The sequence below is a fragment of the Anabas testudineus genome, chromosome 22 (genome assembly GCF_900324465.2).
Source record: "Anabas testudineus chromosome 22, fAnaTes1.2, whole genome shotgun sequence".
NCBI classification, from domain to species: Eukaryota; Metazoa; Chordata; class Actinopteri; order Anabantiformes; family Anabantidae; genus Anabas; species Anabas testudineus.
The window spans coordinates 18,465,039-18,522,459 of NC_046630.1; the positions used below are offsets into that span (position 1 = coordinate 18,465,039).

A 57,421-nucleotide genomic window follows, 5' to 3' on the forward strand; every position below is an offset into this window, starting at 1 on the left:
CTTTGAGTTTAGCAGCAATCATGGTAAATCACATCTTCATTTATGAAGTGAAAACCTGCAGTCCTCCAACAACAAATGCACACGCACTCAAACATCGTTCCCTATATAGTCAAATTCAATTTGCCTCCTAATTTGCCTATTTTGACTTGCAGTGAACATGAGTGACGACTGACACTTCGGCATGGTCCAGAACAAATTCAAAAGTGCCTTGTGCACTTTTTTTCACAATTGTACTATAAAACAACTGGATCTATGTTCTGTTTCTACCGTAAAGCATCTCTGGTGAACCTTAATGTTGTCCTGAAACACTCCAAACCCTGAAATCTAGTCAGAGACCATTAGTTTGAAAAGTCAAAAAGCTGAAAAACCCTTATTCAAGTGTCCTCTGATCCACAATGCTACAGAGCGTAAACTACAACATAGCATGTAGCAGCATGCATACATTCTTGGGGACTCTTAGCATGTTAATACCCCAGGGCAAGTATTTCTGTTTCACTAGGTGCCACTAAGGAAGTTTGTTAGTTACAGCTGCTCACAGTTCAGACGGAAGGAAAAACACCCCAAACAGAAAACATCCGCACCAACAGGAGTACAAAATAACATCAATACAAACAAGTCAATGTACACACAGAATATCTGACGACAGATGAGATAGAGATCAATGATAATGGGGTGAATGATAACAGAAATATGACAAAAACAATGATTGTGATGAGAGTCAGTTCCCCCTGCCTAGATTTTGATACAAGGGTTATAATATAGGGCCCTATAAGCTAAGTGTCCATAGGAAGCCTGACAGGACATCTGTATGGAAAAACATTCATAAGATTTAAAACAGCTGCCGTGACCGCATTCACCTGAACTAAATCTTGAGTCTTCATTTGCTTCTCAATGGCGATTCAAATTCTCAGTCCCTTCTTTTAAGGTCAACCATTTCCATAAGGAGAGAAACATTTTCCTAATCAAAGGACCCTAACTTGCTCTGTCTGCATAAGGAGATATCCATTGCTTGTTTATGGAAAAACAGCCACACTGGTTGGACATGTGTGTCCTGCAGTTTCCACTGTGTTCAGATACAACAGACTGTTTCAGGACCCTACAGGAAGTTTTACAGGTTTCTGTTTTCTCATATTTCCATTTTGTGACACAGGAAGTAGATACTGCACCATTCACGTCCTGTAGGTCCAGGAGGTGGCAGTAAAACAGTATTTTAACTGTTCAACTAGACAGAAAGAAAAAAGAAATCACATGTATACTAAGACCCAAAGGGGACTTGGATAAATTCTACAGGGGAAGAAAATTCTCATTGCAACTATTTTTAAAAATTAGTATTAGTAAGTATTAGTATTTAAGTATTAGTATTAATAATAATGTACAACATACCATCACTGTAGCAATAGCTCCAAACCTTTATGGCTTATTAAGCAATGTCTACAACCACATGTTGATCACTTCAAATTTGATCAAATGATCACATTTTAATTTCATCATTCAATTTAAAATTGAATAATTATGAGGCATAATAATTCACAGGAGTAAGAAAAAGACTGAGCCGACCAAGTGTAAAACACTACACATGAATGTATTTGAATCAACATCAGCTTTTCTTGTTAACTTCAAGTGAATATCTAAGTTTTACTCATTTCAAGTTACTGAACTTAAGTTTTAATTTTTAGATTCCTTTAAAATTAGAACGACAACTCAGAAAATAGCTGTCGAAAATGAATAAAGCTAGCAGACTTCCCACCATGTATTGACTCTTCTTTGTTGTCACTTGAACAAAGCATTCATGATGAATATTTTATGCATGTCTCTAATGAATGAAAGTTTCCTTCCATTTAGACAGTTGGTTTTACATTTTCAAAACTGAAAAATGGACACTGAACCAACTATTATATTTATGTTCAGTGAAATTGAGTTTTCAAGGCAGCAGGAGAACTTTCATTTCTAAGTTCAATAAATTTTAAACAAATTACCGTGTATAGCAGAAATTAATTTTTACTGTGCATCCTGTTCCATCCATCGCTGACTTAAAATGGCTAATTCTGATTAGCTATTTGCCCAATTTAAATACTCTGTTCAATTTCACGAGGCCTTTATTTTAAAGGATTGGAATAAAAGCTAAATATTTCCTGGGAAAACAATTCTTTCTTTAGGTCTGCTAACTTTTTTCAAAGTATTTTCCTCCAATGTTTTCCTACAGTCAGTATCACGCAGCAATCAAACCAAAACAATGACTTTCTTCCATCCATCAAAACTATGCTGGTGTTCACTATTTTTTGTCACGATATCTCTTCCTTAGTCATGATAGTGAGATTATGAGACGATTGTTATGGAAAGACTCCCAAAAACCCTGGACAGTTTATTAATTAAATAATGTTCATTTCATGTGCCTATAAAATATCTCCATGTGAGTACTCACAATAAAACAACACTTATAATAAAATAATATTTTTTTCTGACGTGATTCATTCTCATTTGATGTTAAATTGTGGCGTTTCTTCAGACTTTATGATCAACGAGCCCTTCGGCAAAGACAGAAAAATGTTGCTGGTAGATTTTTGTTCAAACCGGTTTCTCAAAAGGTCACGTTACAACAAAATCTATTATTAATGTCACACAAACTCAAAGTGGTGAGAAATGGAGAGGAGCAAGAGAAAACAGTGGCTTGTGTCACACTGTATGCCACTTCTTCTTCACTTCTTCCATGTAGTCACAGTTACCTATTAACCAAACTTTTCTCAATCTAAAGCCAACAAAACCCTGCTGACGAATAACCATTAGTGTAGATTTAATCTGTTTTAGACAGTTTAAGACTTTATGACCATTTTAGAGGAGTGCTTCAAACATTTAGGTTGTTTATAAAAGAATAAAAGAAAAATCTATCCAATAAGAAAAAACCCAGTTTCTAAATTGTTTTCATAATTTTATAGCATCATGTTTTTATTTCATATAATATTCTTCTTTTCCTCCTTCTAGAGCGTCTGTTTGCTCAGTGGTGGTTGCTTTTCTTATAGGCTTAAGACAAACCTCACAGATGTCCAGGAGATCTTAAAGTCCTAAAACTAGTCACTTGAGGAAAAGTCCATAAAAGAGCCAGACTCAGACAGGAAGAGAGAAAAAAAATTTATATACCTGCAAATATAACCGAAAACTGTAAATGAACTGCACAGAAACCAGTGTCATCTGAAACAAGGTTTCACCTGTAGTGAGACGGAGGAAAGGTGAGTGGAGCACCGCCCAGGTGAAGTCGTCTCTCACTTCTATTCCCTCCAAACTCAGCTAATGAGTCAAACGCCAAAAAGAAACGTTCACATGTGAACCTAGACTCACCTCGCGTTGCCTTCGTAGTTTAGTTTCAAACTGTGAGTCCTGTTCTCAGTCGGTGTCCGGGAGGGAGTGTTGTCACCGCACCATGTTCTGCTCCTCTTCCGGCTTGTAGAGAGCTGCTGCCCCTGCTCCTGCTGCTCCTGCTGCTCCTGCTGCTGCTGCTGAGTGCCGAGGCGGCTCCCCGCCCTTCTTCCCCTCGGCTGCCTCACCTGCGTTGCCCCCACTCAGCCCTGCAGGACCGGTCCGACCCGTTCACCGCTTGAAACAACAGTCTACTAACAGTCGGTTCAAAACAACGCGTGGCATCTAGAGGGGGGCAGGTGCGGAAGTGGGCGCGGAGGTGTTTCAGTCACGTGACTTACAGGTAAAGGCCTGTAATTGAAATGCTAATTAAACCAGGTGGTCGCTAGCTTTAAGCGCTTTAAGTGTTCATAACACTTCACCAGAGGTGAAAACAAATGGAGTACATGTACTGAAATACTCAGAGGTGGTAGAAGTTCACAAAGTGAAAGTACCTGACAAAAAAAAAACTTGTACTGCAAGTACAAGTACTGCTTGAAATTATTTAATCAAGCTGAAGTACTACATACAGGCTTTAAAACGTGCTCCAATAAGTATTTTTTTTATTGCTATGATCAGTCCAGTCAGTAAACTCTCAAAGACAAGATGGCAAGCTAAATTTATACACATAAGAACATATATAACACAGAAGATTTGAACCACTTTATGTACTGCAAGATGGTTATCATCATTTATTAGGTCATATATATATATATATTATGTACTTTTTGTTTAACAATAATGCTACTCTGCAAAAGTAACTAGTAACTAAAGCTGTATTTCACACTGAATTGTAGTGGAGTTAAAAAAAAAAAAAAAAGTAGTATAAAATGGAGATACCAAGTAAAAAGTAAAGTACTCAAAGATGCTACTCACTTTCTATGGCAGTAGTTTCGGGGGTACCTGTAGATGAGTGGTATTAAGTATCACTCTGTCTCTTTTCACATACTATGGAGGTTGTAGTTTGGGTCAGCCTACCTGCCCCCAAAACACCTTCAGATGACATCAACTTAACTGACATCTTGTCATCTGAAGGAGATTATCTAGATGAACGCAGAGAAATATTTTATTATAGAGAAGGCAGAATGAAGTATAATACCTTTTAATGAACTGAATATTTAAGATGTTTTTTATGTTTGAAATGTAGCAGCAATAATAAAAGCATGTGCAATCCTTATGATTAATAATACATACAGACTTATTAATAAATAGCCCTTGTAAGAAAACTGTACAGCGTCCTGGTAAAGTTATTTAGTGTTAATAACAATGACTTGTCACAATAAGTGGCTTGGCAGTCAAATCAGGATTGCATTTGGTTTTTACTTTGTTTTGTCTGTTTTCACAAGGTGTGGTCGGGCAGCACAAATTTTTCCTCTCTGATGCTTTCTGGTTGAGAGCAAGTGCAGCCACTTGGATCTGTGCTCTCTTTTCTTAAGACAGAATTGTTAGAGCTTATATCTTGCTGGTGTCATTTGTTATTTTTCTACCTGACAGCAATTAATTGACCAACAGTGCCACCTAATGAGAATCCTACTCAACAAACTGTGAAACATCAGAGAGTATAGAGGTAGTATCAGAGATACTGTAGACCTGACACAATCCTGATGAAACTGAGTGGTAGATGGATAAGTTGCATTATATTTTGAAAACGCTATTGGTGTGAAACAGTTATAACTTTATTGTTGTCACAGGACAATTATTTGTGTATGAAGTTCTATTTGTGGCCACAAGGTGAAGTAAAAATGTGTGACGGTGCATACATTTGTGGGGATTTTCTGAGTGGACTAAAAGATTTTATGGAGCTGCATTATGGGAAATGTAGTTTGTGTTCCAGTGTTTTTGGCATTTGACTGATTGTTACACTACCAGGGACTGAAAGCCACATGACATCTTTAACTTTGTTGCTCCATGTTTGACCACTCTTTTTTTTTTGTTTATCTGTCTATTGTTATTCCCCCTTCCTTACGGAAGCGCAATAATATGAAGTACTATAAAGGCCAGGGTACAGTGACCTAGAGAGACCAATGCACTACAACTTAAAAAGCACAAGCAAATTAAGAAAATGACATTGTCAACTTCACAACACTGGCGCAGTGTTTAGAAAAACACTGCAAATACAGAAAACAGACAGTCAAATGCAAATATTTGTTTTTATTGTGCCTGTGTTGACACAGTGGTGAAGTTGTTTTCTTAAATTGTCTTTTTGCATGTGTTTTCTTAAACTGCAATGTATTAACTTCTCCTCAGCCACCTGTAGTCAAGTCAAGTTTTATTTACAGTATATAGCACGTTTCCTACACAACAGCAATTCAAAGTGCTTCACGTCCACTTAAAAGCAAAGTCAATCGAATTCAAAAAGTCAAATGTGAACTCTGCCCACTTTAGAACAATTACTAGACCTGTGTAAGAGGATCTAATTGAATGTACTGGTTAATGCAATCAGATGATACTAAACAGACAGAAGTGCATTAAAATAATTAGAAATCATTTGAGATCATTACAGTAGTCCAGTCTGCTGGCCGCATCTTAGCAATATTTTTAAGATGTTAAAAAGCATATTTGGTTGCCAGACATGAACCTGAATTTCTGAGTCAAAGATGATACCAAGGTATCTGGTGTGATGGCTCAAGGTCCTGGAGAATTTAATTCATTAATTTAAGTTTGCAGTCAATTTGTCTCTCTTAAACTCTGGTTCAGTGACTAAAATCTGAGTTTTGTCCTGATTGAGCTATGAAAAAAATCTGTTTAGTGTCTAAAATACATTTAAAGAGAGCACAGATTGGTGTCATCAGGAGACACCGCCACATAAAGCTGAGTCCCATCAGCATGGCTGTAAAAAGAACATGACATCACCCAGGTGGCATTCATAGATATGTACATGTAGCTGATGCATTGGGGCTTCTGAAATGCATCTGTCGTGGAGCCATAACTGATCTATCCTGTACTGAGCTGGAGGCTAATACAAAAACAACAAACTTTGGTGCTGGCTTTGGATGCTCTAAATAAAATGGCAAAGCCAAGCAATAGGGAATATTATTTCACATGTGAAAATATATATTAGTATATTGTGCTGTTATGAATGTGTTGGATTTAAAATACAGTGTCTAAATAAGAAATCGTTCTCAAAAGCTATCATTAAGTGACAGTGAATATAAGGATGTAAGTTGTACATCTTAACTTAGTTGGGAGCAGTTAGGTCGAGGTGTCTGAAGGTGGCAGTGAAACGCAAAAAGCCAAACACCAGAGAAGAAGAAGAAGAAAAACCCGCCCTTCCTGTGTCTCTGCTGACCAATCAGGAGTCAGTGTTCTGAGGCGACTCACTGTAGCCATAGAGTGTGCTTTAGAAGCGCTCAGCTAGTTAGCTAATATACTGACAGAAAGCTAAAAACACAACACTATTATTTATTGGGTTCGTCGGTTTTCTGCCCTGAACACCACCTGGATAACCAGTTCTTACCACAGCCGTAAACGGTACCATGGTCGGTGTTAAAGTCATCGGGAACGACCCGGACTTCCAGCCGGAGCTAGCGGCCGCCGGCTCCAGGCTCGCCGTGGTGAAGTTCACAATGGCTGGGTAAGCTTAGCTGCCAAACTGGCTTCAAGGACTGGCTCTTAACCGGGCTTAGTCTTTCCCTACAGCTGAAGACTTGTAAACAGCTGGAGCTTGGTATTTATCTGTTTTGGAGAGCTGTCATGAGCCGGATAGCTACGTCAATGTTCTTTGACAGGAGTAGCTTTTATTGCTAGGAGAGCTAGGTTAACATGCTACAGTTAGCAGGCGTAGCTAACTAGCTAGCTGTGTTGCTTACAATGACATAGCAGTATTACAGAGTGAGGTGTTGTAAGATCTCATGGTATACTGGCTTTAAAACGGAGGCTGTAAAGGAAAAGCTGCAACTTTACTTTACCATCATTCAAAATGACGATGTATTACTTTCAGAAGCCAGTCTCTGTAATGTAAACGTGTGTTTTCCACTTTGATTGCACTTGTGACGAGGTTTTGATCTCCAGTGTCAGCTGAACGGTATGCCTGTCACGTTGGATGAAATAACAGAAGTTGCATTCAGTGGAAGAAAAATAATTATTAATTAATTTAATTAATTATAAGCTCGCGTGTCACGCTAGCAAAATTGCATGTGGCTGATATACGACAGTGGGAATAGTATCGCCAAGACATACTGGAGCAGCTGTCATAGTACAACACTGGGTCGTGGGAGGTTCCGTGATTGATGTCTGTGTTGTGTCAACGAACTTGTCAGCTGTTCATAAAATGTGTCAGCAAAGAAATTATATGCCAAAAATGTCTAGTTTGGAAGGTGTCTGCCTTGCATAGTCTGGCCACCAGAAAGAACTGTCAAATTTGTTTTTCGACTTTAAAATATTTTATTTTCTCCATGTATCTTGGTAACAATACAAGAATTTAAAGGTTTCCTTGTTATAATGTTTGTAGGTTCTGTGTTGATCAGGTCAGAGCCATTAAAAATCTGGTATCAGTATAGTTATAATCAGTGCTGTGTGTGTAATGACTATATCATGCACGAGTTCTGGAGACACGTCAGGTTCCAAATTGTTGAGTGACGTTATTTACAACATACATTTTTCATTAATGTTATTTATTTACCACTTGACATACACCAAGTCAAGAGTACTGAAACCCCACATTTCTCTGTTAATGATTGATTACTGGATGATTATACATTGTCAAGAAGAATACACTCACATTAAGAGGTGGCAGCCAACAAAAGTTTTGCATTCACTTGATAAATAACTCAAACAAATTATTGATTATTAAAATAGCAGATCCCTAACATACAATCCCTTTTATCCTCAGGTGTAGGCCCTGTGTCAGAATAGCTCCGGCTTTCAACATGTTGAGTAACAAGTACCCACAGGTTGTCTTCCTTGAAGTTGATGTCCATGTGTGTCAGGTAAGTCCAAGCTCCCAGGCTGTCACGTCAATCGCAAATTTTTTATCCAACAGAGTTATTGTATTATGATTTTATGACTATTTAAGCAGCATCAGATCTAACCGTCTTTCTTTTCTTTATATTTTTTTATGACTCAAACCTCTCTCTGCCTCTGTAATCACATTACACTACATTATCTGATTAGTGCCTTTTTTTTAATGCCGCCTGAGAGCAAAACGTCTGTTTTTTAGCCTTGTCCCTTAAATTTTCTAAAATAAAATTTCCAATCAGCAAGTCTCCCTCCATCCTTACTTCTGTAAGATTCATGAAAATCACCTGTTGCCAATAAACTTATTAGTGGTGCAATGTTCCTCTGGGTGCTTCTAACATTACAGAACTTTCCCAGTCTTTTATCCCAGTTTCCAGTTGGCGTGGAAAAAATATTGTGCCCTGAAAATTTGCTGTATCATAACAGGCATAAATATTCACGTTGATATATTGATTCAAATTAAACACGTTACCAGAGAGATACTGGCAAAGAACCAGAATTATTTAAGATGTTCCTTTTATAGAATAAATCAATAAAGGATACGATTTTTTTTACAAAACTCTTTGTCTTTGCCTCAGGCGACAGCAGCAGCCAACAACATCTCAGCCACACCAACGTTCTTGTTCTTCAGGAACAGAGTTAGAGTAGATCAATATCAGGGGGCAGACGCCGCAGGTCTGGAGGAGAAGATCAAACAGCACACAGAGAACGACCCAGGAAACAGCGAGGACTCCGACATTCCAAAGGGATATGTGAGTTGTTGATGTTTCTTATAACCTTCAGCATTGCTGCTGTAGAATTTAGTGTCAGGCTAACTGTCAGTATCTTTTAATTAGTCCCCACTCTTCTGCAGTTTTTAAACATATTTGGTAGCAGCAGAAGGTTTTTAGCCACAGGGAGAGTAAGAAATTACATTTGAGAGACCATAGGAAAAGGAGAACATGCAGTATGTATCGGGAAAGTGGACACAGAAGTATTAGTGTGAACCAGGTACTTGCTTCAAAATGTGAATGTTACAAAGTGAAATAGAACCAGAAGCTGAGTGTTTCCTCTCTGCTTTGTTTTCAGATGGACCTCATGCCTTTTGTCAACAAGGCCGGCTGTGAGTGCCTCAACGAGAGCGACGACTGCGGCTTTGACAACTGCCTAATCAAAGACTCCTCTTACCTGGAGTCTGACTGTGATGAACAGGTATGAGCTAACAGTTCATCTTTTATTTGAAGTTCTCCTATTTGTGTAAAGAAAAAAAAAACAACAGATTGTAAGAACGCCTGCAATGTTTCAGTCCCAGAACCATGACCCTGCATTCCCACGCACCTGTATCCAGGGTTTTCCTGTGTGTGTGCACGCATGTGTGCAGTTGAGCTGTGCTGGAACACTTGTTGGCACCTTATTGATGTGTTGGAAGTGTATGATACACAAGCCACATTAAGGGCCCGTCCCTCGCTGTGGCTGTCTGTCAGATGTTTGAAAATTTCCCCTTGTAATATTTAAAACATGTCTGCTGACCAAGCAGTACATCACTTGAAAAATTATAATGCAAACAACAACAACAGTAAATCTTTGGTTTGCATCACTAGCAACTTCACGCAGTTGTGATACAACAGAACGGGATCAGCATTCAAACATTCAGTATGTTTACATGCACTTAAACAACCCAATTACATTCAGCTGAGAAACCTAGTTGCTATAGTCAGGTTAGAGGATCAGAGAGACTTAATTTCCTCTGGGTTATGCAGATTTGTTTGCCATATAATCTGCTTTTTACAAAGACACAAGTGCAGGACAAAAGGCGGCAGAGAGAGCACAGGGAGATGCCTCCTTGTATTTAAATGAAACTCTGAGTGAAACTGAAACTAGCATAAAGTGGCCTGTAGGAGTCTGAATAAGTCACTTTCCACCATGTATTTGCTTTTAATTCAGACAGTTTGTGCAGTTAAAAGGAACTCTGTTCCTTCACTGGTCTGTTAGTCTGTTTGAAAAGTTAGGAAGCAGCATCTTCTGTCAGTATATAGTTAAAATCTCTCAGCTATGCTTCCAAAGTAAGGGAAACTACTTGTCCCCTGGTTACATTTTATCAGAAGTGACTTACAAGTGAGGTACAAGCCAAGGAAAATATCTAAGCCTAAGAGAAAACATTAAAGTAAAGTGCTTTTTTTAACATTTAAGTGCAGATTTTTGAAAATTGGGACTGAGGTTTCTGAGGGTGCAGAGGTTGGTAGCTCATTCCACCATCATGGAACTGCTAAGAAGAATAGGACAGGGATTGTAAACCTGGATGAGGGAGTTCAGGTAGGCAGGTACTATTTAGTCGACCGCTCTGTAGGCAAGAGTCAGGGCTTTGAACCTGATGTGGACAGCTACAGGAATCCAGTGCAGAGATCTGAAGAGTGGTGTAACGTTTTCTTTTTGGCTGTTTAAAAATGAGACGTGCTGCTGCATTTTGGATCAGCTGGAGGGGTTTGATAGTGCAGCTGCTAACCCTGTCAGTAAGTCATTGCAATAGTTAAGCCGATATATGACCAGAGCTTGCACAATGAGTTGTGTTGTAAAGTCTGAAAGGTAGGGTTTGAGCTTTCTGATGTTGAAAAGGGCAAATCTGCATACTCTTGAGACAGAGGACATGTGGTCAGTAACGTTACCTGCGTTACCTGATTTCTCTGTGTAGCCCGTTTACTTCAGTGCATGTAAACGCAATGAGCATGATACCAGAGAGACATAGCTACCACTGGAGAGCTAGTCATGAGGAGCAGGTCCAGTACCGATCTTGTGTTCGCCTTCTTTGCTTGTTCTGTCAAACCATCACTGCAGTTGAGGTGCTCCCATTAATGAAATGTCATCAGGTAAATTAAAAGCACCACTCTTTCCACTGACATTCGCTCCACGACTGAACATTTGTCCTGTTGCGGTTTGTTTAATGGAAAAATATCCAAAACTCTCCAGTTAATAAGACACAGTGAAAACAAGAGGAATAACCTAGAACCAGGTCCTTATGAATTCTTAAAGTTATCATGAGCTCCAGGTTATAGTGGGGAAAAAAAGCAAAATGTCACATAAACTTGTTTAATATGTTCCTGTGTTGTTGTTTTTTTGTTGTGTCCAGTTGCTGATAACTATCGCCTTCAACCAGCCGGTGAAGCTCTTCTCTATGAAGCTTCAGTCCTCAGACTTTAGTGAGTTTCATTCTGCTGCTGTCACAAATCTCACAAGTCTTTGCTCTGGATGTGTGCTGTGACATTAATTCCCTGTCTTCTCTCCCTCTACCTTTTCCTTTGCCCGTCCTTCTACCAGCCCAAGCCCCTAAGGTGGTGAAGGTGTTCATCAATCTCCCCAGGTCGATGGGTTTTGATGATGCCGAGCGGAGCGAAGCCACTCAGACTCTCGAGCTGACAGAGGAGGACTACAAGGAAGACGGCTTGATTCCCCTGCGCTACGTCAAGTTTCAGAACGTTCAGAGTGTTACGGTAAGGACAGATTAGATACACAGTAGTCATTGTTTCAGCATGTGCACAGAAATGTGTGTACAACACTTATGCGTTTTGTTTGTTTGTTTTACCAGATGTTTGTCAAGTCGAACCAAGGAGACGAAGAGACAACAAAAATCAACTACCTGACATTCATAGGCACTCCAGTACAGGCCACCAACATGAACGACTTCAAGAGGGTATGGAGCAGTTACAGCAGCCTGAGATTGTGTTGTACGTACGGCTCATCACTTTCATTTTGTTGGCCTGCAGGTTGTGGGGAAGAAAGGAGAGAGTCACTGAATGGGGGGGAAAACAAAGGGAGGAAGAAGAGCAGAAGAGGAGGAGTCTACAGATACATCCATGGACTTTCCCTCTGCCAAAGCTGCAACAGAATCTGCTGTGTCACACACACACACACACAACCTAAAGCTATCCTCCTCAAGCTCTTGAATGATTTCTCCATCTGTGGAGACTCAGTCTATTAATCATTTGTATTGTAATTCTGATGAAAACCACTGTAAATAAAACACAGTCCTTTTTCAAAGGCACGTGCGTCAGGTCTGCTTCTTGGAGAAAAGAGAGGTGAAGTAAGTGAAGTTTGGAGTATTTTAGCTTTTTGTTACTCCTCTACAATTCAGAGGAAAATACTGTACTTTCATACTTCACTATATTTACTGTTCAGTTTTAGTTACTTTACAGATGCAGATTCCTAAAGCTAAATACAATCAACTGGATAACTGGACGAGGCACATCCTGTTAAACTTAGCTCCACATTGACCAGCTGTAACATTAGTAATGTTGACACATTTGTGCATCAGTGATTGTAAATCATCTAGTAACTGATTCTCAGAGAAATGATTTTCTTAGTGCAGTACTTGGCCTTTAGTACTTCAACAATGGTACCACTTGTAATGTTAATACACTTTTTTCTCTTTTTTATTAAGCACTTTCACACAGTATTGACTTTGTGTGTATTACTTATGCCACTTCTAATATTTAAAATGTCAAATTTGCTCATGCTGAGATCTTTCTTGTAACATTTACTTAAGTTTTATTTAAGCACTTACTTGCAGTTTTGAGGGATTTCTACTTTGAGTATTTCTATTCTCTGCTCATTCGTACTTTGACTTTAGTGGCAAACTTTTAATTCCCCTACATTTGGTAATAACTATCAGATTCAGATTAATCAAACAAAATTCAATATGATCATAAGACTATTTAATGGGCTGTACTTATTGATTCACTAATGTGGTCTTCGCTTTAATGTTAATGTGACTTATTTTAATGACCTTAGATTCTGTTTTGAATGTAATCATTTGAATTTATTTGCCTACAACTGTGCTGCTCTGGAATTTCATACAAGGGTCATTAATATTATATTTATTGTAATGAAATAAGCCTAAAGAGTTCAAATCTGACATGTGACTATTCTCTGTGACAGTTTAATATAGCAGCATATATTTTGCACCTTTAGGTTCTTTTCATCAGTAAGAGGCCTGAAAAGCACCATCTGCTCTGAGATCCTGTTTTGGAGAAATCCAAGCATGCTTGCATGTTTCCTGTTTTCTGCCCCCCTCACAGTGTTTAACTGTAGTAGTAACTGTGGCCCTGTGAAACTGGACGTTGTTACTGTGAAGTGGAACAGACGTTTCAGTAGGAGTCACAGACAAGAATATTACGACAACAAAAAGTAAAGTGAACGTCTCGGACGTTACAGTGCAAAACCCTCTCTCTCTCTCTCTCTCTCTCTCTCTCTCTCTCTCTCTCTCTCTCTCTCTCTCTCTCTCTCTCTCTCTCTCTCTCTCTCTCTCTCTCTCTCTCTCTCTTGATCATAGATCCTCTGAAAGCTCCTTTTGGTGAGGCATGGCTCACATAAGCATATTCTTCTTGTGCAGAAAAAAAAGGTTAGTGTTTTTTTTAGCTCTAGTCCACACCCACAAAATAATTATCTTCCAGGTATGCTAATGCCTGACTCCAATAAGTCATTATTCCAATTGTTCACACACTTTTTCCACTAGCACTATGAGGTTTTTATGGTTGTTCTCAATAAAGACATGAAAAATGAACTTTTTTGTGTTATTATTTTAGGCACATTACATTTGTTAATACTCTTGACTTAGATGAAGGTCAGATCACATTTTATGACAAATTAATGCAGAAAACCATGAAATTCCAATAGGTTTAGATACTTTTTCTTGTTACTGTATATATAGGAGTTGGCTAAGTTGTGAGCATGGTGTTTATGTTTGTTGTGTTATGTTTATCAAAAAGACTTTTATTTCTATGAACTCTGTCACAGCTGCTGAGAGAGAGGTGAAACATGCAGCAAAGGTCCACTAGCCAGGTCTCAAACTGTGGATGTTGTGGTTGTAGTTATGTGCTACTGGACTGTTACTACCACATGACCTGTTTTTATTTTTAATGTGTCAGGTCTGGTATTTGATTGGAATCTGTTCTTTAACTTGGTAGTTTAAGGTGGTAGTTTCTTAATTTGAACAGCAGGTGGAGCTGTCGCATGAAACAATGGGTTGAGACATGCAACACAAATATCCTTCATGCAGGGTTTAACTGATACTAAAATGCATCATAGTGAGAATGTACTTCAGACTAGAAGAAGACAGGACTCCAGGATGCTCCAGCTGATCACTGCTATGCTGGACCTGAAGATGTGTCCTGTGATGTTTGCACTGGTAGAAAGCTGAAAGCCATCAAGTCCTGACTTCAGTGTCTGGTCTCTTACTGTGACCAACACATCCAGCCTCACTATAAGTCTCCCACTTCTGACAAACACAAGCTGGTTGATCCAGCTTAAGAAGTATCAGGAGAACATCTGTACAAGACAGTGCTACTGGGAGGTGAAGTGGAAGAGCCCGACGTTTTCATAGAAGTTGTATATAAGTGTATGAGCAGAGCAGGCAGAGAGATTGCATTTAGAATCAATGAGCAGTTTTGGGTGGTCATGAATTCAGACATAACAACATTAGAACTTCCATCTCAGGATTTCAGGATTCCACAAAAGGAGTGTTTTTGAATTATACCGCAGTTATTCTATCTTTCTATGCTGGTTCTGAGACATGCAGACATGCAGATCCACTTTACACAGTTCAGAAATCATGTGCTCACCCACTCTGTCCTGGATTTGGAATGTTTTATGACGTAGTCTCTGTTGAAATCTCTAGTGTTCAAACATGAAAGGCTGAAATAAAACACATGACAGCTTATTTACAGTGGCAAGAAAAACTTTGTGAACCTTTGTGAACACAAACATATATTGTTTGTGTACTATTATTTTAAGCAGACTGTGTTTTACTATTGTTGTGAGTTAGATGAAGATCAGAGCACATTTTATGACCAATTCATGCAGAAAACCATGAAATTCCAAAAGGTTCACAAAGTTTTTCTTGGCAGTGTAGAGTGTTTTGATGTGGTGCTGTCTGTCATTCCATCTTTGAAAATCATTTTAATAGTTATTATTTTGACTACTTAGTGTACTATAATATTACTCTATGTGTAACAGTTGAGAGATAAATTACATACCCAAAAGGAAAATGTTAAAAAAACAAATCAAGTTGTGTGATGTAAATTTGAAACAGTTAAAACAAAAACGTTAGGAATATGCTGGTGTAATGTTTCCATTTTATTTCCATCTATTTATTAAAATCTTTTTTACTAACTGTGCCATTTTAATAAATACAATTAAATAAATCAATATGTGTGCTATTATTTACCCTCCCTACCATCGTCTTTTATGCCTTTTCATATTAATTTTTATTTGGGATTTATTCTAGTATCACTCTTTCTTTTTATCCTTTCACTCTAAATGTGTTTCCTACGCTCGTTGACCTAATTGAGCATGTCGCAATTGAGTTGAAGTTAATTGACACGACACCGCACCAATCGGATTTATTGTTGTGGTCGTGACGTGTCCACGCTCACCAATCAGCGCTGGTGAAATGTCCCGAAAGGAAAAAGGCCGGCGGTCCAGTCACCGCCTCCTCTGTCGACTACTGCGGCACCGCTGACGTAAAGTTGCACGTCCGCGTTTAATAGGAGCCACTCGCCGACAGTAACGACTGGCTTTCATTTTATTTTTCTGAATAAATATTATAGAGGTTCCCCCTCCAAGTGGACTGTCGTAGCATCTGGGTTGACATGGCGGCAGAGATAACGAAAGGTGTGGATCAAATCTCAGTAGGTAAGGTGATAATAGCTTAGCCGGAGCTAGCTATCTGCGTTAGCTTGCAGAGACATGTGTGTCTTGCCTATTGCATCAGGTTCAGTGGTGTTAGCAGTTAGCATCAAGCTAACGCCGGTTTCTGATTTTGCAGGTCTGGTTCGATGTTATCTACACATTAGTAGCAGGTTTACCAGAGATCTTAAAGACTGTAGAATGAATGAAAGCCAAAGATAAAGACTGTGTGAGGCAGCTGTAGGCTAATATTTTGCCTTGACAGCTGTCAGTTTACAATGCAGCAGCTGAAGGGCTGTGTCACTTAGCCAGTTTGAGATATTCAGCAGGCTTTGTGATATATGTTTTTGTCTTATCAGCTGCTTCAGCACTGGATGTGCTTTGGATTTTGTCTACAAACCTGTCACCGTATGCAGGAGTAAGACACATTTGGGAGGTGTCGAGTTAGGTCCATATTAAATTCTTAAGTCATTGCATGTTTGGTTGGTGTGACGAGCTTTAAGGTGTCCTCACCTCAGAAAATCAAGTTAGTTTGTTACTGTTAATGCTGGTGGAGTTGTGAGAAAAAAGATTGGTGTGACCCTAACGTTGTATCAAACTCTGTGGCTAAGTGTAGTGAAGTAATCTCTCACTTTTGATCAGTAGATCCTTCTTATGGTTTGGGCTTATTGATTCTGGATCTACTCATTTGTTAGTTTTAAAACAGACATGGCATATGTAACATAGCTGACTGACTGTAAAGCTACAGATAACTAAGTTCCTTGAAGCATTTGTCCAGATTTAAAGTTGCTTCAAGAGGCGAATTTCTCAAATCTGACTCATCCATTAACAAGGAAAATAGACATTCCTGTATTTTTAAAGAATACTTTATTGATCCCCTTGGGGAAATTACTGGGGGGATCAGTTCTTGTTTCCTCAGCACTTCACACATCAGGAGTACAAATCAACCATAACTTTGATTTTGTTTAAAAAAAGGAAACAACTAAAGGCAAGGATGTTCTGACATTCTGTATTTGTTTTGTTGTCAGTATATTGTATGCCAGTCTGTTGGGTAATGTTTCAGTACTTCTTCTTTAAAAACAAGTACAATTATTTCCTTACACAGCTGGGAGCTGTAGTTTTATTATTCATTGTTCTCTCCTGTTTTTCAGGTGAGCTGTATGTGTCAGACAAATGTGGCAGCGACCAGGATGGAGACGGCACCGAGCAGAAACCCTTCAAGACTCCTCTCAAAGTAAGCACAGACCACTGTTGTTGACTGGGTACTGGCTGACTGTTGGTATTTTAGCACGAATGTCACTCTGCTGTTTATCTAGCCTTAGAAATCCAAAACTATTTCAAATTCCCAGTGTTTTGTGACCTTTCTCTGACACAGTTCTTTGTCTCATGTCTACTACTTTACTCATTCTCCAATAAGCTGTGTTTTCTGTGTCAGTTACATAACCCAGTTGCAGTCGTCTTGGTCTAGTAGGATGACTGATCTGCAGAGTTGATCCAGATGCTGAACAGATGAATGTGTCACTTGAAAGTTACTATTATTGATATTAGCTACATCAGTGTTTCTGGTCAAATCCTCACAGGCCCTGCAGTTTGCTGGGAAAGAGCCGTTCCCAACCATCTACGTAGAATCCCAGAAGGAAGGAGAGGTCAGTTGGGAAAAAAGTCACCTGTAACAATCCACTATCTCTGGATCTCTGAGCAACATTAATTTACTGTATTGCGTTTCCCATCCCTCTCAGCGTTGGGCAGTGATCTCTAAAACCCAGATGAAGAACGCAAAGAAGGCCTTTAACCGTGAGCAGATGAAGAGCGATGCCAAAGAAAAGAAAGAGGTGTGTGTTTCACTGTGTTCTTTACATCAGCGTCTGCTAGAAGAACATATTCTAATCAATGTTTTTTCCTACCGTCAGTGAGTTCTGTCAAAATGCTTTTCTCTTCGTGTGCAGTTTTACAGCACTCAAACTCAAATTCTTCTGTGTGTACGACCAAGAAGCAGCTGGCGTGTCTTTAAAGGTTTGCTAAATGTTTGTTGTGCAGGCAGAGGACAACGATAGAAGAGAAAAGAACTTAGAAGAAGCCAAGAAGATCACTATTGAGAAGGACCCCAGCCTGCCTGAGCCTGAGGGGGTCAGTCTTTTTATTTCGCACAGTCTCTGCTATTAAATGAGTCTTAATGTTCACATTAATGTTTAATGTTATTGAAAATAACTGCTTTAACATTTTCATATAATATATATTTGTTGTGTATCGTCATCATTTTTAAAGTAGTTTTCTACTTTATATTCAGTATATAAACACTGATTAAATGGTTTATATTACATTATAAATGGATATAAACATTTCAAGTTGGGGTGTAATGATTCTCCAAATATATGGTTTGGTTCAGACCTCAGATCAGTTTTTGTTTTTGTATTTTGGTGAGTTGGGGCCTCACAAAGCAAACAAACAAATCTCAGAATGCTTTGGGTTATGTTATTGTTATAGATAATTATATAGTTGACTTGGCTGACCGACTAGCAAAGCCTGTTAGCATCCTGTCACAAGTTAAATTACCACTAAAAGAGCTGACTGACAAGACAGGTGTGTCAGGAAAACTGTTCAACAGAAACATGAAAGACTTGCAAACTGTCTGTTTTATTAATTCTATGTTAATAGTGTAATAATTTAAAATGTTTGATTTTCAGTTAAATTGTCAGAATCGTGTCAGTTTTAAGTTCTAGAAACTCCTAGTTTCTTTTTAAAGCCTTTTTCCAAAGTTAATGAGTAGCTGTGTGACATAATACTGCTCTCAGTATTGAACTAAATAATCATGATTATGAACGTTGCCATAGTTGACCAGCCCACTTATAACTACTTGCTGTGCATTATATTGTATTATATTTATTAAAGTATTCTAACACTAAAACCCTCCTACCTGCAACTGGAAAACCTAGCAAATAAGACATAAGCGGTGCTGACTGAGGAGACAGAAATGAGAGCGGTATTGATCTTCTGATCTAATAAAACAAAGCAAAGGTCTAGTTTAACTATTAAACTCTTTTCCCAAACTAAATATTTAGTTAGATTTGAAGTGGGGAGTGAATATTTTTGCGATCTAAAGCGGAGCGATGACTGTGTTGTGCAGGTTAAAATCCACCTCCTGGAGTCAAAGAGAGGTCAAAGAGTCAAGGTGTTTGGATGGGTGCACCGTCTCAGGAGACAAGGTGAGAAGCATCAAAATGATGCTGTTTGTCTGTTATAAGGATGCAACCATTTTATAAAGGAATCAAACTGCTGAGTGTGAAGTTGTTTCAGTCATATCTGAATTCAGAGGGCACTTTAATTCTAAATAGCTGTTGAGATGAGTTTTTGTTGTTTTGTCTCCTACAGGGAAGAACCTGATGTTTATTGTTCTAAGGGATGGAACCGGTTTCCTCCAGTGTGTCCTGTCTGATAAACTGGTACAGCTTTATACATAACATCTCATTTTTAACATAGTTTACTTCAAATAGTTTAAGGCTTCGTACATAAAAAACTATATTCATCTCTAGCTGAGGTTTTATCTACCACTCAGTATTACTAACTCTGTTTTCTTCTTGTCTTCAGTGCCAGTGCTACAACGGGTTGGTGTTGTCCACAGAGAGTACTGTGGCTCTGTACGGGACTGTCACTCCAGTTCCTGAGGGGAAACAGGTAAACACCCTGCTGCAACAGTTAACACTTGCAGTACCTGTGGTTTGTGCATGGAAGCAAAGGAAGCCAGAACATCCTGAGAAATCTAGTTAAACATGAAATCAGCTATGTTTACAGTTAATCAGTGTTCGTTCTACTTTCAGTTTCAGTTGATGTTTGATTAAGGTCTTCACTGAGCTCTTGTCTTCCTCTCCCAGGCACCTGGAGGCCACGAGCTGCACTGCGACTTCTGGGAGTTGATCGGCTTGGCTCCGGCAGGCGGCGCCGACAACCTGCTGAATGAAGAGTCGGACGTGGACGTCCAGCTGAACAACAGACACATGCTGATCAGAGGGGAGAACGTCTCCAAGATCCTGCGAGTGCGATCCACTGTGACGCAGTGCTTCAGGGACCACTTCTTCAGCCGCGGATACTACGAGGTGAGACACACAGATTTTCAGCTTTGTTATTTTTCATGTCTGAATGGGAGAAAGATGTTTGTTTTGTGTTCCATTCAGTTTGATGTCGACAGAATAATCAGACTAGCTCCAGTCTTGGAACTTGGCTTCAGCATTTTTTAAATAAGCACCAGATCTGCTTATCAAATCACTTATTGAATATGTTGAAAGTAAGTTTTAAGTTTGTAAGATTTGTAAGTGTGTTGTAAACACGATAGCAAACAGTTGCTGAGCAGGTACTTTGTAGCAACACCTTCTAATTATTTTAATTAAAAAGAGAGGCATAAAGATGTGCTTTCCCAATTGAATGTTTTTAGTATGAAGCAGCAGAAGATAATGTTTACTTGGATTAGTGGACACTTGATACAGCTCTGTGAGCAATGCACACAATGTTGTTGGTGAGATAAAATTACAAAGAGTAACTATGAGCCTATATGAATCCCTTATCCATTAGAAATCACACTACAGTATAGTGAGGTAATTACAGAATGTGATGAAGAACATCACAGCTTTTGAAGTGTGATGCACTGAGGACTTAATATTTAACAACAAAAATACAGCTATTTCTATTCAAATCAAATTTTGTATCATTAAAACAGTTCTTTGGGTTTTGGACAATAGACAAAGAGCAGTCAGACATGTTTGTTCCTTTTGGCCGTGCATAAAGAAATCCACAATATTTATTGTGTAAAGCTGAAGTAGTCAATTAGAAATAAGGACCCTGCTGTCTCAGTGTTTTTGTGCTGGTCTGTGCAATTCAGCAGGCAGGTCTAAAAGATTCAGTGAATGGCTGACAGTTTTGTGTGTTTGATTTTTCCTGGTCTAGATCACTCCTCCCACACTGGTGCAGACTCAGGTGGAGGGTGGCTCCACGCTTTTTAACCTCAACTACTTTGGCGAGCAGGCGTATCTCACGCAGTCCTCCCAGCTCTACCTGGAGACCTGCATACCTGCACTGGGCGACACATTCTGCATCGCCCAGTCGTACCGGGCCGAGCAGTCCCGCACCCGCAGACACCTGTCCGAGTGAGTGCGCTGTCCAACATGTTCGCAAATCAAAATCCCAATCGTAATCAAAGTACACCAAGTGGAAATCTGTGTAGGAACTGAAACAAGGTGTCAGAGAAAAGTCAATTAGTAAAGGGATGACATTTATAGACATGTACTCCAGGTTTAAAATCAGCATAGTTGTCCTTAAAGTTTAGTATTTACTGACGGTCAGGGTTATTTCTTTATTTCCATATTCTGAAATATATATTTTATTTATAACATATTCATCTCTTTATTGTGTTACTGCAACAACATGGTACGTTAGGGCATGTTATCAGAGATGGACAACAACATACCATCAATATCAATGTGTAGCATTCTAGAGTGATAAATGATATTATTTCATACTATGACTACATCACAGCCACTGACTTTAGAGTTTGAATTGTAATCCACCTGCCTTCAGATTGATTGTGTTATGTGTAAATATTATGAAATATCATTTGTTTTCTGTTGTCAGGTACACTCACATCGAAGCCGAGTGTCCCTTCCTAACATTCGAGGATCTGCTGAACAGGCTGGAGGACCTGGTGTGTGATGTGGTGGACCGAGTGCTGAAATCGCCCGCCGCTCAGCTGCTCTACGACATCAACCCGGTACATCACGGTTTATTAGTTCATGGGACAGACTGCTTTAGTGTTTTTAGTCACACTTTATTTCCTAATAACAGTGATCTTCATCAGCACAGTTGACAACTAATACCTTGATATTAATACTGATTTTCCTCCAGAACTTCAAACCACCCAAGAGGCCGTTTAAGAGGATGAACTACACTGAAGCTATTGAGTGGCTCAGAGAGCATGACGTCAGAAAGGACGATGGCTCCTACTACGAATTTGGAGAGGTATAAGAACTGAACACACACACACACACACATCAAATAGATTCATCATGTTATCAAATTGAACATAAAAAATGTAGAAAAATAAATGGTTGCTGGCTGCTGAACTCCTGTGTCTTTAGACTCGGCATGCTTTCTGTTATAGGTGTGTTTCTCCAAGCACATGATTCACTTCCACAGGCTGTTTTCTCAGATCTTTCAGATCCACAAGACAATATAGAAATGTAACAGATGTATAATGTCCAGACTGTTTGTGTCGCCACATTGACTATTAGACTGCAAAGCATGGTGGGTAAAGGTTTGCGTCACTGTGGGTTTTTAGCAATAAAGAGAAATATTCGTTTTTGAAATAGTTGATGTTTTGTCATGGTGACCTCAGTATGGTTATTGATTTTATGTTTGGACTAATCTGTCTCTCTCTTTGTCATTTCTGTCAGGACATCCCTGAGGCTCCAGAGAGGTTGATGACAGACACCATCAACGAGACCATTCTCCTCTGTCGCTTCCCGGCTGAGATCAAATCCTTCTACATGCAGCGCTGCGCTGAGGACAAGCGCCTGACTGAGTCGGTACGAACCTCAGCTTTCACTGATGATTAACCCTGTGTGTCTGGCATTCATAGTGAAGAGAGTGTGTGACATGCAACATATGTCCCCTGCTGGACGTGAACTTACATGGCATTTGCAAAAACTAATCAATTTCTCATTTTGATATTCGCAAAAGAGCTTAAAGTCACAGTGCCTGCAAACTCAGACAGCTGGTCACGGACAGAACCGAGGATATAGTTGCTTACGCCTAATACTCCGTTGTAGATGTTAAATAAAGTTTAAAGCTATGACGTAAAAGCTGTGTAGGACACTCTGAAGTCATCCACTGCCAATATGCCTCGTTGTGCCTGATGTCCGCTAACAAACTGTTTAATATGGCAGGTCGACGTATTGATGCCAAATGTTGGTGAGATTGTCGGAGGCTCGATGCGTATCTGGGACGCAGAGGAGCTGCTGGAGGGATACAAGAGGGAGGGAATCGACCCGACCCCATACTACTGGTACACTGACCAGGTAAAGGGAAAAGAAAGTGCACTGTTTTTTTTGTCCCCTGTTGAAAATGTAGCGGTGCTGATGTGGATTCTGTAAATCTGTCAAGACGTCCCCTGGTTGTTTAGCGAGCTCTTGACTTGCTGTTTTATTGTGCTTGTTTCAGTAACTGTGTGTAATAACAAGCTGCTGTGTGGGTGTGTTTCAGAGGAAGTACGGCACGTGTCCTCACGGCGGTTACGGTCTGGGTCTGGAGCGTTTCCTCACCTGGCTGCTGAACAGACATCACATCAGAGACGTCTGCCTGTACCCACGATTCATCCAGCGCTGCCGACCTTGAACACACACTGACACACATTCTTAGTGTGAGTGTTTCTGGACCTGGCATGTGGCAGCGCTTCATGAGCCATAAAATGTGTTGTTAAATCAAATTAGAAAGAATTTGATGTTTCGTCCCTGCAGCTCTTTTACTTTCTGACAATGACAGAAATGCTTCTCTCATTAGCTCTGAATCAAATCCTGTGATGATGCTCGGTGGCTGATTATTTAACCTGCAACAAACACTGTAGTTTCATGTGATTGCACAGCGAGTGTGCAAGACCTGGAAAAACATCACATAAGGTCTTGGATGCTGCTTGTCAGCCTTCTCCACCTTAAATTCAGCGTTTCTTTTTCAACTTACTCGTTTGTTTTACAAACATTATCCACAAGGATGTGTAAAAATGAAAAATGAATTTAAAACATTACAAATATATTTGCAAGTCCTGTGGAAATGTGTAATGGCATTAACTGTAAGTTGAACTTTAAAGCCTTTAACATTTTATGTTACTCTAATCAACATCCAAACAGTTTTTTTTCTTTAATTAGCTGATATTTATCTACTCTCATCACTCAACTTAATTTCAAAATAAATGTTAGATTGAGGAGTCAGTTACTGTATTTAGTTAAACTGCCTTTGTTATTGATCTCAAACCTTAGAATAAATAGAATTATTACATCACCTGGAATCACAAACTGCATTCCCACACACACACACACACACACACACACAGCTGCTCCCATCATGACAGTACTGCATCATCAGTCTGGCTCTTTGGTGGTTTTGAGGTCAAATTTAAATGACAAACGCAACAGCAACGGTTTTGTGTCTTTTTCATGCACTTGGGGAACATTTTACTTCTGTATAAAAAGAATCAGCCGGGTCCTGAAAAACACTGCTGGTGTGGAAATGTGACAAAGGAGAGAGTCGGCCTCAGGGGGTCTCATCATGTTCGTTCTGTCTTCATCACAAAATACTCATCAACGTAATAAACTGCACTTAAATAAAATGTAATTCCAACGGTGGTTGTAGGCTGTTTCTTCAGTTTAGATGGTTGAGCTGTACACCTTTACTTTATTTTAAACATGATCACTACACCTTTTTATACAAACTGTTTTCAAGTCTTATATTTAAGAATTCAAAGTGTACCGAAGGTGTTGTAAACTGAAAATGCAAATAATTACATGTTAGAAAAGACTGTGACTGTCTTCATGTCTGTATGTTCAACATACAGAAAGATGGAGAAAATTGTCGGTACAGAAAAACCCACTAAGTTCACGGAAATAACTTGAAACTAATAGATAATAGATACAAATTTACAAAAAATTACTCGTGAAAATCAGACACTGATTTTGAGTTTGGGCTCAAATAAAAACAAACTAATGAAACTGGCCTGGACAAAAATGATGGACTAACTTCATATTTTGTTGCACAACCTTTTGAAGCTGCTCACTGCAATCAAGCAATTTCTGTAACTGTCAATGAGACTTCTGCACCTGTCCACAGGTATTTTATATCCACTCCTCACTAAAGGAAACTGCTCCTGCTGTCTCGCATTTAAACTGTTTCAGCTCTTTCCACAGATGTTTAATAGAGTTTACATATTGCTTTTGTCTTCTTGAACATAGCCAAGCATCCTTTATGTGTCGCAGTAGGTACAGTGTTCTTTTCTTAGCTTCATTTCTGCTTCTGCTGATGTGACTTGTCAAAAAGTTTCAGTTTTGTCTCATCTCATCATTCTCCCAGAAGCTTTGAGGCTTTGTGGAATCCTCCTCAGTCGTCTTCTATTAAGTTCACTTTAGCTCAGTCAGTGACTGATGGTGTGATCTGACTTCGATGTACCTTGACCTTGGATTTCACCTCTAATCTCTATGGAAGTTATTCTGGGTTCTTTAGTTACCATTTGTATTTTCTGTCTCTTCAATTGGTCATCAATTTTCCTCTTATGGCCACATCATGGGAGGTTGGTTACAGTGGATCTTAAACTTCTGAATATGTACAACTGTAGTCACAGGAACATCAAGCTGCTTGGAGATGCTCTTACAGCCTTTAGCTTTAACATGTTGGTCTAATATTTTTTCTAATCTCATGAGACAACTCACTCTTTAGCTTTCTGTCAACACAACAGAAGAATATACCGTAAACATGAATTTATTTTGACACAGACTACAATGTATATCAATACACTTTAAGTGTGTTATTAACTACATTGTCAAATTTTGAAATGGAATTTTGAAATAGAATTTTTCCATCGGTTTATACACAATAACCCACAATTCCTTATTTAAAAAAAAACATTGCAAATTATTTGGAAATAAGCAGAAATCTTGTAAGTTTTCAGTTTGCTCCACCTGTGGCAGAATGAACTGACTGGACAACAAACCTAAAACTTAAACCCATCAAACTACTGAGTAAAATGTACAATTTCATGTAATATTAGTAAAAATGTACTTATTCCAACCAATCAGCAGCTGAGCATATTCACTTTTCCACAAATGAAAATCCAAACAGACAAAGTGCAGCAACATTGTCTGTGCAGTGAAGACAAGCAGACACACAATATGTATGCATGAGGACACTCCGTGTACCGTGTACAATGTCTGTTTAGCTACTGTCGGTGTTTCCTCTTTGGTTTTGTTACTCAACTCACAAAGTGATTTTAAACAGGAACAAGGAAACTGCAGCTCTTACAGTAGTTCGTAAAAACCTGGAAGGTGAAAAGGAATCTGATCAGGTTACAAACAGCATGGTTGTTTGTTAACATTATATCGGCCCCTAGAGAATTTTCTTTTCTTTTCAGTTTTATGTATCAGTATTGCTTTTTTACGACACGGGTTTGTAGTGATTTCAGATACATAGCTGACCAGTTCATTCAGAACTTTTATCATTTAAAGCCTATTGAAGAGGAGTAATCTGGTTAATCAGTCAGCAGATTGGAAAGTATTTTCACAAATGGAGAACACTCAGCACCGTTGTTACCCTCCCCAGGAGTGGTCAACCAACAAAGATCCCACCAAGAGCAACCTGATAAACCAGAAAGATGCTGACAGTATGTTTTGTTGACTGATGAGACCCAAAATAGAACTCATTGGCTCAAATGTGAATTATGTTTGGCGACAAGCAAACTCTGCATTTCAACATACGAGCTGATCCCATGAGTGAAACACGGTGGTGGCAGTGTCATGATCTGGGCCTGCTTTGCTGCCTCTGGACCAGAATGCTTATCATCATTGATGGAGCTATGTGAGTTCTGAGTTGTACAAACAAATTCTAATGGAAAATGTCACAGTATCCATTTGTGAAAATAAATGGATCATGCAGCAAGACAAAAACCCTAAACATACAAGTCTTTCTACCAAAAAATGGTTAAAGCAGAAGAAATGTAATGTTTTGGAATGGACAAGCATATATAAATATTGCAGAAGGAGCTGAAGCAGACAGTTCATGTAGGAAGCAAACAAACATCCCTGAGTTGAAGGTGTCCTAAGCCGATGTGCAGAGCTGATATACATTTACTGGAAATGTTCTGGAGCGGCTGTGACTCAGGAGGTGGAACCATTGTCTACCATTAATTGAATGGATGCCATTCCCGGCATCCTCCTGTCACCTGTCATGTGTCTTGTCTTGCAACATACAGATTTATAGTGAGTCAGGTCAGCTGAAGCGCTAAACTCTAAAGGGTTCTTAAACTTTTTGACCACATAGCGACCACCTGACAGTTTTACAGGTCTTTATATGATAATCTTAATTTTACAGGGAGTCACCCTTTCTCTCCTTTGTCTCTTTCCTCCTTCCTTACTGGACCTGATGTCTGTGCGCTGACTGATTAACTATCTCTTTGAACACACACACACACACACACACACACACACACACACACACACACACACACACACACACACACACACACACGATTCTCTGTGGGCGTGACCGGCCAGATCATGGGCGGGGTTATCTTGTAATGTAGACGAACGTTGATGTGACGCCACACTAAGATAACACTGTGCGTCAAGTTAACCAGCGTAAACGAGCGCGTCACCGGAAATGTGTTACAATTGCCTTAATAATAAAACATTAAAAGACAGACGTAAGTTATAAAACCAGAGAGTACGTAAAGATTAAATATAGATATTCAACACTGGCATTACATTAAATGTATACTGTAAATGTCTACTATATATAAAACAAGGCTTTTAGACACGTTAGGGTTAGCATGTTTAGAGACACAGGCCTATTTTATTTAAGTGTTATATTTATCTGCTATTTTATTCTAAAATTATCTATTATTATTTAATTTTATTATTTCATTTCCTACAGTAATATAGTCATCATCAAGTCAGACTTTTTTGTATTTTTAAAATATTGACATCTTCATATTTCCTTTATATTATACAGTTTTTACTTGCATATTTGTATTTTTATTAAGTGTGTGTAGTTGACCTATTATCTTTTTTCTGTCATTATTATTCAACCTCGTTTTTTGTAAAACAACAAAGCAGTTATTTTTTTCTTTTTTGTTCTATTATTATCATTTTACTTCTTCATTGTTTTATTAAATAAATCGAAATGAGTAAAATCAGTAGCTATGCTACAAATCAATGGGATAATTGTCCAGCTCGCATCTAAAATGTTGCATCATCCTACGTTCGTCGACAGTGGTTTTATTTTGAAAGAGAAGAACGGAAATACTAAAGTTGTCGCTCAGGCTTGACAGGAGTCCTTCCGACCAGCCGGTGGTAGCTGAAGGAATCTGGTTGAGACACCGGACTGTCCAGCGACTCACTTACAGGGGTAGAGCTGCTGAGAGCCGACATAGAGAGCCTTCATTTCAGCGGCAGGACGGACTTTTCTCTGCAGTGCTAACAGGAAACAAGTACGATGGCAGTCCTGGGCAGCGCCGGTCGCTTGATTCAATGTGAGTGTGGCTAAGTTAGCCTGATGAGAGGTGTGCGGGGAAAGCCTCAAGTTCAATGATGTCGGTCTGAATGTAGTGTGACGGAGTAAAGTGGGCCAGTGGCCCTGTGGAGCAGTTTAAATCCAGTTTCAAGTGTCAGAGTGGTGTAGTTTGGTGGAGCGTGGTGAAACTCTATAACATGCCTCTGACATTGGCGTCAACATTTCGTAAAGTTAGAAAGGAGATGGAAACTTCACTTCCTGCCAGGACTTTCACAGTTTGACTATTGTTGTAACGCAGCATCTGTGACTTACATTTTTGCCTTTTAATATTATTAACATGTCTTTAGACACACTTTACTAACTCCCTCATTGGGATTCGTGCATGTTTGCCATTTGGAAGGTGCAGAATCATAGTATTTGCAGACTTTTGACCTCCGATATGCCTTTATTCTACAAACAAATGACAGTGTTTCCGGTTAGTCAGCCGCTAACGGGCGGTGTTTTGACGCAGCCCAACATTACTGTAGATTACTGTTAAATGTTAATGTTATATAATGGACTTATCCCGTACTTGTGCTGCATTTAGTAACATCCAGAGGATCCATAAATACTACACGTGGCCGTCAACGCTCAGTGTATTTACAAGTAACAATGAGCTGAACATTTTGACGGAGTTACACAATTCCAGCGTTGTGAACTTGCATAATATCAGCAGGCCTCCTGGCGGCGCGTCGTGGTACTGCAGCCCGCGTTATGAAAGTGAGTGTCATTGCACAGTAAAGAGCTGCATGTGGATAATCACATACAGAGGAAGACTTTGAGGTCTGTGTGTCCACTGGATCACTCTTTTGTTATTTCACACACTGCTGTTGATCACAGTGATGCTAATTATTACAGTGTGTTCTGGGTCTCTTACAGTGACCTCATACGAAAGGTCATTGAAGATCAACCCTGTCTTCACTCTCTGAGCTGTAAACATAACTTATACACACAATCGAGTAAAAGAATGATTAGGTAGATCTGTGAGAAATGAAAGAGCGAATAACCTTTTTCTCTTTTTGTCCATTAGTTGCCAGGAGCAGCGTCAGTCTGAGTGTGAGGAGACGCTCCACCGCTGCTGCTTTAGCCCAGACTGCGAGTCCAGAAACACAAGAGAACAGGTGACACACACACACACACTCAAACACATGCTGTTAGACGTCCGTGCGTCTGTGGCTGACAGTCACTGACTGTCTGCTTGGTAACGCTGCTGTTAGTTGGCATTCATGAGCTCAACTGACACCTTTACCTGTGTGTTTCTGCCACAAGCAGAGCATCTCGGCGTGAGAGCAGAGCATTACAGAGGTGGGGTGATGTGAAAATGGTTTGATGAGGAGAAATCAACAGGAAATTATAATAGCATGATTTCACCTAGCAACATCAGTGGTTAGATTTGGTCACGTATATCAGAAATGGCTGATCTGGTTCACGAGTGCTGGCTTTTTCCTTAAACGTGTATGGTTATTGTTTTACACTGGAGAGAAAAAGTCCTGATTTCATGCATATATTGGTTTTGAAATATGTTATGATCTTCACCAAAGACTTGTATAACTGTCAGCAAGCTCTACACAACATCCAGTAGGAACTTTGGACCATTCTTCCTCACAGAACTGCTTCAGCTGAGACATATTTTCAGTACTTCAGCTTGCACACAGACACCCTGACAATATTCTGGAGGTTATCTTTATAAGCCTGGGAATTCATATTCCCCTACACAAGTCCAGATGTAGCAAAACAGCTCCAACCGTGACACTTCACCTTCACCTACTTTTCATGTTGGGTGGCTGTTAAAAGTCAATCCACAATATTTTTCTCAGTAGCGTTATCAAGGGTCACAGTGCTCTTTGGCAAGAATTACCACCTCAGGGTTGGATGCCTCCACCACACGGTGAACTCACAGCTTACACGATTCATATTCTTAGTGGACATTGCTGAAATAGATGTTTACAAGCTGACATAAGCTAATGTGAAGGACTTGAGTTAGCATTCACAACACAAGCTAACATTAGTTGGTTGAGGTAACAGGTCCAGGTTGGTGGGACAAGCTAACATTAGCAGCTGACAGTCGGATCACATTTAGGGCTTTTAAATCAAGTGTAACATTTTCATAAGATGTCTTTGAAACTGACTGAAAGCTGTGTTTATTAGCAATAAACCTTATTTAGGACCTGGATTTTGATGCAGCATAATAATCAAGACATAAGCAATCCATAATCCACAATACCCTGCGCTGCACTAAGATTGTAGCAATTATTCTTTAATTAATTAATTAATTAATTAATACACAGTAATAGATATTGATCATTAATAAGCTGGACGTCATCTTTGCGGGGACTCAAGTTATTGTTGGATATGAATTACTGAAGATCAATGTCTTGCATCTGCAGGAAACCTAAGACCGGCATCCTGATGCTGAACATGGGAGGACCCGAGAAACTAGAAGATGTTCACGACTTCCTGCTGCGGCTCTTCATGGACACAGACCTGATGAAGCTCCCTGTACAGAAGTATGTTCCATAAACACACACACAAACACACACACACATACAATAGCCAGGGACTTTTACAGCTAAAAATATCATTGCAAAATGATAGCTGACAAAATGTGATCCTTGTAATCACCGGAGGACACACACTCTGTTCAAACAATGTGTAAACATGTGTTAGTGCATCTTGGACGAAGCACATGCTGAATGTGTATATGTTTATATGTTTTTACTACATATTAAACTGAGCAGAACAGATAGGGAAGTTGGTTGGGTCACAGCTCTGAGCTGTGTCTCTGTTTCATAATAAGTGAAGGTGAACCAACACAGTGCTGTTTCTGAGGACAGCTCTCTGAACCAGATAAAAGCAGCTGCTCTGAACTCCATAAATAAAGAACATGAACCCATGCGTAGCAGACTGGATATGAACAGTGTTAACAATCAATCATTTTATGACCCCTCACATTTATTTTGGGACCCTTTGAGGGTTTTTAAGTTTTACATTGAACAGTTTTTAGGCACGTGAGACCCTGCCTGCAGCTCATTTAAAACATTAAGATTCAAAATAGCGATAAGATCACAGTACATCTGATGTTATTTGTGACTTTAAACTGAAAGAGTGCATTGTTTATAGTTTAGTTTGTTTGTCTCGTTGCTTTTTTTTTTTTTTTGAGACTGTTACAGGAATCTATTTATGTGCATAACTCTCCTGTGGAGCTGACACCACCCGTACACAAACGTGATGGTTCTCTCTCAGTCAGCATGTGTGAATATTAAATAGTGGGAAAATAAAATAATTACATGTGCTGTATTAGCATGCTAACTTGCCAAACACACTGTCAACATTGCCTATTGTAACATCAGCATGTCAGAAATGCTTTTTGTGAGCGTGTTAGCATGCTGATGTGTAGCATTTAGCTCGAAGCAGCTTTGTACCTAAGTGCAGCCTAAGTGTAGCTCAGAGTAGCTACTGTAGAATTTCTGTTTCCTGTTCAGTTGTTTCAGGTCAGATTTTCCTGCTGATGTTGTTAATTTGACCTTTGTCTGTTCATGTGCTGTAATTAAATCAAAGAGCGCTATAACATTTCTAACCTGTCCTCTCCACCGCAGTAAGCTTGGTCCGTTCATAGCCAAGCGGCGCACGCCAAAGATCCAGGAGCAGTACAGCAAGATCGGAGGGGGCTCGCCTATAAAACACTGGACTTCTATGCAGGGAGAGGGCATGGTGAAGCTGCTGGATGAGATGAGTCCTCGGACAGGTGAGACAGAGGGAGGATCTTCCTGCCTGTCAGAAGCCTCAATCCTCCTAAACCCATGTCATGGACAGTTTGTTGTTCATGTTCTTGTTCTGATTTGGGAACTTGTATTATTTTAAATTAGAAAACTAAGCTGAGCTGCTGGTGCTGCTAGCAGCAAATTGTGTGTGTGAGGTAGAGATAGTGAAACAGTGAAGGAGTGTCATCACACGCCGGCAGCACAACCTCACTGATAAGGACAGGAACAGTCCAACTGACCAGATGAATTGGTTCACTCATTCAGACAGTGAATGACATGTTCAACAGTCTCTGCAGTACCTCGCCTTCATTATCCTCACAGCATTCATTTGATGATTCAGCTATTCACATAAACCTGTAAACACCAGAAGAATGGTTTTTGTAGCCACATTTAGTCGAGCATTAAAACCATTATTAACAAGTGGCTGATGTTTACTGATTTTCTGTCTCATCAGCTCCTCACAAGTTCTACATCGGTTTCCGGTACGTTCACCCGCTGACGGAGGAGGCCATCGAAGAAATGGAGAAAGATGGAGTGGAGAGAGCTGTGGCCTTCACACAGTATCCTCAGTACAGCTGCTCCACCACAGGTGACTGTCAGATAACAGGGTTTTTCAGTGCTGCTGCTAATGATGAAAATGACCACTGGTCATAATCCACATCCTACAATTTAAGTCACATGTTCCCAATGATCACATGACCTGTAGTGACTGAAAGAAAAACACAAATGGAAATAAGTTGCAAAAGACATTTGTGTCTGTTAAAGTCGCCACACCCGCGGCGTTGTCTGCCCTGTTTGTCTACGATAAGGACCCAATCTCCCTGTTGCCAGATGGTCTTGTTGGATGGAGAGACTTTTGAATTATGGAAGTTCATCCAAGAAGCTTCCATGTAAATGAGCATTAGTTAAATGTTCATGTTTCAGGTTTCACTGTAGTTATCAAGCATGTTTAGCAGAAGTTGCCGATCACATTAGTGTTTCAGAAAAAGCACTTTAAGACAGACCACATGGTCAGCAGTGTACATTTCTATTCCCTGGAATAGAATAGAATAGTCATTTCATGACTCAGGGCCCTGCAAGACTTGACAGGATGGCAGATGTTACAGGGGCAGGCTTTTTTCCCCAGATACTAGATATGTTGCGTAAAACATGTCCAACTGCTTAATACATATAATATACAATTTAAACATTATGAGCACCCCCCTGCCTTTTTACCTCTGCAGATCTGACTACCTCCACCACAACCCCAGCACACTGTTCAGATGGTGTTTCCCACCTTTACAGTTGTGTTTCCAATAGTGAATCCCTCCATGGTTGGGGATTGGGCTTACATTAGGTGAACGTGTAGTAGAGTTAGCTGGATGGAGTTAAAGTAAGGGTGGGGGTCTTGTTGAACAAATAGGCTGGTAATGTTTTATTTTTTTTAATATTGTTGTTGGGGTGTTCCTTCTCTAGTGTTTTGACCCTGATCCTGATCCAGATTCTTTAATATTTGGTGTCTGCTAATGCTGAGTCGGACTCTTTACTTATTTACCTACATGCAGAGGTTCACAATCGTGCTCCTCAAAACCCACTGTCCACCCTGTTTTCCATCTAACCCTGCCCTACTCACTGCTGAGAGTTCAATAAAAGCAGGACAGGATATTGATGGACTTTATTTTAGCTGATGCAGATCCTGATCATTTCCTTGGTTGTTGTGTGAACAGGCAGCAGTCTCAACGCCATCTACCGTTACTACAGCAACAGAGGCGACAGGCCAAAAATGCGCTGGAGCGTCATTGACCGGTGGCCCACACACCCTCTGCTGGTGGAGGTTAGACACACACACACACACACTCACACATACACACACAAACACACAAAGTGAAGCTAGTCCCCACTAGGCTCATCTTCCTCTAAACTAAAAAGTCAAACGTTGTGGGGGGGGTATCAACTTGGCTGGTAACCATAGTAACGAACAAGCATGACTGTACAGTATGTCAGCATGTTAAGTATGTCACTTTTTTATTTTAGTTGAACAAAATGATATTTTATCTCTTTAGTCAGCTTTTTAGAAATATTAGACATAATGCAAATGTGTGTCTGTGTGTTTGTGTGTGTGTGTGTGTGGGTGTGTTTAGTGTTTCGCAGAACACGTCAATAATGAGCTGATGAAGTTCCCAGAAGAGAAGAGAGACGATGTTGTCATCTTGTTCTCAGCACACTCACTGCCTCTGGCTGTAAGTACAAACTGCTACTGCTGATACCGATACTACTACTGCTACTGCTACTACTACTACTACTACTACTACTACTACTACTACTACTGCTGCTGCTGCTAATAGTACTATTGATGCATTGTACTGATAAAATGTGACTGTCCTGATACACATAATGATAATAATAAGAGATCTAGCACCAAATTCCTTCAAATAGTCTATTTCATCTGTTCACTTTAAATAAAACCTGCATGCAAGTTTTTCACAGCTAGTGTAGAACTGATTCTGGCTAGAACCAGGTTTACCTGAGTGTTTTCTGTGTGTGTGTGTGTGTGTGTGCAGGTTGTAAACAGAGGTGACCCGTACCCTCAGGAAGTGGGAGCCACAGTTCAGAGAGTCATGGAGAGACTGGGACACTGTAATCCCTTCAGACTGGTGTGGCAGTCCAGGGTGAGAATACACGTACACACAATCAACACACAACACATGTGTAGTAAAGTTACATTATAACTCATATGGTATTAATGGTAGATTATTCTTATTTGGTACAGTGTAATTTCATTGTTAGGTTGGGTAATAACCAACCTGTCTGATAATGACATTTCTGCAAGACTCTTTTTAGCTCGGTGTTTCTTTACAACAATGTTTTAATGTCACCACAAGATGGAGCTACGTGACTGTCTAAAACTGTAGTGAACCTCATTATAACAAGGCGACGACACATTACGACATTCACGCGGCTCAGTAAGGGTTTATGTGGAATAGAAGTGGTCTGGGAAGTTGTTGGCTACACGTAGAGCATTCTGATTAAGCATCTGGATCTTATATTTATTGCACAGCTCAGTGGAGTGCAGATGATTTTGTTTCTAACAGGTTTGTCGACGCTCTTCCATTTTAACCAAAGTAGAAGCTGGCATGCGCTGGTCTGCAGAAAGTTTCATCCCTTATCTAGGAATTGTTGACATAGGTATTTCCAAGGCATATACCTAGTTAAGCATAGAATGCAGTTTTATAGGTTATTTATACTTCTTGAATAGAGTCTCATATAGTTTTTAAAAAACTCCTTTTTCACCTCTTTGAAAAAAAAGAGAAAGCTCTGTGGTCCCATAAAATATAGTTTGTCCTCAGTGTGGCATCAAGAGTCATTATTCTCTCTGCAAACATTTACAAGAATTATGGAAACACGAGGAGTATTTGCTTATATTTTGTCTGTATCCCAGTATTCTCTCATCACGTGTTGTCTCTCAGGTGGGGCCCATGCCGTGGCTCGGCCCACAGACAGACGAAGTCATCAAAGGTCTTTGTGAACGGGGGAAGAAGAACATCCTGCTGGTGCCGATAGCCTTCACTTCGGACCACATAGAGACCTTACATGAACTTGACATCGAGTATGGACAGGTGCTGGGGGAGGAGGTAAGGACGTTCATTTTACCACCATTATCAGGTAGTTCCCTCAGACTTGTCAGCTTCTATCTGTACAGTTTATTACAGAAAGTGTCCTGTAGTTGTCCTGATAGGACAGGATGAAAGTTATGAAATTAAATGTTTCAGACTTCAAAGGACAATTCAGGTATTTATCTGACAGAGGTAGAAGAAGTACTCTCTAAGTAAAAAATAGCAATACCACAGTGTACAAATACAGGAAGACCTATGAAGAGGAGACCTACAGTAAATCTCACAATGACAGAAACACAAGAGGAAAACCTGGACACTGGTGACTTGTTGATCACAATGTTGTAAGACTGATTTAGAATTAGGACTAAGATTAGAATTTGTGTTAGGATCAACAAACTGTAGTTGGAGTGTTTGAGAAAGAACGTGTGTGTGTGTGTGTGTGTGTGTGTGTGTGTATGTGTATGTGTGTGTGTGTGTGTGTGTGTGTGTGTGTGTGTGTGTGTGTGTGTATAAAGGCACCAGTGAGATGACCAACAATCAATCTGGCTGGTGCCATGAAGACACACAGACCTTTTTGTACTTCTTTACTTGTGAGAGACATGTCCTGAGTTATCCAGAGGTCCTCACTATACAAACATGTCATCACCGTCCAAGCATGTCCTCATTGTTCATAACTGTTCTCATTATCCGAACATGTCCTTCGTGTGCAAACATGTTATTTTCTAAACATTTCCTTATTGTCCTGATTTTGTAAACATGTGCTCGCTGTCCATACATTTTTTCACTGTATAAATACACTGCCCATCCAAAAAAGAAAGTCACACACACCTTTGTGTGTTGAACCACCTTTAGCTTTGATTACAGCGTGCATTCACCGTGGCATCGTTTCAATAAGCTTCTACAGTGTAACAACATTTATTTCCGTCCAGAGTTGCATTAATTTTTCTCAATTGGGTTAAGGTCTGAACTCTGTTGTGGCCAATCCATGTTTGAAAATTATGTGTCATGCTCCCTGAACCACTCTTTAACAATTTGAGCACGATAAATCCTGACATTTGTCATCTTGGGATATGCCCGTGGCATCAGGGAAGAAAAAATCCATTGATGGAATAACCTGGTCATTCAGTATATTCAGGTAGTCAGCTGACCTCATAACGTCGCTGAACCTCGACCTGACCAACTGCAGCAACCCCAGATCATAGCACTGCCCCCACAGGCTTGTACAGTAGACACTAGACATGATGGGTGCATCACTTCACCTGCCTCTCTTCTTACTCTGATGCGTCCATCACTCTGGAACAGGGTAAATCTGGACTCATCAGACCACATGATCTTCTTCCATTGACAGTTCTTAAACTAGTTTTAGTTGTTTCAGCAGTCTCCTTAGATGATTTCTTTACTTGATGTCAATAATTTAACTCTTCTGAAACATCTTTTTCACAACCACAGGATGTGTCTTCAGACATGGTTGTTTAAGAAATGAGAAGCTATTCACTGCATCAGTTAGGGTTAAATAACTTGTTGGCAGCTGAAATATAATCATCCATGCAGTAATTATCTATTGAGAGGCTTTTACCTGTTTGTTTAGTTAAAACCAGATGTCCCCACATGTCCTCAGTGTCCAAATGTGTCCTTACTTTTCACGCATTTCCTTTTTGTCCTGATTTTTTTCCATAAATGTTCTCACAATCCAAACAACATTCAAACATTTACTCATTGTTCAACATTGTTCTCGCCGTCCATAAATATTACTATTATGCTGTCCAAACATGTCTTCAGTCTACAGACATTTTTTAAATTTCCAATTGTATTCCCTGTGTCTGAAGCTGACTAATTTGTCCAATTATTTTCTCATTATCCTCGCTTTGCAAAAATGTCTTAACTGTCCATAGATGTCCCATCTTTTCCAAAATGTGACGATTGCTCATGCTCATGCCCTACTTGTCTAGAAATGTTCTCACTTTTAAACTCATAAAGGCAGAAGTCCTCACACACACACATACACACACACACACACACACACACACACACACACACACACACACACACACATACACACACACACACACACAGGCACACAGACTGCCTGGACCTCTTCAGTGTGTCCAGAGTGGAGAAAAGTTTCACTCCAAAATAAAAGCTGCTGTTAGAAATGATTGGAAACAGAGAACAAAATGAAAACGCTTTTTACCACACGTCAAACGTTATTTAATGACATTTTTTTGTAGAAGCTGTCTGTAATGGTACATTTACTTTTATTTGAAGTGGTTCTTGTGAAATATGCTGACTTTGTATGCTTTGGTTAGTCGCAGAAACTAGTGTGACCGCTTGTTCTTTCTTCCTGTTGTCAGTGCGGAGTGGAGAACATCAGGAGAGCAGAGTCGCTGAATGGGAACCCCCTCTTTATGAAGGTACATTTTCACACTGTCTACTAATGCATACATTTACACAAATACTCTGGGTAACTATGACAACATTTAAATGGAGTCATCACATTTTATGAGAAATATGTGGTTTACAGGAGTGAAAGAAAGAATAAATAAAAGTAGGGAACACAGTAGGAAGACAGGCAGGGCTCTAATAATAGAAAAGGAGACAGCAGCAGAAGGTTGTGTGAAGTAAGTGAACTCTAGGCAGGAGATGGTCAATAAATGGATTCCTCCCTCCTTCCTTTTCCCTTCCCCCATTCTGTCCCTTGTCTCCTCTCTTCTTTACATCCCGTCTTCCTTTCCCGTCTCTCCTCCCTCCTTCGCTCCATCCTCAACCCTGCAACCTTTCTCACAACAGGCAACTCCTCCAGCTGTAACAGCCCTGTATGCGTGTGTGTGCATGTGTGTGTGTGCACACAAGGTTTATTAAAGGAAGGGTGCAGATCAATGGGAACCTTTAGAGCTGACTACAGTAGAACTGAACCGCCCGGCTGGCTGGCTGGTCAAACCCGCCACGCTCAGAGACCCCTCGCCAAGTCTCTGAGTGCATGTGTGTGTGAGAGTGTATAAATCAATATCCAGAGGATGATTAGTTGGTAGTTACTGAAGGATGGTTTCCTCGGTGTGGTTTTAGTTTCTCAGTGAGCTGCATCAGTGTGCTGCCTTCTGCAAGCAGCAGCCACCGGAAAATAAAGAAAAATACATTTATCACAATTTTCACTGCAGAGCCTGGCTGTTCATTTTTGATTAACCCTCCCTCAGATTGCTAACTTGTATGGTTTACTGTGGTTTATTCATTTCAGTCTACAATTTCAACATTCTTACACTTGAATTTTCACAAATGTATTTATATTATATTTGTAATGAAGCCAAGCTAGCTTTGTAAATCAGTTTCTTGTCTGCATGCTAAGCTAAGCTAAAAAGATTCTTGTGGTAGTGGAGAGTTTTTGGCCAGAGGTGAAAACCACTGTCCTACTTGTTTTCAAACCATCGCCTCACTTAAAACCTCTGATCCAGGTAATCAGCAGTGGGTAGGGCACTGATAGTTGGAAAACAAGCAGGGCAGTGGCTCTCAAGGACCTGGATTATTAACCCCTTTACATCTTGAGGGCCAAACATATTCTTACTTTCCAAAAATGTCTTCACTACTGCACGTCTGCAGTACTCTGAGAAGGCGCTGTGTGGGTTGTTTTAGTTTGAATCAAGCTGTGAACAATGAGCAATTAATGAAGGAAACATGATGCTTCTGCGTTGTTGCTGTAATTAAACTTTTATTTCACTGACAGAAACAACACCAGCTGGTCACAGTGCTGAAGAAGAGAAAAACATTTCTGTATCTCTCTCTCTCTTTCTCAATATTGAGTGTATATTGTTTGTCCTGTCCAGGCTCTGGCAGATTTGGTACATTCCCACCTGAAGTCCAACGAGCCATGCTCCCGTCAGCTGACCCTTCGCTGCCCGCTGTGTACTAACCCCACCTGTGGAGAGACCAAGGCCTTTTTTGCCAACCAGAAACTGTCATAGAGATGAAACGCACACACTCTGCCCTGATACTTTGAATCCTGCAGCAGAGCTATCTGTGAAGAAACCCAAGGCCTTGTTAATTCAGCAGAAGCTTCATACACGCACAGAAAGCAACCACTGTTTCCCCAGCAAGAGTGTCAGTTCCAGAGGACATGTAATATAAGGAAATGGTTTCTGCAAATCCACTTTGTCCATTGTTTGATTGCACCTGTTGTTGCAGCTAGTTGGATAGAAGGCGTTTTGGTCTTTTCGTGGGATTTGTGGACACAATGAATATCACAAGATTTATTCTTTAAATGGGCCAAAGGAAACCCAATACTGGTCAGTCATAATGTTGAGTATTCCTTAATGTGTACATTGTAAAGGTTAAGCTCAAATTGGTTATCAAATGAAAACCTCACACCACTCAGATGAAAACAAATGTCCTCATAAGGATTTGCAGATACTATTTAATGACAATTTGTGTAGATGAAAGTCCTGATGCTGACACTCTGATATGCTCTTACTGCTCATCGTCACATCAAAGCTACAGGAAAAAGCCTTCTTGAACTATTTTTATCATTTTTTTATTGCAGTTCCCTTGCTAACATTCCATTTGCTTAACTTCTACAAACCCCCATCAGAGACCCCGTTTCTCTTCTTGCTGGTGCTGCATGAAATTGGCCACAAAGAAGATCTGATTGGTCAGCTGTGTTTTCACGGCTCGCTGTCCCACCTATCACTTCATGCCGCTATACCTGCCAGACAGCAATCCCCGCCCAATTCTGCTGCAAACCCTTCAATGTGATTGGTGGAGGCGGGTCCTGCTCTAAATGCTGCTGCCTGATGGGTGGATACCAGTGCTGCTTCAGGAGATCAAGAGATTACCTTTTTGCTGTAGAAGTCACAACGGGAAGGGGAATGATAGTGTATGTTGGTGATATGCAGAGAAAAGGGGGCTTCAAAAGAACACCACCTGATTTCTACGGTAAACCAGAATGCAGCTGTAGCCCAGTTAAAATAAAAAAAAAACAAAAACATTAAGCGTCACAAGTCAGGACCTCTCAGGGTGTCATGAAATAAAATTGCCTCTCTGCGTCCGTGGATCACAACGCAATTAAGGAAAATTAAAAAAAGATTTTGTCACATATTCAGCATTTAGTTAAAGAAGGTTTTTCTGTTCCGTTACTGTGAACACTCTGATCAGCCAACTGCAGTAAAAGCATAGTCACAAATACTACATTATTGACACTGGAATTGGCCTTCAGTTACGAAATGCAGTACGTTAGAAGAAGTAGCATTAATGTGTCTAACATTACGTATGTCCAGTGCAGGATGAGACTTTAGTTTCAATGTTGATTAAATTGCCTGCTGAAGCCTCAATGCAGTTTTATTATTTTACTGCTGCAGCTAGAGGAAATGTCTTGAAGGGCGCTGGTTTGATCCCATCTGCTGCCCCGTTCGCTCGGGATGAGTCTCCCTAATAATGTGTAAATGTCAAAAGTGATACCTTATACTTTGTGAGGGTTCCAACTTGGTCTTTGACCTCTGACCATGTTCTCCCTGTACTGTTTTTGTCCTGTTTTACCATGATAATGTGCCTTTTACACTGGCTAACTAGAAATACTGGACTTTATGTGCTTTATGTAAATTTTACATGTGCTTAACCAAAATGCTGAATGGAAAAATCCACCCTGAAGTCAGATTTTTACATATTTCTGCTGTGATATGGGCCATTGACAGCTGTGTTGTCTTTCCTTCATCGTATAGATGACGAGCTTCATGTTGTACGTAATTTCAGGCTGCACACCACCGCTCTATTGATAGGAAGAATTTATCAGTGCAAATTTCTGATAGCTATGCTAACTTCCACCTGATTAAAGAAAACGAGTGATTAAAGCTGTAGCCTCCAGTACTGGCAGCTACATCTAAATAAAATTTAAGTGCCAGTTAGATTTTTTTCTTTAGATTTATATAAAAGTGCACAGCTTGTTTACTGTATAACACAGCTAATCAAATGAGTGTCTGTACACTTTAGCTATTTTATAAGTTAATGCTAACTAATAACTGCTCCAAATATGTACCACGGTAAACATGGCTAATGTTGGTTATTTGTATGCTGTTACTACTAGTCTCACAATGGCGCTGACTATTTTGGGATAACGTGCAACCACTTCTGATTAATGTGAGCTTTTCTTGTTCTACTGCGTACAACAGTAAATACGAGCAGTGTTAGCTGGTTAGTGCAGCTGTGTCTAACTAGTGAGCTAATTAGCTCACTAGCTAACTTGTGTAAGTGACATGAAAATCTTTCTGAACTGCAAAGATATTTGAATCTTTTCATTACGCAGTGAACTTGTCCATTTACACTTGATCAGGTGTTGGCTTTGCTGTAGTCTGGGAAAGCCTTTTGCTCAAACCTTCACAGTTTCACTACCAGTCTTTTTCCAGTCAGTACAGACCACGTACACGACATCAGTGGCTAAACATTGGTGCTAATGGACATGGTTACCATTGATTAGCAATGATGAAATGATAGGATGTTGGAAAATGTTAACATTTATAAAACCTTTTTCATTTGACTATTTAACGATCATTAAAAGGTCCAGTTTTATATTTTATTGGTCATCCAACATGGTAGACAACCACCAACAAAGGTTGCGTTCATTGAAACCAGTTGTATCAGTCAGTACGTTTCTGCTTCCACTGTGTAATACGTACAGAAGTGCACTTTAAAACTGTGTATTATCCACTCAGTACAGAGTTAATTTGTGCTTTCAGTGCTCTTCCACAAGTCTGAGAAAAAAAAATGGTTTGATTTTCAGAGAAAAACTTTACCCGGAGTTAGACAAACATAAACTCTTCTATATTTGATGTCTGCATGCAGAACTAAAGTTCATTTTGAAGGTTGTTAAATGATATTAGCACAAAACCTTTTTGCACTAGAAGTCTTTTTTGTTTGGTGCAGCACTGCTAAGTCATGAAACACACAGCATGTCAATACGTTAGACAAAGTATTTCTCTAAAAACCGAGCCATCACTTCAGTACGACTGTCGACTGGAAAAAGTCCAATTTGTGCAAAAATTGTAAAAAGGTCAGGTCACAGCAAGAAGACACGCTAATGCCTGTGATGGGGTGGGTTTTTCCTGCACGAACATGTTTTCTAATTTATTTGTTTTTTATCAACCTCTTTGTGTTGATTCTGACTTTTTCTCTATGTTTAGCGGAAAATTGCATCGTGCTGAGCCTGCGTTGCACAAACAACCAAGACGCTGCAATGTATTGCTTGTTTTTTTGGATTTATTTATTTTTATTTTTTTTATGTGTTTGAGAGACATGGTATTAACAGTGTGATCACACATAACGATAAGTCTTCCTTCGAAATAAAATACAGAATAAAAAAATCCAACTTGCTACTGCTGTAAGATTCAAAGGTGTTTGTGTTGCTTCTTCACGTAAGTAAGTAAAGAGCTAGTGCAATGCAGAGTTTCAAAAGTTGAGAAGCCGGTGTGACAGTGCACTGCTTACTGCTTTCCTGGATGGTTTCAGGGGAAGTTCAAACTGTCAATATCAGTGACCACAGATTTTTTGTGGAGACCTCAAACATTTGTTTTAATGCTGAGCACATGGGGACCTCTACTGTCTTAAACCTGCGCCCACGTCGTGTGTGTTGGTACGGTTGTAACCTTCATGGTTCCCTGATAATGAAATCTCCCTCACCACGCCTGATTTTGGTCTTAATAAGCGTTTGTTTGCTAACATGTTAAACTAATGTGCTGAATATCATGGTGAACATTCATTCAGGTCTTTCTCCATCATTCTTTCGCCCATTTTCTCCTCCTGTTGTACCATCATTTTCTCTTCTCTCCTTTATCCTTTCTTCTTTCTCCATCCTCCTCATCTTTCCTACCCTAACATTCCTCCCTCCTATTTTTCCGCCTCGTTCCCTTCTCCATCCTTCACCCCCAATTTTCCCCCTTTTCCAATTTTTCCTCATCTTCCAGCCCCCCTCCCCCCAACTCTCCTCACACAAACACCTCCCCATTCATTTCTGGCTTTCTCCCCCAACCCCCTCCTCCTCCTCTTTTTTTCCCAGCAGTCCCCTGTGGTGTTGCAATCACCTCTGCTGCTGTTGATTAAGCTGAGAGAGATTGGCTGTCCACGACCCAATAACCCCTGAGGGTGTCGCACCCCCCACCCCCCGCTCATCTGAGCCAGCTACACTCTCTCCTTTCACTTCAGCTCTTTTTTCACTTCACCTTTTCTCCTGTCGTCCTCTCTGACTTCTCTTTTCCCTTTTCATCTCTCCTCCCTTTACACATGTCTCCTCTCTTTTTCCCGTCTGTCTTCGTCTGACATATGTCATCTTCTCTTACCTTTCCTCTTTTTGTCTCCTTCCTGTTCTCTTTTCTGTTCCACTCTTGGATTCTCTTCTGGTCTGTCCTTATTTTCCATCCTCTCTCAGCTCCTCTTCTCACTCAGTGCCTTATTTGTCTTTTCTCCTCCCCTCTAGCTACCTTGCATGCGTTTTACTTGCACAATCCCTCTCTCCTCGCCTTGTCTCCTTATTTTCTTTCCTTTGCTGAACCAAAATGCATGCTAGGATAGTTGTCACTTCCAAGGCATGTGTTGTTTCACTCCTTAGTCATCAAAGCTTAGGTAGGAGGAAAGGCAATGAGAACCATTGCTGTTCAGGACTAAAGGTGTGTGTGTGTGTGTGTGTGTGTGTGTGTGTGTGTGTGTGTGTGTGTGTGTGTGTGTGTGTGTGTGTGTGTGTGTGTGTGTGTGTGTGTGTGCTGTGGTAACTGCAGACTGCCAGTAATTGAAAAGCCGGGACGCCAGCGCCTGCAACCCCGTGACCTCCTATTGAGAGAACGACCATTGATTTCTACTGAGAAATAAAGAGAGAGAGAAAGAGAGGGATAAAGTGAAAGAGAAATTAGAACAAACCTGGGAAACAGGAGGGAGAGAGAGGAGGATGACAGACGAGTGCAGATGGAGAGGGAAGGAATTGGAGGAGGAATGTAGCAAAGGTTGACTGGGAAGGATGGAGGAGGCAGACAAACGGAGCGAATAAAGAATAAATAATGAAGGGACGAAGAATTAGAAAATGTAAAAACGAGAAACAAGAGAGGTGAAGAAAATGTGAAAGAAGAGAAAGAAATAGAGCCAAAGTCAATGCTTCCCCTCTGGACTGGCCTGCGTTCCATCAGCAACTAAAAGCAATGCCCCCAAACACAGTTTTTTTTGTTTTTGTTTTAAAAAAAATTAAAAATAAAATAAAAAATTGACGTCACCAGAACGAGGATTCGTCCAAATCTGCTGTTGCAGAATTTAGACAGTTGTCATCAGAGTCTCTCTCCTGGGAAATTGAATTTCTTTTAAAGCAGCTGAAAACTAAAATATTGGATAAACAATGATTTTAGAACATTTTTCAAAAGACGCTGACTCAGGGAGATTCTCTGTGGGGTCAGCAGCTAGACAAGTGATCACCTCTCAGACTTGGCTAGACTTGATCCTGCAGCAGGTTTTTAAGTGAAAAAAGAAAAGCTTATTTACCATTCAATCGTTTGCACGTGAAAAGTCAAGGCGTGGTTTAATTCCAGTTAATTCCAATCTGAAATGAAATCACAGAGAGTGAATATTGTACGTCTATTACAGGTCGGCCATGCTGGTTTAGCTTGTTTTAAATTCCCAGTGATTTTGAATTAATGTAGGCAGAATAGTGAGAATAACAATTCAGGTCGTGCATTTCACAAATGCTTAAAGTCAGTTGTTCTATGCTTTCCCACACTTTGTCGTCCTTATCAGTAATCTGACCCACAGGTAATAGAAAGACAATGTCACTAGATTAACAGCTAGAGAATGGACCACCGTTTCCCTGGCAACAGAGAGAGCAAGAGGAGCAGGAGAACGGGATAGAGTGATTAAAAGGGAGGAGGAGGGGGAGGAGGAGGGGGACTTCAGAAGTGCTGAGGTAGATTGATGAAAGGAGATGAATGCTGGGATGATTACACAGAGACAAAACAGAGACAGAAGAGTGACACAGAGAGAAGAAAAGAATGAAGGGAGGAGAGATGTAGAAGGAGAGAAGGTGATAGAGTCATTAAAGACGTAGGAAGAGAAAAACAGACGGACTGATGGATGGATGGATGGGGTAGTTTAAAACGAATGCTGGGAAAATAAAAAGGTGAAAGGAAAAGCGTTAAATGGCCCATGTGAAAATGAGACATCAGATGAAAATTTAAACGTCTCTGTAGGGAAATTAGTTTGACACAGTAAATCAGAGGGAAACATGGAGAAGCAGAGAATAAGGAGACATGTTGAGAAATGACGGGGTGGTAACTCGACTGAGTGAGCCAAGCCAGCTAGTTTGCTATCCTGCTACTGTCAGGCCTGGATCATGGAGACGACAGTGATAGTAGAATGACTGAATCCCATTGTGATAAATGTTTGTGAGAGAATGATCCGTAGCTACCTTACAGAACAATGTTGGGTGGGCTGCTCTCAACTAAATGTTGTTCTATGATTTAATAAATATAGTAGTTCGGCATGTTACTGTATTTTTATTAATACATTTCTGGGAGAAACAATGTATTTTTACTGCAAAAGTTTCCATTAAACCCACCAAATACGAAATTAGTGCATATGAACCAGAAGTCGTGTTCAACTTCAGTGCATATTTATTAAAGAAACAAATAACAGGAGGACCTGCTGTACATGGTTAAGACCATTGTGATTTCTTTATTGATTTTTTTTCTTCTTTTGTACATAGAGTGGAACAACATTAAATCTCCAAATCTCCTTCATGTTTGATCATCGTTTTATTCCACACCACAAGTTTTCAGTCACTTCTCTTTTTCTGTTCCAAACAAATGTAAAAAATAAACTGTTCACTTAATAAACTGTTACTGTTTGACAACAATGAAAGAAAATGGTAAAAAAAAAAAAAAAAAAAAAAAAAAACATATTAAAAAAGAAAGAAAAGCAAACAGAAAAGGATGCAATACTGGGTTAGATGAGGTTCTGGCAGGAGAGAGTTTGTGATTTGGTTTGAATAATGCAGTGAACTCCTATGTTTGGAAAGGGCTTAGCTCAAGAGCCTGCGGTGAAGCCTTTAGATGCCTGCAGTAAATTAAAAAGCGGACTAATTATGAGTTGTTGCTGTCACTTTGACCTTTGACCCCTCACTGTTGATGATGCTGGAATCAACATTGGAATTTAATAGAATGTAGTGTTAATAGAGGAGCCTAAAAGATGACAAGTTCAGTCTCAAATTATTCTAATGATCTTTTTGTAAAATGTATTGTTTTGTTTGGGTAAGCTATTGATCTTTGTGGAAGACTGGTGCTACTGAAAGTGCTCTGTTGTCCATTAGTTCACACTGTATGAACTTTAATACAGACAAAAAATACTGAGGGATTTATTTTGGCTTTTATTTTTTCGTCAAAACTTGACTAAAGTAACTCACTGAAGCAAAAGCAGTAAAATAAGTAAGTCTCTTTTTGCGGTTTTCCTTTAATAAAAATAAAAACATTTGAGTTCTTCTTTACTTTCATTTTGTTCACTGGCCCATTTGTTCTCAAATTATTTCAGCTTTACACTATTCATCTAGTAAATTATTCCTCAGGTAACAACTACACTCTACTCTTATTAAGAGTACAAACTTTTTTTCATGGGCAGCTTAAAATCATATTAATCCTGTAATTTTGTTGCTACTATTTTGCCACTAGAAGACATGAAATCTATAATAAGAAATGAATGAAACCTTAATGTTTGCTATTTTCAGATTGACCAGATTAGCAGGTCAGTGTTGTGAGTCTTACTAAATAAAGAAAGGGATCATGAAAAAATAAGTGTGCCACGCGAGCACTCGCTGTCACTTTCAGATGTCAGCTAACAATTTTATACCTTCTCACTTTGATTTTAGTCAAAATTGTCCCTCGCATCATGTTGCATTTATCTGTCACCATCACAGGAATGCCTGGTGTCCATATTAGCTGGATAATTTACTAGCTATGTGCAGCTTAGGGGAAAACATGAGCCCTTCTCAAACAGATGCTTCTTCCTCCAAAACAGATTTTAACTGAAGCAAGTTAGCAGGTTTTGTGTCCGCAGGTCAAAGGTCATAATAATGTCAGATGCAAAGCAAGGTTCTGTGGTATAGCATACAGAATGTAAAATGAAATGAGAGCATAATAATAATAAAGTTATTAATCACAATGCATTACACAGCTAGCTAATTGTAAATATACTCATGCATAAAATTTGGCCTATAGCGCGGCTGTGGATAATGTAGCAGTGATGCTAGCAAACAGGAAATGAAGGACATCAAAATATGAGTTTAAAAAATTATGCCTGACAATAAAAGGAAATATGGTTGGATTTAAAACATGAAGAAAGAAGCTGGTATTATTTTGGACTGAAACAAATATATTCTGGCATCATTCCAACAATGTTCCCAATCCCAAAACTAGCCACATGATGACCCCATTAAAAGAACCAGAGCCAAAAAACAAAACGAAACAAAACAAAACAAAAAAGCCCTCAGTCCTTGGCAGATTAAATTGAGAGAAAACAGTAATACATCAACAAGAAAGAGCATAGAAGACAAGCATTTTTCATTTTTGGTTTAAGCGCACCTTTTTAACTGTTACCAAAAAACAAAAGAAAAGAAAATCACAACTCAAAAATGTATAAAGCTTTCCCCCCACATTTGTTTCAGTTTAAAGTCACAGTTACAAAAAAAGGTTAGAAGAGCAAGTGAATAATTTATGACATACGCTATTATAACATTGTCCTACCACTAGTGTCTATGAGGTATATCTGCAACAGTTTGGTAGAGAGCACGGTCTGCGCACAACGCTCACAACTATGTCTCCATGTTCTTTCATTATTTAAAGCTTTGTGATCGTTCAAAGAAAGAGGAGAAACGGGGTGGCAAAAGGGAATGAGCTGCATTTCCACCAGACGTGGTCCACAATTGAGTTATTTTACTTGAAATACTTGATGTTTGTTTGTTTTTCAGTACCAGAAAAAAATATCATATTGTAAACCCAAGATTGCATAATTATTAATGCTTTTTTTTTTTGTAAAAACGTATTCCATGATGTACATTTTTGTAAACTCAACTAAACAAATCAACCCAGAATCCCAAGAAAGAATTCTAATGTTGACATCATAAAATAGTTATCAATAGTAACGACAGTCAAGACAACATATACCAGGTGGCTTGTATGGGTATAAGATCAAAACATAATTCATTACTAAGAGGTAATACTAATTATTGAATACAAACAGGTTATGCAAAAATAGGTTAATAGAATTCTTAATAACTATTTGATTTTTGACGCTTCGACTTTCTGTATGCACAGGCCAGAGTAAAAATGTTGAATTCATATGCTGACTGCGGCTGATCAGCTGCTCAGACCTTCAAACAAACATGAGAGTATTCAAATTAAATTTAAGTCAATTTCAGCAACTCAACTAGATTTTTCAGTCATTGAAGCTGCAGTGCCATCATCTTAGAACTGATGATTACAACTGGGCCACGACGTGCTGAAAAAGTAGACCTTTTGAGTGGAAACTAGGCTCAGGTAAAAAGAAAAGGACAGTTAAAGAGGAAGGTCAAACTGAACAGGAAGCCTTTGGTATTTACTCTGGGTTTCTTTGCGATGATTGTTTCGCAAAGCACCGAGAGCAGAGAGGAAACTCAGGCGCCTGATGCAAGTGACAGCGGCACTGGCGCTGAGGTATTTCTTTTTTTACAGGAATACAAAGTTTATAGCACAACAGAGAGGTCTAGACTTCGCTTTGGTTCAAGCAAGGCACTCATCCATGGTTATCTCATACTTTGCAACAAAAGCGCTATCTGTATCTTTGTTTTTGAAGTGGCCCCGTTTGGAAAACCCTAACCCAAAGTGTGAAAGGTCTGAAAATTGGCTCTAAGCAGAACAAGCCAACGTTCCCTTTAAATTTGGCTTCTTCGGTTGATTTGTAAACCAAATGACGAAAGCAAGCTCAAGGGCACAGTTGGATGTATACGTCCCAGATACTTAATCCTATAGATGCAAAATGCTGCTGTTATGAAAATGTTGCTGTTTAATTAACTCTATCAAATGACTACACAGACGGGTTCTGTTATTTATATTGTGGGTATATTTTGCACTGAAACACACAGTGAGGACTGATGTGATCTATGATGACCTGTAAGGTTATCTTATTTCTCCTATTTCTCTTGGACATAGGATTAAATAGATTTAACAGATATTTTTTTTAGCCACACTTGTACAGTGTCTCTATAGATGTCAGTTGGTCCATTGGTTGGTGGGCCCATCACTTTGGTCTAGAATAAAGCATTTAAAGACCGTCCCAACAATTAAGGGTGTCCAGGCTCTCCACTTTTAGTAAGTTTGGTGATTCCATGACTTTTAATGTATAGGTTCATCATTAGGCCACTTCTGTGGATTGACCTAAACTAAACTAATGACATTCACATCAGCCTCAGCTAGACTTTATGTTACTTTAAGGGCAGTGTTACATTATTCCAGTTGCTATGCAGCACAAAGTTGGTATCAACTAGCCATCTAATTACTGTCAACATGATCAAAATGTTGGAATGTTGTTGGAAATAAAAATAGCCCAGAGAAAGCTTGAGTCTGAACAGAACACTACTATCAACCTTTACTTATCTAACTGTTAAGTTAGTTCAACTTAACTGAATTATGTTCAATGTACATAACATATGTAAGTTATATACAACCTTCTGTTAGTTTTTTTTCCGCTAAAAGACCCAAATAGTAGTTTTTTGGTGTCTTCTGATTTGTTCTCCACCTACCAATGAGACTTCATCAATCAACAACTTTCATATTTCAGTGCAAAACAGGATTTTAACTAGAAGGTCTCGTTATGCTTCACTACTTCATAGTTCGTTTGAAGCATATTACAACCTTGCAGGTGTATTAGAAAAGTTGATTAAGCAATCACTACAAGGTTTACGTCTATACTATTGATTAAACACTCTAGATACATTTCTATTCTATGTGGTCTATGTGTTTTTATGGTATCCAACACCCACCCCATGCTACACCTGCCTCTTTTTTTCTTCACACTTCTTTCGTTGAGCAGAAAAGACAAGGCCAGGCCAAAAGATACTGAGAGGGAGTTGAACGAAGAGAGAGAAAGGACAAAATCAAAAAAAGAGGGTAAATGTGGCATCGTCATTAAGAAGAGAAGTTACAGGAGCATGGAGCTGAGCGCAGACCGTACCGAAGAGAAAAAAAATCTTTGGTTTCTTTGGTTTCATCAACACGATTAAAAGGACAAATGGAAAGTCAGTGAGGTAGCCTCTCTGGTTCTCACTATTGACATAGAAAGTTTCTTCTTTTTACACACACACACACAAAGTCAGTCTTGGAAGCAGCTAGCTCTAAGGGACTCCTCAATTTTCCTTCCTAGCGAGTGAAACAAGTCGGTGTGTTTGCATTCACGCAGTCACATTCACTGAAATCCTGCTAACAAATGGACAACACAGCATTTAACAGTAGAGGTGGTGCACGTTAACATCACCTCCTGTTTACAAAAACCTGGGTAAACTCTTCTCATCACAATGAGAATCATAGGAAAAGTTGGAACATCACATCTTTATATTCAGCCCAATGTTTTTCCACAATCATTAAGAGAAAATGATTAAGAGTAGGTTTTACCAAAAAATAATATAATGGGCAACTTATACTAAGCTAATAAAATATATATATATATTTTTGATCATCATCCAAATATCTTTGATAACTTGTTGGGCTGTTTGAAGTCTATTAACTTTGCAATGAAGTTGTGATAAAATGGAACTAGGATTTAAAAGAGATATATAAGTGTACATGTACTTTAATAACTCTGTTAATACAGTATGTTATTTTACCCATGACCTCATTGGCTTTCTGTATATGCTGTAAGAGCATTTTTGATCTTGTCTGATGTTTGAGACATTCAAGCAATAATCTTGAGAGAGTTGGTGTTGATGATGTTGATGCCCCCCAAAAAATCACATTACTAACAAACCACAGAGAGCTAGCTTTACACACAGTGATCTTTTGAGGGCAGAAACTAGTGCTATCTCACGTGTGTATACTGTGTCTAATTTTGCAGTGTAAATGTATGAATAAGACTTTAACCAGGGTCTAAGCTGCGTGGATGTAAACACACACAGTTTATTGGCCTCTCAAGGATTCCAGTTATCTTTGGTGAGTCAGTTTATATCAACGTGTGGCCCTTACTTCACCTGATCAAGTGTTACTAGAACATCAGTCTGAAATTCATTGCTTGTTCAACAATGGTCAGTTGGATGCAAAAAAAAAAAAAAAGAAACAAAAGAAAAAGTAGCCATTAAAATCACAAGAAGTAAAAGAAAAACAGATGCAGTGCTCACCATTCAGTTGGCTATTATTTGTCATAAAGATTGATCTTAGCGGGACAAAAAACTTGATTAACAAGAGAGTGAGAGCAAGTGTTGACATTCAGTAGTACACAATTCTAATCTGACATTCCTACATTGTTCTTCCATTAAGTCTAAACATTCATAAAACATTTCATTTGCTTTTTAAAGTAAAGCTAACTAAGAATAAATTAACAAGCCTGGCATAAGCACTGCATCTTTGATGCAACTAACATTCTTAAATACTCATAAATATTCATCGAAAACAATTACTTCTAATTAAATAACAAATTATTATTAAGTACAAAACTAGTGTGTTCTAAAACACCTCATAAATAAATACAGCATAGAACAGAAAGAAAAGGAAACATACAATGTAAACTTTGGCAAAGCTAATCAATCATCAAGGGAAAGGGTTCAGAGGGAGATTTGGCAACAAAATTTGTTCGCTTAATTTAATTCACAATTAAAAGAAAAACATAAATTACATTAAATTAAAAAAAAAAATCACATATTGCAAAAACCTAGGAAGGAACATAGCGATAGTAGTAGTAGACACATACGTATCTGCAAATAAGTTTTAAGTACTTAAAAACAAACAAGCAATGAAAACCTCTTTGTGGTGGTTTTTGGCTTCATAACCTTGTGTTTTGTTGTTGTTTTGTTGTTGTTTTGTTGTTGTTTTGATTTGGCAGGTTTAGCCTGTGTTACCTCCAGACACAACTGCAAGTGGGAATGGAAAATGGCCGCCGCCCCCTGAGCCAGAAGCCACGCCCCTCCTTTGGGCGCAGGGTCAGGCGGGCGGAGGGGTTCTTTGGACTAGAAGCTTTACATACAGAAAGACAGAGAGAAAACTAAGGATAAAGCTATTTGACCGATATTTGAGCAGTTTCTCTCAGCGGGTGTTGACTTTGTGTTTTTTTGGTTTGGTTTCATTTATTGTTGTTGTATGGAGCAGCAGCATAGCTCCTCCCCCCTAAAGACCAGACTAATGTGGACCAGCTATGGACAGCATGGATCTCTGTTGGGTGCATCCCTCCAGCATGGCTTTAATAAACTGTGGCGTAATGAGGCAAATGTAGCTAAAACTCATCTGAGCAGACTTTGTGGACTGGAATTAGTTTCCCTGTTGTCATATTCACATCATTAAGTCTCAAGACAATAAAAGCGAGGAGGCCTGTTTTCTATTTTGTCACCCTTCACTTGTGGAATAACATTGCTTTAAGTATATTTTTCCACTTAGTATTTTTTTTATTACTGTATACTAAAGACTAAAGACTTCAAATGAAACACGATGTCTGTCTGCTTCAGCTGGTTCATACTACGCTGGGCGCTAAGAACAGTAAAGACTCGGACATGATGAGTTAAGCAACACTATGAGTGCCCTAATGGATGGATCAATGCAGATCGCAGATCCACAATTAAATGGGCATGGAGAAAAGGAAATGTGTCAGTGTGCTACTGTTTGTACAGCAGAAAATCTTTGGTATGTTCTGTACGTTTCATATAGCATTACATTGTCACTCTCTCCGCAGTAGGAAGCTCGCCAGACGACAGCAAACCGTGAAGAGGTGGCTGCTCTGTGCTGGGTTGAAGCGAAGACAGCTTATTTCACCACTGCACTGTAGTCTGGCAGCTTGTGTTACTACTGCCGGAGATTGTCGGAGGTAGACTTTGTCCTGTGGAGCAGGTCATGACTTACAGTGAAAAATGAAAAACAAAACAAACACAGAGGTTCCAGGAAACATGGTCGTAGTCACCTCTGTGGGTGTTAGTGATTTACTAGGATGGTTCCATGTGTTGATGCCACGCTGGAGGAACAACCACAATACTGTTTTTGTTAGTTGAACTAGTACTGTAGAGGAAAGTTACGCTAGACACACAGCGTGATTAGCTTATATGCTAACTTAGAGAGAGTTTAACTGATGTAGTGGAATAATATTATAAAATAATAGCTCACCATTCCCAACAGAGGTTCACATCATGCTGCAACTATGTACATTTTCCCATGTAGTGAAAATTTCGATTTCTTTTTAGGGGGGAGGAAAACTGCTACTGGAGTTAACGGTGAATCTTTGGTTTGTTAGCTGATGAGGTTTCTGTTGTTCTTTAAACCATTTTTTTACTTTGAAAAACTGCATAGGCACACGTTAAAGACACTCTTCAACTGTGAGAGACACATTACTGTTTTGCCTTTTTGGGGGTCGGAGGAAAGAAAATGGTCGACAACACCTTCCATTCCTTCCTTCCCTCCTTCCCGTGTGGTTTTACCCATTTCAGTCCCCAACTTGCTTCCCCTTAAAGATGGCCTGACGCAACATCAGGCAGAACAAAGCTACTTCTCCGCTCCCATGATGTCATCCATCCTTCTATCCTCCCTTCTTCTCCTCTTCGTCGTCATCCTCCGTTATCGCCGCCACTCTTTTTTTTTTTTTTGTTTGTTTTTTGGTTATTTTTTGGTAATAATCTTCCATCTTCAGTTATTTTTTTCCGTTTGTTGGAACAGTTAGGTGCAGAAAAAGTTTTTCTTTGGTTTCGATTTGTCAATAAATAGAAAAAGTCTCAAGTGTCCATTTTTTATTTTAAATCGTTCTCAAAGCCTTTGGCTTGCCTCTAACCAGGCCGAGACTCAGCCTGGGTTTTCTAAAGAGCAGGGGCTGCTGACTGACGCCTTTCCTTTGGTTTTCTTTCTTTTTTTTTTGGTTTGATAGCTCGAGTGAGAAATGAATGATGAGGTGCTGAAGATACAGGACGGTAAAACTAAGTAGGAGGTGGTGGCGGTTGAGGTTTTGTGAGTGTGTTGGTATTTACATCATGTGTAAAGGCTGTACAGTGTGAAAGTATCAATCTAAAATCACTAGGACTTGGTAGTGAAGATGCTTGGCAAAGTTTATATGGATGCAAAGACAGTCTGAGAGATCTGTGTCTTCTGCCCATCCTTTTTACTAAGCATACAATTTTTCTTATGCTGCAAACAAATTCCACCTGGACGTTTGTCTTCAAAATCAGACTGATCTCTCCACTCAGTGTTTGTTTGCAGCATCAGGACATGTCCTCTTGTTTGCCAGGCCACTGACCATATGGAAGAGACAAACCAACCAGGCATCGTCTTTAGATTGTCCTCTTTAACTATTACAAAGGCCCTGATCCGCCTGGACAGTTTGTTCCCCACATGTTCAGATGGTTAACTGGTTCCACAGTTGTATTTTAAGATGACCTTAGAGAAGATTGCGGTTTGTGTTTTGGGATATATTTAAGAGTAAGTGGACGCCTCCAGAAAGCACCTTAGATCTACACCTGGATTTACACCAATAGGTGAGGTGAGCAGGTTCTAACTAAGAACGACTTCAGGGCTCAGAGTATTTGTGAAATAAGCACGAACTCTAGAAGAGATTGTTGATGCTTGATACTGTTTTGGTTAAGGTAAGGTAAGGTATTTTGGTTTTCATTACACTGACCAAATACTTTAAACTGAACTTTCTTTCCAACACTGCAATAAAGGACAATACTGGTGTCTTTCCAAAACTAACAATCCGACACTCATATCTGTTTTACACAGTGATTGGCCAGGTGTGCTTAGATGTAAAAGTAGGTGGGCTGGGACTTCCATCACTTTACGTTTGTAGTCCAACAGGTAAACCTTTGAGGAGAGACTGTCAAGTATTGTGCACCATTGTCACACACGATTCATCAAACCTCTTCGAAAAGGTGATGGGGCAATTTGGAAGAGAAATAAACACGTTTGCTTTGATGCAATTTAACAACACGTTTGAAGCTTATTGAGGTTTTAAGTGTCAAACTGGATCTTGCTTTGTGCTTTTCGTGCTCATTTCACAGCAGCTTGGTAGAAAAAATAATATCTTGAAAGCCCAGCAAGCCCCAAACAAATATTGGGCAGATGATACAGATAAAATCTTTGTTTTTGTGTAAATCCAGGCTGCCATTGGTGCTTTGTTGCTCAAAGAGAGCTGATCTTATAGAAACATTTTGTAATCTACCTTTCACCTTGTGGACCACAGATTTAGCTGAAATTGTTAAAAAGAAAAAATCAGGTCCAGCTCTCATCAACAAACAGCACCAGTTTTCAGCAGTGTAAATAGCTTCTGAGTTCCTATTGAGAACAAAGATTGTGCTAATGCTAAAATGCTAGGTGGAAAGCGCACTCCTGATGGGTGAGTTAAAGGTAATGATGGGTAGGTGAAGCAAGGGTAAACTGGAGCTTAGCTTTGGTTTCGCTGACAACAATTGGATCAGGGTGGGAATTCTGGGCAACGTTCCCGAAATGACTCTTTAAAGTTGTGTGTGTTTTTCTGTAAAGCATGTATGTTTGCTACGTGTGTGTTTGTACCTCTGTACATTATGGTGGGTAGCGAATGCCGAATGGCTTTCAGCCACTGTTTAGAAAAAAATGGCATCCTGAGTTTTCTAAAATGTGAAGACCACTCGGCTTGGCAGAGAGCCCCGGTTCTATTGCAAAGAAAATGTGCTTCAAGATTGTGCTCACATACATTTATATATTCATATTTTAACACTCCACAGACATGTTGAGTAAGCTTGTAGTTCTACATGTTGGCTCAAATTATGAGGAAGGTTGCATGTGCCATGATGGATGTTTGTATATGTGTGTAGGTGTGTGTGTTTGTGCTTGCATATTTTGCCATTTCCTACCTTTACAAATCCTCACCGCCCACTTTAAAGAGTCAAAATTGTATATGTTGCTTTTGTTCTTTGGTAAAATTGAAGAGAAATCTCATAATTTTGTGAATGAATGTTGATTAAATGTTGTTTTTGTTTAAGAAAATAATAATATCTACCACCTGTATCTAATACACAGCTATATATGCCAGATATTAACTTCAGGTATATATTTCCTTTGTGAAAATGATTTACAGTTTAAGCGTCAGGGCCTTTCTGATCTGAGGTTTACCATCAGGTTTGTAAACCTGGGTAGATGGATACTGCACAGCCAAATTCTCATCTTGCCATTAATGTGCCAGTGTTTAAATGGAAAGTTTTGTTCAAGTTGGATACAGTTTCTCTTGGCTGTCTTTGGTTTGTTTAAAATAAGATTTAATCTACAATCACTCTTTGCTACAGAAACAGATCTCCAATTCAATTTGGTAACAGCAGCTTTTTAAATTTGGCTGTGAAATCCTCGAAATCCAACTTCTCAGTCTGAAAGTCTTTGACCCTAACCCCAACTGGCGCATCATTGCTATCTTTGGATATTTGAGGGTCAAGATGCCTTAAAAATCTGCAGAGATTTTAATCTTATCCCAGAGTTTGTAGCACATTCTGCAGTCATAAAGCCTTCAATGCTTTCTTGTTTAGTCGGTTCCAAGTGTATATTGCATAATAGAAAACATATAACGTCTTCTAGTCTTTGGTATTTGGGCTTGTGTGTCAGCTTA

The 57,421-nt window shown here is 39.4% G+C and overlaps 3 protein-coding genes across 4 annotated transcripts; all 3 read left to right on the forward strand.

Moving 5' to 3' along the window:
- The first annotated feature begins 6,690 nt into the window (after positions 1–6,690).
- Positions 6,691–12,357, forward strand: LOC113147707 (thioredoxin-like protein 1). Its single transcript, XM_026338878.1, has 8 exons — positions 6,691–6,964; positions 8,222–8,318; positions 8,925–9,098; positions 9,415–9,537; positions 11,450–11,519; positions 11,638–11,810; positions 11,906–12,010; positions 12,084–12,357. Exons 1-8 carry the CDS (start codon positions 6,867–6,869, stop codon positions 12,111–12,113), a joined length of 870 nt encoding a protein of 289 aa, XP_026194663.1. The 5' UTR covers positions 6,691–6,866; the 3' UTR covers positions 12,114–12,357.
- Positions 12,358–15,818: 3,461 nt separating this feature from the next.
- On the forward strand, positions 15,819–24,383 carry LOC113148564 (asparagine--tRNA ligase, cytoplasmic-like). 2 transcript variants are annotated; one of them, XM_026340298.1, is made up of 15 exons: positions 15,819–16,008; positions 17,154–17,236; positions 17,583–17,648; positions 17,742–17,834; positions 18,040–18,129; positions 19,127–19,205; positions 19,372–19,442; positions 19,588–19,674; positions 19,872–20,093; positions 20,938–21,137; positions 21,622–21,757; positions 21,892–22,005; positions 22,440–22,571; positions 22,932–23,063; positions 23,248–24,383. In XM_026340298.1, exons 1-15 carry the CDS (start codon positions 15,966–15,968, stop codon positions 23,377–23,379), a joined length of 1,680 nt encoding a protein of 559 aa, XP_026196083.1. In that variant the 5' UTR covers positions 15,819–15,965; the 3' UTR covers positions 23,380–24,383. The 2 variants fall into 2 exon arrangements, with proteins under 2 accessions (XP_026196083.1, XP_026196084.1); XM_026340299.1 differs by having other exon boundaries at positions 15,819–15,987.
- A 3,681-nt stretch (positions 24,384–28,064) lies between these two features.
- On the forward strand, positions 28,065–39,600 carry LOC113148381 (ferrochelatase, mitochondrial-like). Its single transcript, XM_026340072.2, has 11 exons — positions 28,065–28,273; positions 29,324–29,414; positions 30,681–30,800; positions 31,890–32,038; positions 32,509–32,643; positions 33,761–33,867; positions 34,175–34,273; positions 34,595–34,702; positions 35,501–35,665; positions 37,999–38,058; positions 39,463–39,600. Exons 1-11 carry the CDS (start codon positions 28,237–28,239, stop codon positions 39,598–39,600), a joined length of 1,209 nt encoding a protein of 402 aa, XP_026195857.1. The 5' UTR covers positions 28,065–28,236.
- The last annotated feature ends 17,821 nt before the right edge of the window (positions 39,601–57,421 follow it).

Coding starts and splice junctions, on each gene's coding strand:
- LOC113148381 (XM_026340072.2), top strand. CDS start 28,237: ATGGCAGTCCTGGGCAGCGCCGGTCGCTTGATTCAAT. Junction 34,703..35,500: donor GACTGGTGTGGCAGTCCAGG/GTGAGAATACAC, acceptor GTTGTCTCTCAG/GTGGGGCCCATGCCGTGGCT. Junction 38,059..39,462: donor GGAACCCCCTCTTTATGAAG/GTACATTTTCAC, acceptor TGTCCTGTCCAG/GCTCTGGCAGATTTGGTACA.
- LOC113147707 (XM_026338878.1), top strand. CDS start 6,867: ATGGTCGGTGTTAAAGTCATCGGGAACGACCCGGACTTCCAGCCGGAG. Junction 6,965..8,221: donor GTGAAGTTCACAATGGCTGG/GTAAGCTTAGCT, acceptor TTTTATCCTCAG/GTGTAGGCCCTGTGTCAGAA. Junction 11,811..11,905: donor AGAACGTTCAGAGTGTTACG/GTAAGGACAGAT, acceptor TTGTTTTACCAG/ATGTTTGTCAAGTCGAACCA.
- LOC113148564 (XM_026340298.1), top strand. CDS start 15,966: ATGGCGGCAGAGATAACGAAAGGTGTGGATCAAATCTCAGTAG. Junction 17,649..17,741: donor AATCCCAGAAGGAAGGAGAG/GTCAGTTGGGAA, acceptor CATCCCTCTCAG/CGTTGGGCAGTGATCTCTAA. Junction 20,094..20,937: donor TCAGCCGCGGATACTACGAG/GTGAGACACACA, acceptor TTCCTGGTCTAG/ATCACTCCTCCCACACTGGT.